The sequence below is a fragment of the Macaca fascicularis genome, chromosome 11 (genome assembly GCF_037993035.2).
Source record: "Macaca fascicularis isolate 582-1 chromosome 11, T2T-MFA8v1.1".
Taxonomy (NCBI): domain Eukaryota; kingdom Metazoa; phylum Chordata; class Mammalia; order Primates; family Cercopithecidae; genus Macaca; species Macaca fascicularis.
In genome coordinates, this window is record NC_088385.1 from 5885191 (window position 1) to 5956450 (window position 71260).

Consider the following 71260-nt stretch of genomic DNA (forward strand, 5'->3'; position numbering starts at 1 on the left):
TACTCATGACAGTATAATACTGGTGTGAAAATAGACATATAGACCAATGGAACAGAATAGAGAACCCAGAAACAAATCCACTCGTTTTCAGTCAATTGCTCTTTGACAAAGTTGCCAAGAATATACAAGGGGGGAAAGATACTCTTTTCAATAAAGAGTGTGTGAAAAACTGGATATTCACATGCAGAAGAAAAAAATTGAACCATTTTCTCACACTATATACAAAAATCAACTCAAAATGCATTAAGAACATAAAAGTAAGATGTGAAACTACTAGAAGAAAACATAGAGACAAAGCTTTTTGACATTCATCTGGGCAATGATTTTTTGGATGTGACCAGAAAAGCACAGGCAACAAAACCAAAAATAAATGGAATTGCATAAAACTAAAAAGCTTCTGGGCTGGGCACAGTGGCTCATGCCTGTAATCCCAGCACTTTGGGAGACTGAGGTGGGTGAATCACCTAAGGTTAGGAGTTCGAGACCAGCCTGGCCAACATGGTGAAACACCGTCTCAACTAAAAATACAAAAATTAGCTGGCCTGGTGGTGGGCACCTGTAATCCCAGCTACTTGGGAGGCTGAGGCAGTAGAATAGCTTGAACCCAGGAGACAGAGGTTGCAGTGAGCTGAGATTGCACCATTGCACTCCAGCCTGGGTGACAAGATCGAAACTCCGTCAAAAAAAAAAAAAAAATCTTCTGTATAGCAAAGAAATAATTGACAGATTGAAAGAGACACCTATAAAGTGGGAGAAAATATTTTCAAACCGTACATCTGATAAGACGTTAATATTCAGGCTATATCAGAAACTCAACTTAAGGCTGGCTGCAGTGGCTCATGCCTGTAAACCCAATACTTCTGGAGGCTGAGGAAGGTGGATTCCTTGAGTCCAGGTGTCTGAGACCAGCCTGGGGAACATGGTGAAACCCCATCTCTACAAAAAATACAAAAATTAGCTGGACGTGGTGGTGCATGCCTGTAGTCCCAGCTATTTGAGAGGCTGAGGTGGGAGGATCACTTGAGTCCAGGAGGCAGAGGCTACAGTGAGCCAAGATCAAGCCACTGCACTCCAGCCTGGGTGACAGAGTAAGACTGTCAAAACAAAACAACACAAAACAAAAGAAAACCAAAAAAAACCCTGCAACCCCCCCAAAAGAAACAACTCAACTCAATAGCAAGAAAACAAATGACCTGATGAAGAAAACAGGTAAAGCACTTGAATAGATATCTCTCAAAAGAAGACACACAAATGACCAAGAGATATACAAAAAAAATGCTCACTATCACTTATCATGAGAGAAATGCAAATCAAAATTACAGTGGGATATTACCTTACACCTCACACCTTAGAATGGCTATGATAAAAAAGACAAACCACCCTGGTCAACATGGTGAAACCTCATCTCTACTAAAAATATAAAAATTAGCCTGGTGGCTTGGTGGCACGTGCTTGTAATCCCAGCTACCCGGGAGGCTGAGGCGGGAGAACTGCTTGAACCCGGGAGGTGGAGGTTGCAGTGAGCTGAGATCGCACCACTGCACTCCAGCCTGGGCGACAGAGTGAGACTCCATGTCAAAAACAAAAACAACAACAACAAAGAAAACTAAGTATTGCCTGAGATGTGGAAAAAAGGAAACCCTTGTACACTGCTGGTGAGCGTGCAAATTAGTACAATCATTATGAAAGACAATATGAAATTTCCTCCACAAATAAAAAGAGGACTACCATATAATCCAGAAAACCCTCTTCTGGGTATATATCCAAAGGAAATGAAACCAGTATATCAAAGAGCTATCTGTATTCGTGTATTCATTGCATTGCTCACAATAGCTAAGATATAGAACCTAAGTGTCCAACAACAGATGAATGGATAAAGAAAATACTGTACGCATATGTATGTGTGCGAGGGTAAACGTGTGTGTGTGTGTATATACGTCACTCACGCACTGAAATATATTTCAGCCTTAAAAAGGAAGGACATGCTACAACATGAATCAAACTTGAGGTCATTATGCTAAGTGAAATAAGCCAGTCGCAAAAAGACAAATATTGTGTGATTCCATTTACATAAAGTACCTAGCCTAGTCAAATTCATAGAGACAGAAAACAGAATACTAAAGGGCTGAAGAAAGGAGGATATAAGGAATTATATTTTAGTGAGTATAATGTTTTAATTTTAGTTATGCAGGATTAATAAATTTTGGAGATCTAATGTATAGCATAATTACTATAGTAATAATACTGCATTGTATACTTGAAATTTACTAAAATTTAAACGTTCTCACCACACACACACAAAAGTAACTATGCGAGGTGATGACTATGTTAATTAGTTTCATTGTGGTAATCATCTCACAATGTATACGTATATCAAAACATTACATTGTATACTTTAAATATATACAATTTTTATTTGTCAATTATCCCTCAATAAAGCTGGAAAAAAGCTCATAAAGCCTCCTCTCTCCCATAAAAATTACACCTAGGTAAGTTGATCCAGTCATGGGATTTTCATTCTAGCGCGTATTTCCTGACACAGGTGGGGAATTAACAACACTAGCCAATCATTTAATCTGCGACCTTTCATGTCTGGACTTTTCTGAAATGGCCCCAACAATTAAAGTGGCCTAATATAACAAGAGGAGCCCTGAACAGACAGTAGGTTAGATTGGGTTTGAAATCCTGTTCCTCCATTTGCTAGCCAGGTGACCTTGGGCATATCATTGAAAGTCCGTATTTGGCCTGTTCCCTTCTAGCACTGTGCCAGGACCTCATGGATCAGTGAGGGACCAGACACTGTGGTTCCTCCCCACTCAAAATGTGGGACAGTAACATCTCCCTGAACCACAACTGTGGATGTTGACATGCCTTTCACTTGGCATTGGGAAAAAAGGGTCAGAGTCTTTTCGCTCTATTATAAAAAGAAGGAAATAAGCTCATAAAAATAATTTGATCTAATTTATTCTGTTTTACCGTATGCCAGTGTTTCCATTATCTGTTGCTGCGTAACAAACCGCCCCAAAACTTGGCAACTTCAAGCGACAGCATCTTATTATTTCTCATGATTTTTGTGTGTTGACTGGATTGGACAGGGCAGGTTTTCTGCTGCAAGATTTCTGTTAAGGCTTGGATGGCCGGAATAGTTTCTTCGCTCCGATGCCTGGCATCTCTGCTAGGATGGCTGGACCAGCTGGGGCCTGACCAGGCATCATTCTCTCTTTGTGGTGTCTCCAGCAGGGTAACTGAACTTTTAATAGGATGGCTCTCGGCTTCAAGAGCTCCACGAGAGGCTAAGCTACTACATGCAAGTGCTTATCAAAACTCTGATTGCATTATGCTTGCTAATGTCACATTTACCAAAGGAAGTCACAGGGCTGAGCCCATGGCCAATGTGCGCAGGAAACATATGAGAGTAAGAATACTGGGAAGCATGCCCCTTGGCGGACAGTAGGGTGACAGACTACAGTGGCCAGTCAGGGTGCTGATGTGAGGGGCCCTTTGTAAAGCAGTGTGGTTGTGTCCCTGTAGATATGGCAGTCAGGATTCATTTTGCTGCTGCTGTCTTACCAAAAAATTAGTTTTAATTGGGATATCTTAATGTTCCTATAATCTGGTCTTTACCAAAAAATTAGTTTTAATTGGGATATCTTAATGTTCCCATAATCTGGTCTAACAAGGAATAATAAGCCAAGAGGTCAGAGGAGTCTTTCTTGGTCCTGAGTACAGGCTCTAAGGGCTGGTCAAACATTCCTTCCCACCCAGTTGCCGGGAGACACCCCCTCAGCAGTTCACTACTTTACCACTCTAAGTGGGAGCCATCCCAGCAGGGAGGCTGCACGCAAAAAGAACACCACAAAATTCCTCTTGCATTTCTCCTTTCCTATGAGTAATCAGTGGAGAAAGGCAGCATCATAGGGGTGAGACACGTTGGCACTAGGACTCTGTGATGGTGAGCACATTCGATTTTCAGGTCATTTGACTCTAGACACATACTCCAAAAAATAATTTTCAGCCACAAGTCTAGTGTTCTCTCTATTTTTATCTCCAGTGCAGAGGTTTGGGTTTAATCACACTCCTCAAGTTGCTAAACTGACCTTGTCTTGTTTCATATGTGTATGTATGTGTGTACGCATGCATATATGTATGCATGTAGGTATTCTCTTTGATTCCCATTTCCATGCCTCACCCCATAGGTAAACATTCTGCTGTGCTTAATATATCTCTTTTATTGTATGCATTCTTCCAAACTGTGTATTATGCTTTTGTATGCATGCACATTTAATTTTCATATATGGCATAATCAATTGCTAAAGTTATGCTAAAATTAAATTGATAAGCCTATCAATTTAACTTTTTTTTTTTTTTACCTTTTCCTTTCCAACTATGGATTTTAGGCCCATCTACATCACTCTGTGTTCTCCAAGTTTGTTGCTTCATGGTGTACGCCCCCCATCTCCCCCCACAATGCTGTTCTCCATTCTGCCACGTTACCTGGCCATTCTCCCACTGCAGAGCCTCCCCTCCCTGTCCCACCAATGCCACTTCTCGGACCATCCTCAGCAGACCTCGAGAGAATTTATCTGGATTCTATGAGCAGAAGCAGAATGAGTGTGCAGAGGATGTGGGTCACAAATGTGAGTAGGTAGGTGCCAGAGAGCTTTTCTGATTGGATGCTCTGGTCTCTGCCTTCAGTAGCAATGCCAAAGGACAGACCTTCTCTTCCCAGCCCAGCCCTGGCATTAACTACAAGAAGATGAAGACGCAGGCCCTGATTGCAAGGATCCTGTGACATTATTCCACCTCGAACCCCTAACCTCTGTGGACTTGGGTTTTCTGGCTTCGCCCCAGGCAGTCTGACCAAGCCCTGGCAGCCCCAGGCCACATCCACCTGCTTTGGCATTCTGTCCCAGCCACCCTGCCTTCCTTGGATGTGGCCAGCAGACATGTGTCATGGCGAATGTGCCAGAGCAACTGGGAGCTGGGAGCTACTCAGAGAGGAGCTCAATGAAGATGAGATCATTTTACCTCCCCCACAGTTCCCCAACATATCTCAGCGTCGAGCCCCTGTGCTAACTCCGGAGAGAGTGCAGTTATTGGTAACTAACTGCTTTGTTTACCATTCACAGTGGCTCTGAAAAGCCCACCTCTTGGGTAGTAGATGTGGAGTAAACAACGTTACTGTGATGAAATGACACAGTGACAGCCTGGAGCTCATGCAACCTAGAGAACCTAGACCAGGACCCTGTGCTAGATACTTCATTTCACAGGTAAAGACACTGAGACCCAGAAAAATGATCTTCCTTGTTGTGTAATGAGACGTCAAGCTGGTGCCAGAGTCCAGGAGCCCCATTGCTCTGGCCCATCCTCCTTTCCTATCCCTGCCCCCGTTTCCTTCCCATCAGGTGATGCTGCAGGGATCCCCAGCTCCACAGACGAGCCTAAGCTTTGCCCCAAGACATTGAACTTCTTCCTTTCCCAGACTGGTCTCGTGAAATATTCAGAAATAGGAAATTGGCTTTATTGATGACTTTCCTTCCCTTCCCAATTCAGTTCAGGAAACAGGAAACTGAAACAAGAATAAATAAAATAAATAGGGAAGAGAAGACAACACTAATCAGAACTATTTCTTGACTGTGAAAAGGCAGTAATGAAATAAGGAAACAAGATCACTGAAGAATTCTACTGGCCAGGCACAGTGGCTGCTCACACCTATGATCCCAGAACTTTGGGAGACAGAGTCCAGCATATTGCTTGAATGCAGGAGTTCAAGACCAGCCTGAGCAACAGGGCAAAACTCTGTTTCAAAAAAAAAAAAAAAAATTAGCCTCAGTTATTAGGGAGGCTGAGGTGGGAGGGTCACCTGAGCCTGGGAGGTCAAGGCTGCAGTGAGCTGAGATCACACCACTGCACCTCCAGCCCGGGTGACACGGGGAGACTCTGTCTCAAAAAAACAAAAAACAAACAAAAAAGAATTCTACCAGTAGGTGTTTTCCCCTACTTTCTAGATGGAGAAGCAGAATCAAAGAGGCACTCAGGAGAAATATGACCAATGATATAGCAAATATATCTACAGTGACTCACAGGAGTCACTAAACCAGATTTTACTCCTTTGTAAATGTCTCTTCCTTGTAACTCAAAGCAACAGTTCCTGATGGCATATGTCTTTCTTCTTCCATCCAATATACCTTGAGAATAATAATAGTAGTAGTTTCAGAAATACCAAATAACATTTATGCAATACTGTACAATTTACAAAGTTGAGCATAGGAATTCATGCTTGAAAAAATATTAATTCTGGGCAAGTGATTAGTCAGGTAGGATGACAGGATTTGGAAATGAGGGAGTGAGTATTGCTCATAAATGAACAAACAGTCATTGGGCATGTTGGAGGTCCTGCTCTTAGAGAAAAGCTGCTATTCCACACTGCAATACTCTGGAATGCCTCAGAACCTTCCTTTGCAAATTAGAACAGGGATAGAGGGAAGGGTTGTTCAGAATTTGGAGCTAATTAGATCATCTAACCAATAGGAGGAATGTTAGAAAGATCAGGCACTTTTTTTTCATGCTAACTTGCATCTTGCACTGGTTTTGTGAACAGGCCCAAAGAACTCCTTGAAGGGAGCATGGCACAAACCTCAGTGGAGACTATTTAGCCCTGTTCCCAGGGCCGTGCCAACGGTCTAGTGCCAGCGAAAACTGCCCCTGTCCCCACAAGTCCCGTACTTGGCAGGCACCACCTGACCCTCTGCCTTGAGTTCAGAAAAGATTTTTTTAAAATTCACATACTGTAAAATTCACCTGTTTAAATTGTACAATTCAGTGGTTTTAGTATATTAACAGAGTTATATGACTATCATCATTATCTCATTCCAGAACATTTTTATCACCTCAAGAAAACCTCATACCCATTGGCAATCACTCCTAATTCCCTTCCTTCTGCCCTCTGGGCCCTGGCAACCACCCATCTTTTTGTGTCTATAGATTTTCCCATTCTGGACATTTCATGGAAATGGAGTCATGCAATATGTTGTCTTGTGCGTGTGACTTCTTTCATTTAATGTCTTACAGTTCCTCCATGTTGTAGCCTATATCAGTACTTCATTCTTTTCTACAACTAATAGTCCATTGTATGCATATAGCACCTTTTGTTTACCTCTTCATCTGTCCATGCTTTCAGAAGGATCTTGGCACTAGCCTGAGCTGAACTTGAAAGCTATAGACAATGAATTTTTTTTTTCCATCTCCTAACATGGTAAAAATTAGTGTTTTAGGAAGATTGCTGTGGTGGGGCCATGAAGACCAGATCTATGGTGAGGTAGAGATGGAGGATGATGAAATTTGGAGCCTCATTCCATTAAATAGGAGAGAAAAGTCAAGGTCACCTAGGGAATCTTTGTGCAAGAAGCAAACTCGTTCTCTCTCTGTCTCTCTCTCTCTGTCTCTCTCTCTCTATCTCCAGTTCTGACCATAAAGCCATAAAGCCACAGGCTTTAAAGAGTGGCTATCCTGGGCTTGAGGACCCAGTGGTGGTTTCAACCTTGTCTCATATTTCTCCTGTGGAAAATCAGCGACCACGCTCCTTCCTGGAACATGCATTGCTGATAATTGCCTCTTGCACAATTATCTGCCAAAGCCCGTTGTTAATGAAATGAATGATTTAGTTATCCTTGTTAGTAATGGCCCACGCTGCACAAAGACCCATTATTGCATCCATGAGGCTGGCAGGAGTGCCGGCCAAGGCACCTGTGAGCCATTCTTACAATTAGCTCTCTTATCAGCTTGATTGGAGAGGAGAAGGCTGCCAGTGGCCACAGGGGTGCAGCCTGTCCTCTGCATGGTCCCCACGATGCATCAAGAGCTGGGAGCATCTCGGGGCAAAATAAGAAATGAGGCCAGGACTGAGCTCTTTGTTTGCCAATTTTGACCTGCAAAGCCTGGGGCTGCTCCCCCTAGCACAGAGGAAGGACGGCCTGAAGGACTGTGGGGACATGCGTCATGTCAGGTTTCCTTGGGTTCAGGGAGCAGCTCGGCTGACTGGCAGATGAGATACCTTGAAGCATATTGGGGTATCCTATTAATAAAACATCTCTCCCCATCACACACCATTGCACAGCTCCCCCTGCTCCCTCAACTCCTCTACCAAAGAGAGCATCTTTCCTTTGCTGGTAATACTGGGTTTTTGCTCCCCTCCCTCCTCAATCGCAGTAGCGGCTGTACAGTACTGCTCCTTCGTTTCCTGTTAGGCCTGATCTTCCTCTAGTTCTCATTCCTGCCGCTTTTCTTTCTTTTTCTTTTCTTTTCTTTTTATTTTTATTTTATTTTTACTTTTTTTTGAGACCGAGTCTCGCTCTGTCACCCAGGCTAGAGTGCAGTGGCCTGATCTCAGCTCACTGCAAGCTCCGCCTCCCAGGTTCAGGCCATTCTCCTGCCTCAGCCTCCTGAGTAGCTGGGACTACAGGCGCCTGCCACCTCACCTGGCTGGTTTTTTTTTTTTTTTTTTTTTTTTTTTTTTTGTATTTTTAGTAGAGACTGGGTTTCACCGTGTTAGCCAGGATGGTCTCGATCTGCTGATCTTGTGATTCGCCCGTCTCGGCCTCCCAAAGTGCTGGGATTACAGGCTTGAGCCACCGCACCAGGCCGATTTTTTTTTTATTATTATACTTTAAGTTCTAGGGTACACGTGCACAACGTGCAGGTTTGTTACATATGTATACATGTGCCATGTTGCTGTGCTGCACCCATTAACTCATCATTTACATTAGGTGTATCTCCTAATGCTATCCCTCCCCGATACCCCCTCCCCACAATAGGACCCAGTGTGTGATGTTCAAAGAAAGGGAGAACACGAGCAAGAAAAGTAGACAGAAGTGGGCGTAACTGGGGCAAGTAGAACTGATCAAGGTAAATAGAGACATAAATAGAGAAAGTAAGTTGAAGGACATTGTGTTAACACACACAGGAATGTGTACGCACACACACACTTGCACATACACATTTCATCTTGTCTTCCGGACGATGACATTCAGGAATAAGCTCTTCAGTTTGGGAAATAGCTGCCCAGGGTTGTGACTGAGAAATGTGTTTCAGCTTAAAGAGACTAGAGTAACATGTGGTTAAGGGACTCCTGCGAAATGAGCAGTACCAAGTGTGCAATGACTGTGCGCAAAGGCAGGTTTTAGAGGCTGTGTAACAGGGCGGGTGGTCTGTGCTTTAACCCGGCTTCACTCCTTTAACTGGTTGTGACTCTGCATAAGTCATTTAATCCACAGCAAAAGATAGATGCTTGAAAACTGCTTTAATACATGCGTATTTATTTATGTTGACAACCTCTGCATGTCACTCAGTAAAAATTTCCAGGCTACTTCCAATAATAATGAAACAGAAGGATAAACTAAATTATGTCAGAGGAACATAATATGTAAAAAATATAATAAAATTAAAGATGAGATTAGCACCTGAAAATCTCTCTATTATGACTCGAAAGCCTACTAATTTGGCTCTGAGAGGTAGGGCCCTTCCTAATTTTGACAGTGAGAAATATATTGTCCGCGGTCCTGATATAAAGGACCTGTGGGGGCAGAGGGCAGTACCCTGGATAACGCCCCTCCAGTGGAGAAAGGAAAGATCCCATTATGACCGCTACGTCCCTCTCGGAAGATGGCAGAGGAGGCCAGCACTCCTGCCAGTACACGACAAAGTGTCACAGCCCAAATTATCCAGCTTCATCTTCACTATCTATACCAGTCATGTTCAATGACTTATAAAAAGCAGTGGTACTCTTCTAGTCCAATTAAATCTTGCACAAGCACACAGAAAGCAGGGCGCTGGGTCATTGTTTCAGAGGGGGAACGGCTGGCCATTTTCTTAGGGCTTCTCTTTCCCCACGCAGAGACTGGTGAGGCCTGATGAGGCACCTTTGCTCGGAATCTCAAACGTCTGAAAATCCCTTGTCCGATCTAGGCGAAAGGATGGACATCAGAAAGGAAGGAGGGAGGGAGGGAAGAAATAGAGGAATGAAGGGAGGCAGGAAAGAATGTTGGTTTTTACTGCGACTTGCGCAGGATTCTTGTGGAAGCCAGTAGGGAAGTTGTTTTGAATCGGATAAATTGGGGCTTCCTCTTCTTGTTCATCGAGACCACTCTTTTGGCTCTTTTCATTCCAATAAAAAAACCACGATACACTAAGAGACTGAAGAGACAGTACAATGCACTTTTAAGTGTCTGGGCTCCAAACCAAACTGTCTGGGTTTGAATCCTGGCCCTGCTACTTATTGCTGTGATACTGGATAAGTTACTTAACTTCTCTGTGCCTGTTTTCCCATCTGCAGAAATAGGTGCTAATAGTACCTACCTCATGGGATTGTTGCGAGGAGAAAATGTGTTAGCATGCGTACGGTGTTTAGAATGGTGTTTGGCACACGGTCTGGGAATAAATGTCAGCTGTCATTATGTTGTGGGTATATAGATACACTACTCCTTGCAATGTCAGTTTTTGCCCACACAATTGCCAGCCCTCTGCCCTCAGGTGAGCCAGCCTGTCTCATCTCAGGGCCTCACGATGGCTTAGCTCACCCAGCAGTGGGAGCAGATGACTGAGCTGCAGCCCGGGTTCTGTGAGCGTGGTGGGCTGAGGAGGGAAAGGAATGAGGTTTGGAGTCCTTTTGTTGTTTTGCTTGGGTCAGAAGGAATCTATGGCAGCATGCAGTCATGATCTTATTTTACAGCTGCAGGATGTTGGTAGACAAACTTCTCCCTAATCTATCTGATCTATAAGCCCAAAGGGCCTATAATAGGAGGCGGTCGCAGGGGGTCAGTGGCCTTCTCCTTCCCAGCAGCTATGTGAGGTGGCTGAGCTCAGAGAAAGAGCACTTGGCTGTGGTGCAACTGGCCTAAAATTCACAGCCCCATTCTCTTGATCTGAGCTGCTTCCGGGGAATAAGGTGGCACCCAGCGTCTCAGGTGCTATATAGGGTACTTCCCAAGAGTTTCCCATATCGGTTGTAAGGTGCTGTCTGCACATGAGGGATGGTATTATGAAGACACAGGGGAGAGTTACCAGCAGAGTGACGGCCAAAGCTTTGAGCTAGATAGTTTTCATTTTCCTGACACATCACCCTAGGGTTTTCCCGACGTTTCCATCAATTTGTGAAGTGCAGTGAGTGGTCATGTCCCACAGGGAGTTTACCATTTACTCTGGAAGACCAAACTTACGGGCTACACTCTGGGTACAGACCGTGCTAGTCCTGTGGGGAGTTGGGAAAGAGGACTGGGAGGCTTTGTGGCTGAGGAGGGGCTTCAGGGCAGCAAGGATGATGGCTGGGTTTGAACAGTCAGTGGAGAAGGAAGTGTGGAAAAGCCAGAGAAGTAGACATGGATGTGTGCATGTCAGAGAGGGCAGGGAGACCGGGTTCATGGAGGTGGCAGAGGCAGCGCATTGATCTCTGCTTCTGACAGAAGATCAGAGGGGATATCCGGGGGGTGGTCTGGCTACAGTACGGGCAGCCTTGAAGCCCTAGTGGAATAATTTCAACTGGATTCTATGGAAAATTAGATATGACAGTGTAGGAGAGCTTATCTTCTAACTGAAACCAGCTGGGAATTTTTCCCGATAGAGTCAAGGGCAGGGCAGAGCGAGGGCCTTTGGTAGCATGTGCAAATGTACACGCGTGTAGCTAGTGTGTGTGGCCCACCATGCTTCTAACCTACCTTTACCTCTTCTAGTTCTTCAGATCTCTTAACCCTGTTGTCTGTGAGCATGGACAATCCGGGGCTTACACAGACAAGACCACAGTGTGCCGTCTTGTCAGAAGGAGAAACTGGGGCACTCTATTCTAAAGAGGCTGGTTCTAGGACTTCTTACTCCACTGTGGAGTAAGACCGAGAGTCTTACTGCCAGGCCCCTTCCTTCAGGGATCTGGCTTCTAAAGTTAGTTCTTTTCCTTTATCTCATAAAGAGGGAAAGGATGTGCCTAAGATAGGTTATTTGGACGAATGGCCATTGTAACTGCCTCCTATCAACACAGGTGGATAGAGGCAGGTGTGGGGAAGAGGGCTGCCTGGATCTGGGGTTCTCAATCCCCCATACTCCTTGGCCTGTTGTTGAGGGGGAGCTAGAGGAGGGGTGCAGACTTAGCAGATTAAGAAAGATAAACGCTTACTCCTTAACAGTAGGAAAGAGGGATGGAAGAGGAAGATCGAAATCTGAGGCACGAGGAGTGGCCTATCCTGGTGGAGGCAGGAGAGACACGTGTCCTCTACATGCCCATCCAAGTCTCTGATAGGGTGGTCCTTGCTCTGAAGGAAGAGTGTGGGCCACAGGCCATGGGGAGGCTCTGAGGTTGTGGGTGCTCCCTGATCCCCTCTCCAGAGCTGCTACCATTGTCTTTGCCCTTGGAGTGCTCTCCTCCCACCCCCACTGCCTCTTGTTCTGTTTCTCCCTTGGGCCATGAGAATGGCAGGGAGCCCAGCCAGGGCCTGGACGGCGGCCTCAGCTCCCTGTTCTCAATAACGGTGTGTGTATGCATGTGTGCATGTGTGCGTGTGTATGTGTGAGTGCCTGTGTGTGTGTGCGCATGTGTGTAGAGGCTGGGGTTGGGGTCAACAACAGATCACAGCACAGGAGTAGAGAGCTTCTGGGAGGATGGGGTCACCCATGGGTCACGCCCTGCACCCTGGAGCCCAGAGGACCCTTCGCTCAAACCCACCGCCAGCTGACAACACGGGAGCAGCCAGAGCCACTTTCTTCGCTGCCCAGAGGAGCCTGGGAGAAGCCGGAGGTGTAAGTCAAGCTGTAGAGGACTGGGTGAGGCTGAGCCCCGTGAGAAGTGGGAGGAGCCAGGGATGCTTAGGAGGGGCAGGCACCGTGCAGCGAGAGAGGAGGGAAAGGGGAAGCGTTCGGGCCTCTCTGCCCCTCTGTCCCCCTCTTGCTGCATAGTAGCTGCATCCATGTCTCTTGCACTCTGCAATCTGGAAGCCACCGCCAGAGCTGAAAATCCCAAGTAGAGCAGCAAAAGGTATGAGGAGTAGCACAAAGTTAATGGCCAATGGAGGCTCCCCAAAGTGCTTGGTAGGTGGTGGTCCAGTGTCCAAAGGCAGGAGTGCTGGGGTAACCCCATAGCTGGGGGTCATATGGGAGAGACTGAGGAACTTTAGTTTGTGGACTCTCAGTCAACCGTGTTGCTGAGGAGGGGAAGGGGAAGTAGATGAGGCGGTTGTCTGGACAAGACCCAAATCCTGCTTCTACATACTGGTGCTCACAATGGCCAGTGCCCTGGAAAAGCTCGGGAATAAATACACCTGGGCCTTAGAAAGCAGAGGGGGAGGATAATGCCATCCAGTGGGAGCGTTCATTTGTTTCCTCAGCCAGCCTCTGTGTCAGGCTTTCTGGGAACAAGGGCTGGATGAACAAGGCCTTGGGAGTTCCTGTGGGGAGGGACTGGGGGTGAATGGGCAGTGTGGCTGGGCCGGCGGTCACTTCTCCTCTGCTTATCCAGGCTTGAGGATGGATTCCTGGCTCCTGGTGCATTGCCACTCCCTGCCACCCTCCTCCATGTCTTCTATCTTCTCCTGGTGGCGCCAGGCCTTGCTTCATGTCCCAACAGGAGCCTCTGGGGCTGGCACAGCACTCGCTGCCTACAACCTGGGCCTGGTGGTTCTCCTAGGGTGCCTCTGGGAGGTAAGGCTGGTGGGCGGGGGTTCCTGGAGAGTTCTAGGATCTTTTTTGGAGGGGTGACCAAGGGATAAATAGAAGCATAATATTCCTACGTAGAAAATTGAAAAGCCTTCTTGATGGGGTCACACGCAGGAGCTGGGATTCTGTGCCCTCTTTGGCTGCTCAATCCTTGTTACAAACTTCCACCCTTCATTTCCTTACATGAGAGAGCACAGGTCATGGCAAACCAGAGTGGAATTCCTTATCCCTCCCACCTCATGTGGATCCCCCATCTCCCGTTTCTACCCGGGCTCTGTTCATCTCTGCCTGGTTTTCTGATCCCCAAATCTGGTATTCCTTCCAAACCTTGCAAACAGCCATTCAGCAGGTGTATATCCAATATATGCTTCATACCAGGCTGTGCTGTGGCCTGCAGCATCCCTGTTGGATAAGGCCTCCCTGCCCTCCCGAGGCTCACAGTCTAGAGTGGAGACAGGTGTAGGCACAGGCGGTTGCAATGCAGTGTGTGTTGGGTGGGCAACAGAGAGGATGCATCATGCACCAGGGGCAGGGAGGGTGGGGCAGAAACCCAGTGTCTGGGCCAGGGGTTAGGATGTCAGGAAAAGCTTTTCAGAGGTGGTAATGATCATCACAGATGTGTTCCCATGCCGAGTACAGGAGAGGCATTGGTGCAGGCGCTTTATGAGGATCTGCTCATCTAATCCTCATGATAGCACTGTTTCAGACGCAGAGGGGTTAAGTAGCTTAGCAGGTGGCAAGGCACAGAGGCAGAGTGCAAACCAGGCACCCTGACTGCACCGCTTACAGCCTCCTCCTCCATCTCTTCTGCCTTTTGGTGAGCTAGCGGGGAGGAGATGGAAGAAGCAGGTCCGGACAGCCACACCTCTTCCAACTCCTCTTCGTCTCTTCCTTTCTCAGCTACCATAAGCATAGGGAGGGTGGTGCCATGGCCTGCTGGGAGCCTCTGATGCTTCCCATCCCGCAGAGGCTGAGGCTAAACCCCTTCATGGGCACACGAAGCCCTCTGGAGTCCTCTCTGGCCCTGTCTTCCTCTCCACCTCGTCTCCCTCTACAGGCTCTCAGCAGCCCTGCACACCACCCTCATCCAGCACAGGCCTGCTCGCCAGCCCACACAGCCGTGCTCAGCAAGTCCTCAGGCCTGGGCACATCACTGATTTTCTGCCAGTATTGCTCTTGTCCCCTAGTCTCCTGACAAATTCCTGCACATCCTTTAGATTCAGGTCAGTTGTCGCCTCACAGGAAGCCTTCCCTGACTCCTCTAAGGCCAGGTTATTTGTTTCCTTGCTTGGCCATTCCCAGCTCTTGGTACAGTCCTGGACTCTCTGAGATGGGCTGGAGCCACTCCACCCACGGGTGAGCACCAGGTGTGGGTCTCCCCGCAACTTCATGTTCAGTGACTTTGTGTGAAATAACTTGAAGTCCCTCCACCATGGTGGGAGTATTTACACCACAGGAATTGGCAAACCGTGCAGACACCTCCCCCACGTTAGGAGCCTATTAAGGATATACTGACCCCCCACCCACTGTGGTCTTTCTCCAGCTGTGTCACCACTTTCATATGTGCCTTTCTTCCCTCCCAAACAGCAAGTGCTTCAAAGGCAGGAACCCTGTCTTATTTATCTGTTTAAAGACAGACCCAGCATACTATCTGGTAGCACATGAGGGCTACCAATAACTCATGAGACGTGAGGCACGCCCTAGAGAATTTGTCATTTAATTATGGCAACTAGGCACTCTCCTGCCACCCCAATCCCTTGAAAACTCTGCCACGCTCACAGTCAGCTTCCTGCTCAGAAACCTCAGTAGGTCCTTTTGCATATGTGGCCAGAATGCCAAGTCCCCCAAGGTAGAGATTTCTATCTGTTTGGTTTTATCAACGTGATCCAGTGCTCAGAACAGCGCCCAGCATGGAGAAGTGCTTAGTACCATTCAACACGTTATTGTCAAATAAATCAATACATGATAAAATTCAGGCTTCTTACAACAGCCTTCAAGACCCTTTATTCACAATTCGGTCTCTCCAATTCTGTGGCCTGCTTCTCCTTTGGTCAGAGCCTCCACACCAGTCCCGCTAATCTCCTAGTTAGGCCCCCAGGTCCAGGTACCACATACACTTGTCCCGGCATGAAACTCCCACTCCCTCTCCTCTGTCTGCCCAAAGCCTCCTCATTCTTTGATCCGACTCCTGGAGCACCTGCTACTTCCTACTCTTCCTCTAGCACCAACCTGAAAGGTTAGAATTTTTTTCCACATCCTCAGCCAGGCTTTGAGCTCCTTGGGGCAGGGCAGACGTGTGGACCGCCTTGGTGTCCTCAGCACCTATCTCAGGCTTTCATGCATAGTAGGCACCCAGGGTGGCGTTGTAGCCTATATTTGCCCACATTAAAAAATTAGAGACCAGCAAGATGCGTACAAGTTGCGCCTCTGATCTCACCACCCCATGGAGTTTATTAGCAGTTGTTCACCAAGTGTCAGCAGAGGTTGCATTGGGGTGGTGGTGTTCAGGAGCCCGAGCCAGTCGGGGTTCACCATGGTGGGAACAGGCTTTGTGACTCGGTCTTTTCCTCTTTCTTCTTCCTCTCAGGTCATGGCCACCCCGCTGCTGGCTAACTGCAGCTACTTCTGCCAGCCAGTGGACTACAGATGGAGTGAGCATGGAATGAGGGTATGGCAGGGAGCAGGAAGCAAGCCTGGAGAGGGTTAGGAGGGACAACTTCATAACAATCAGAGGTCAAGGAGGTATCACCTGAGCCTTTTGATGAGAGACAGAGGACTGGCTGGTTACGTGCAGGCTTTAGAGTCAGATAACCTCGGACCTCGGTTTGAATCTCAGCTCTGCCAGTTACTTGCTGTGCGACACGGTGGCACACCTAACTCTTCTAGGACTCAATTTTCTTATTTATAAAATTGAGATAATAACACCTATTTGATAAAGGGAAATGATTGAAAGAAGATGGAATCAGATAATATATGATAGACATATATGGAAATGTTTAGCACAGGGGCCAGCACACACTGAGTGGTAGCTAAGTGGTAGTGATTTCATCACTGTTAGCTGTTCTCTGTTTCAACTAGAAGCAGAACAAAAGGCTTCCTGTAACAGAAGACTCCAGCTGAAACCTGTCACCAGGTAGCTGAGGCTTGTCACCAGGTGATATGGATGTTGAGTCATTGGATGTTGGTGATGGGCTCAAGTCCTGTGACTCAAAGTATGATCCTTGGGCCGGCAGCATCAGCATCATCTGGGAGCTAGTTGGAAATGCAGAATCTGTACTCCACCCCAGGCACACTGATGAAGAATCTTCTTTCAACAAACAAGATGCCCACATGCTCATTAGATTCCAGGGTTCTGGGCTGGGGCACATTTGGGGAGTCCTTCTGTGGTCACGCCAATAGCTTCTCCCCTTTTTGCCTGTGCGAACAGGCATCTTTCTGCAGACAGGTAGGCACTGTGGAATCAGCGGTGCATAGAACAGTGAGGATTTGGGGCTGAACTCAGCCCAGGTGGGACAAGCTGTGGCATCAGCCGGACTGCAATCTGATGGAACTTCCCCGTCCTGCCCAGCAGATGGCGAGCGTGTGCTGCTGGTGCCTCTTTCCAAAGGCCGTTGAATTGCTTGACAGGTAAGATCCCGGATACATGGGCTCCTGTATATCCGTCAGCCAAATCTGGGGCGGTGTCTGACTCTCCCAGCAAGAATGCTCTCTGGGTTTGCCCAGGCAGCCATGCCAGAGACTAATTTCAGAGTAAAGCCTTGGTCCAGTACCTGGCTGAGGGAGGACGCCCAGCCACTGAGGTAGTGTCCCCCTCCACTGGCTCCCATGGTCCCTGCTTTCTATCTGCAGAAGTAGGAGTAAGCATTTGCTCCATGAGTAGCCAGGTTCCAGGTACAATTAAAATGGAAAATTAAACAAACTTTAAAACTGACATGATATAGCAAGGGTCATCAGACAACAAAAGCCATCCTTCCATGTTAATGAGAAGAAACCTTGCTGGTGAGGCCAGGGGGCTTGTGGGATTAAGCAGGGTGGGGCAAGAGCATAATGTTGGTGTGGTTGGTGATGAAAAGAGGGGGCTCTTTCTTCTCAGTCTCTTGCCAAAATGAGCTGAGCAGAGATCACGTGGGAATGTGTGGTGTGGGTGTCTGGATCTTGGGCTGACGGTTCAACACCTGAATTCTTACCCCGGTGCCCTGGGCGGGGGCAAGGATCAGACATTGGAAAGAACCCAGTCTCTGAAGCCAGACTGTTCTGATCCCAGTTTGGCCACCTATAAGTTGCGTGCCTTTGGGCAAGTTACTTAGCCTTTCTGTGCCTTTTTTATCCTGAAAAATGGAAGTAGTAGAAGTATAAACTGCATACAATTATGTGGTATTTCAGTGATTATTTTATACACACAAAGTAGAATAGTGTTCTCTTCCCTCCTCTTCCCACCACACATCCCTGCCCAGCATCTAGAAGACCACCTGAAGCTTTCACACTATGAGACCTTAGATCCTGCGAGGGTTTGAATTTCAAAGGCCTCAATTAAAGCACACGGTAGGTCATAGATTGGTGTTTGACTATTGTTATTTCCCTTTAGTTTTAGTCGCTTCTTCAGTAAAACAGGTAGAATTAGCCCGTCCCACTCTAAGGGGTAGTTGAGGCCCCGAGAGAAGTCTAGAGGAAGGAGACCTCCAGAGATGACTCCATCTCTTCCTCCTCTCCAGGTGTTCTTTATTTTATGAATGAAGCCAGAGCAGCCCACCTTCCTGCATCTCTACCACCATGCCCTCTGATGGGTGGGCTGGAGTCAAATACGTAGCAGGCAGCCAGGTAAGTGATGCATGCTGTGGACAGCCCTGCCCCAGGCCCTTGTAAGGCAGGTCTGCTGGGCTGAGTCCCAGCTCAGGAGACCTGCATCCCTGGAATATTATGGCTGGTCTCTAACTTTTCCCTTCCCTGAGGCCATGAGACCAGACCTCTGCTCCCATTTGTCCGTGTGGCTCCTTAGAGCTCCTGGGCTACCCATCTCTGGGATGGGGAGGTGGCTGCTGGGAGATGCTCATCATAGCCATCAGCCCACAGAACACAAAGGGAGTAGAAATATTCTCATTTAGCATCTCAATAACTCCAGCCCTCCATCATCACGACTTCAGATGGCTCATGCCGGACCTCTGCAGGATAAGGTCTCTCCAGGGATTTTCTGTAGAGATTGCAGAGGTGCTCTCTGCAGCTTGAAGGATCAAAGAGAACTCCCACACCACAGCTAAGCCCAGCTCCACTTATTTTCCTTTATCTCCCCACACCCCACTCTGCAGCCTTCTTCATAGGGATGCTTAATTCTTTGATCCATGTCTTCATGTATCTGTATTATGGACTGGCCAGGTTGTGGACTCCTATGTGGCCCTACTTCTGGTGGAAACGATATCTTACCACCCTACAGCTGGTAAGGAGATCCTATTGGCTCCAGGGGCCTTGGCTGAACCCTTGGTTCTATTCTTGACTTGTCACTCTATACCAGTGACTTGGCATCTGCCCATAAACAAGCTCTCTCATCCTTAGATCTTCCTTAGCTTCCCAACTTGCAAGGACCTCAGTAGCCATCTTATGATCCCGGAACCAACCCTAACTCACTGGCACAGTGTGGGACTTTGAGCAAGTGGCTTCCATGCTCAGGTCTCAATGTCATTATCTATAAAATGAGGGCCTCGGCCAGATGACCGACCTCTAAACATTAATATCCTGTGAGTCTGTGATCACTGATTTCACCCTCCAGGTGCCTGATGTCTTGCAGTTTTGGGAACACCACTGCCCCCCAGATGGTGATGACAGCCTAAAGTGTCCCAGATGGGGCTCTGGATATACTGAGTTTATCATCAGGACCACCATGACATGGCTGGATGGGGGAATTGGGGCAACCAGGACCAGGAGAAGGGTCAAGAAGATTCTTGGGATCATGGGGTGGAAAGAACTGACTGCTCTCCCCTCTCTTTCTTCTCATGCTTTCTTTTGCCCAGGGTCAGTTTGTGGCCACTGCTGCCCCCTCTTGTTACAGTCTCCTCACCGAGTGCCCCTTCCCTGATGGGTTCAACACGTCTGTGCTCCTGTAAGCCCTCAGCTTCCTCATTCTCTTCCTCAACTTCTACCACCAGACACACCTGAGGGGCAAGCAAGACAGGCTGAAGTAAGGGCAGGACCCAGGGACTGAAACCAGCACAGCGTCCCCACAGAGAACTGGGTGGAAGGCAGCGTGGCTTCCACTTACTGGTGCCAAGCAGATTCCTCTGGGTTTCCATTGTATCCTCTGAAGCAAGGAGGAGGATTGTCTTCTGTCCAGATCTCAGGATCAAAGAAATAGGTCCAACTTCCTGTGCTCACTTCAGTTAGAGCACTTCCCATGTGACTTTGTAGCTTTGTGTGCATCTCCTTCCCCTGCTAGACCTGAACCCCCCACTGGAGGGACTGTCTTATTCTCCATGTTCCCCACACCTGGAATTTTAATAAACATCTCAACAAACATGTGTGTTTGGATCCTTGGATCCCATGACTGCACTCATAACCTTGGTGAAGAAGAGGGCTGGGAGTAGGAAAGAGGTCAAGGTTGGCTTGATCTCTAATCTTATAGTGGGAAATTGTGATGGAGAATATTCAAGAGTGGGTGTGGGTCTGTTGGATTTCAGGTGTGGCTGTGTAAATAGCCCTGCATATATTTTTGTCTGTTCACAACTGCCTGTGTGTGTATTTGTAGAGTTGTGTGATTCTGTGTATGTGCATGGGGAGTGGCAGAGGGCCAGGTGCACATGTCTGAATACTTGTTTTCATATATAATGCATGTTTCCATTTGGGTTTCTCTCCATTTGTGTTGTTTGCCTGTCTCTTCTGTAAGTCTCTGAAAGTCCCACATTGGCAAATAAAAGCCACTGGGATCAATAATTCTCCTGTCCTGATGGAAGACATGGAAGCCCACTGAGAAATCTCTGAATACATGTTGCCCAAGAGCTTCCAAAAATAAATAGGACAAAAGAAGAAATGGGGCACATCCATCTTCTTCACAGGGAGGGAAACTGAGGACCAGCAAAGGGCTCCTATCTTATGACTACGATACTATGGCAGAAGCAAATATTGGGTGAGCTGTTCAAACCCAGAATAGGATGGGTTTCTCGAAAGCAGTTTGCCTAGGAGCTGTCTCTATGCCTCCAGTATGATGATTTTTCTCCTTTATAATTGCTCTTCAGCTGTTTTTGATCACTAGGTAAGTTCTTATTTTGCCATGCCTAACAGTCAAGAACATTAAAGAATTGTTGAAGGTTATGCAGTGCTATTTGGGGACTGTGTCTCCATCTGGCCTTTTAGTTAATCAACCCAAGGCCAGGCAAGGCTACATCCTGTGGACAGAATACTCAGAGAAAATTCCCTCTAACTTACGCAGGATGTGAGCACATTCCACACACTTTTCCATGCACTGGTTGAGTGCCTTTGGGCGGGGGGTGGGGGGGTCGGTGCTTATTTTAAGGCAAACTTTTATATATTTTTTAAACACAGGAATAAGGTTTGTTCATTTGCTTAGCAGCCAAGGTAAGGGAAAAATTAGTTACTTCACAGTTTAGCACTAATATTTGCCCAGTTCTCTGTGGCTGCCTCTGCCTGATAAAGCAGCACAAAGGGAAATGGTACGTTCCAGGTCACGTCTGAATGGAATGAGACTTTCGCCATGGAGAGCCTGTGTTAGGCAGAGTCCCAGAGAGAGTTTGGGGGAAATTCTCAATGGACTGAAGGCCCTTCATTTTTCTATCCTGTACTACTATGTAACAACTCCACCTCTGATATAAGAGTGCGTTGTAAGTATTCTTCATCAGCGTAGGCTGATTGTATGAATATTATAAACCAAAGTTGTTTATATTTAGCAAAAATACCAAAATTCTTAACTAACATTGTAGACGTTCATCTCTATGAACTGTTTAAGATAATGACAAGGAAAGGTGGTGGTAGACATTTCAGTTTATAACATAGCAGGGCTGGGCTGCTGCTCAGAGACAAGGAGGCCCACAGTACTGGGTGGGAAGGTCCCAGAGACAGAAGTAGGGGCAGCCCCCCACCCCCTGTCTCCCATGCACATCCAACAACTGATGGTTTGGGCTCCTGGCTATCACTTCATAAATCAGGGTACATCAAATTGAGAGATAAAAACCACCTCCCAGTGGCCTTCATTGTCCTCTTCCGGCTCAAAATTCTGTGGGGACCGCTCCTCCCCACCCACCCCCGTACATACTCCACTGTCTGCTCAGCTGACCACATGTCCCTCTTGGGGTCAGGCTGCTGCTGCAGCCTGACCAGTCCTCTTGGAGACAGGAATCAGAAGAAAAGATGATTTGATTTGCTCCTTTCCTACCCTCCCTTTCTTTTTTTCTTGCAGTTCTCTGTATACATGGAGGAACATCTTTCTAAAGAAGCAAGTGTTTGCTTTTTGTCCTCAGTCCCTGAGTACTCTTTGGGCAAAATGTTTGTTACAAAGGAAATGGGGAGCTTTAATGGGGCTTTTGAAATTCAAACCCTGCCAAACAGGATTTAAGGTCACCCAGTGTGAAAGCTTTAGGTGTTCTGTTAGATGCTGGACAGGGATATGTGGTGGGAAGAGGAGGGAATAGAACACCAAGAAATAAAAGACCCTGGTCTCAAGAATCTTGTATTTTAGTGGGGGTAGGGTATATAAAAGCATCTGAATAAAATTAGGGAAGAGTGACTTAAATCAGCCATTCATAAGAGCCATTATAAAGTTAGAGACACACTCAAGAGGAAGGCAGTTCTGGATTCTCAGAATATCTGAGCTCAGAATCTACCTTTATCCTCTTCCTGGCTGTGGGAGGGATGCCGGGCAGTTCACACCATTTTTTTAGTGTGTTTTTCATGTATAGAATCAGGATAGGAGGTACATTTGGTCTAATAAATATACTTTGATGGAATAATAACACAGTCACTACAAACCCTTCTTGAAAATATTTAATAATTTAACAATACAATGCTAAATAAAAATGTAAGAAAATCTCTATTTTGAAAAGAATTATACATAAAATATAAACACAGAAATGTTCACTAGATGGTGAAATTATGGATGTTTTAAATTTTTTTGTATTTTCCTGTTTTCTACAACGCCTATTTTTTACTCATAAAAATTTAATGTTATAATGTGATGAGTCTAGGATTGTTATTCTTTTTTTCTGAGGATGATTGAAGTATTTATTTGATCTGCGAATCAGGTCTTCATTATTGACATGAATGCATACTTGACCCCACTGTTGACCTCTCATGCATTCAACACACAAATATTGGGGGTTTGCTGCCTTCTAGGCACGGAGCTGGGTCTTAGGGGTCCAGACACAAAGACCAGACTTGATTTTCATTGTAAGGACCATGTAAACGCTTACAAAGTAAAGCCTCTAGCCACATCCACTGCTCTAGGGAAAGTAAAAAAGCTAGTCTGGTCAGAGGGTGGGAGTGAAAGGATTTTGTACAAAAATGAAAAAAAAAAAAAAGTGAAAATGGGGCTGGTTGCTAATCTCCCTGAATCAGGTCTTCCTGTGGCAACCTCATTCTTGGACTTGACGTGAACTCCCAGAACATCCGAAGCATTGTGGCCAACTGTAAGTCTAAAACCCCTTCTTAAAAACCAATGAAATGTTACACATTTTAAACATTATGCACGTCTAAGAACTAAATTTTGCACAGACCATGAACTCATTCAGCGTTAATAGAGAGGTTTCTTGGAGTAAGAATCTAAGGGATGTTAAGGGAAAAAAAATTAATTGGTGATATGTGTTAAAGCAAGATAAGGAGGACTTTATTAAAGACCACTGTGAAAGGTATGGAGACCACCTCAAAGGGGTCTGGCTGTTGGGGAGAAAGATTGGGCTCAACTCTGAACATAGTATGGGCAAGTGGAAATATATAGCCAAGGAACAGGGTGGGGGTCAGTGGATGGAAAATTACTAAAAGGAACATCGAGGTAAGGGGCATCCTGGCTACACTGACCTCAAGGTCTCTTGCTGAAGATAGGCCAGGGTGAACATACATCACCAGGGACATTTGAACTGAGTGCCCCCATTTTTTTCCTAGGAAAAAGAGAATGAGTTATTATTATTTTTTATTATTTTCTCTTCTCTCTCCTTTCCCTGTTTCCTACCTAGCCCTTTAGGAATGCAAATATAACCTTTCACTTCCCCCTCACCAGACATTCCCTGCAGGGCAAGTTCTTCTAACTGTGTGCTCCCAGATAGATCTCTTCTCCAGAGCTGACAGCGGATTTGCAGGCCAAAGCATACCCGCCAGGGAACTGTCACCTCCAGCACGTGGCCTGGAACTTCCATCCTCTGGGAATTGCCTCAAGACTTTTGTCCACCGGAAGGGCATATCAAAAGCATGCCAGCTTGACTCCTTTTCCAACTTATTCCTGCCCAGGAAGGTATCGACTCAACTGTCTGGTGGATAAGACACCAAGCTTGCAGGAGGAACTCCTGCCCTCGCTCAGTTTCCCCCTTACCTTGTAAAAGTGTCTCCAGAGGTGAAGCAGCACATTTAAAGTCAAGGAGTTTTGTGCACCTTCCCCAAGCTCACTGCAGAATAAATTAACTATTTTTGTACCAAGCCTCACTCTTGTTTTTTGGATTCTGCATGTGGTGAGCAACCGACCTGCTTTTTGGTTACAACACAGTGGAGGATGAGGAACCTTATCAGAAATGAAGGGTGATCAGGTATGAAGAATGGGAGATTATTTGCTAAAACTAGACCTAGGAGTACACAGATGGACCTAGGAGAAGGTTCGAAGCCTGATTAAAGTTTGGCTAAGCAGAGACTCTTTGTCAGGGGAGACCAGTAATAGTCCTCACATCTATACCAACAGTACATTGATAGTTTTGAGTCATAGCTATCTTCGAACTACAGGTCTATCAAGTTTCAGATGACCTTAATATCTCATAACTCTTGTTTGAGAACTGAACAAAATGCCCTCCATCAATGAAGAGACTTGTCAAGAATTAATATAGTGACAGAGCTAGGGCTGGGACCTCGTCTTCTTGACACCCTATCTGGGGCTCTGTGTCCTAATGGACCGGGTCAAGATGAAAAGAATTTCTTCTTATAGGGCAATTCACACACCCTGGAACTGAATCCTAGCTTGTAATGTAACTCATCCTACTAAAAAAAATGATATTAGGCTTCTATATTCTGCTATCTACCACCATCCTGTGTCTTCGCCTCCCCTCCTTCTTTTACAAATAGAGTGCTTCTGTGGCAATCAAACTTACCATTCAGTCCTCTGGTTGCAAAATATCAAGATGGGATCAGAATGAGAAGAGGGGAAAAGAGAGAAGATGCAGAGGAAAGAAAGGTAAAAAACACACTGCTTTTAAAAGAGGAAGAGAAAACGGTACGTATGCATATTCAGATTCTCAAAGAGCCAAAAAGGAAACACAGGTGCATCTTTCAGAGCTCCAGCACCAGATCTGAAGACAGTAGCCTTCTAAAGACCATCCGGCAGTCTCCACAATTGCCTACGGTCACATTTCTGTAACTCATTCCTCAATATCGGTACCTCCTGGCCCTTCTGCTCCACCGTTAGCTGGTTTCTACAACTGGTCACAAGGTCACAGATGATGTTTATAACTTTCTCCTCCCCTCTGTTGTGAATTCTGATGCCTTTTAGGGCCTGCCTCAGATAGCAAGGATTCTTAGCCTAGTGTAGAAATACATTTCCTACATGTTCCCTAAAAAAAATCACTGTTACACTTCAATTAGACACCTAAATGTGTGTGGCTAGTACCTCAGTATACACTATCCAGCCTCTGTCTTTGAAATGCCTTTGCAGGGATTGAATGTGGCACAAAATAGATGAAACAGTTATAAAAAGGTTACATTTTTATATTAGAGTTGAGAACGTTGCGGCTTGTGAATATGTGAACTCACTGTAAGGGGTTCATCTAGGTTTTTAAACAATTGCTGTGGCGGCTTTGTAACGTGTCAAGTGGGCCAGCCTGAAATATGTTTCCCAGAATTCCTTTCCCTGCATGTTCCAAGTTAGAGTGGGGAATAAGAGACATTTTTTGCTTGAAATTTGAAGGAAAAAAGTGAAGCAGCAGCTGCGTTATTTTTCACTGTCAGAAGGTGGGGCAGGTGCTTCTGCAACTCAGGTACATTGTCACTCATTTGTGACTCATGCCCTAGGGCTGGTAGCAGGTGGGTCTGCACATGTTCTGCTTTTCCCTGACTCCTTCGCCAGCTTCTCTGACTCCCAGACCAGGTATACGTTTTAGCTCCAGGGCACAGGGAATCACCTTCCCCTTTAGGACAAGCGCATCATCAAGGCTGGAGGCAGTGAGGACACAGATACGGGCTCCATTCTGCCCTGAGGGGCCCAGCTTGTCTTTGCCTTCTCCCACGTTATTGATGCCTTCCCTGGGGCCCCGGTGTTCCAGCATCCGACAGAAAGACAGTAGCCTTGTAGATACTCTCAACCAGCATGATTGCATAGGGTCAAGTCCCTGTAACTGATTATTTACTACGCATACCTCTTAGAGGTTCTGCGTTTCTGTTTGCACCCTGACCAATACAGCCTCCTTGCAACATACGCAAGCTTCAAAGAGTCATTGGAAACCTGGAGTAAGAAATGGGGACAAGACCACTGCAGTTCAGCCCGGGCAACAAGAATGAGACCTCATCTCTTAAGAAATAATAATAATAACGAGCTGGGCATGGTGGCTCATGCCTGTAATCCCAGCACTTTGGAGGCCGAGGCAGGTGGATCACAAGGTCAGGAGATCGAGATCATCCTGGCTAACATGGTGAAACCTCGTCTGTACTAAAAATACAAAAAATTAGCTGGGCGTCATGGCATACGCCTGTAGTCCCAGCTACTTGGGAAGCTGAGGCAAGAGAATCGCTTGAACCGGGAGGTTTCTGTGATCCGAGATGGTGCCACTGCACTCCTGCCTGGGTGACTCTGTTTCAAAAAAAAAAGGAAAGCTGTCCTGAGGCAGTATGTGTACCTGCATGAAAACTGGAGTGGAGAGAGTAGCTGACAAAGGTTACGTGGCCTTCCTGAGTTTTCCTACTCGGCAGATGGACAATGATAAGAATAATGGTAACAGAGCCAACTGTGACTGGGGTTTGTGGGGTCCCAGTTACTTTTCACGTATCATCAATCTGGGTGATAACCTGGAGGGTTAGATGCCATCTTCTCCTCTTACAAATGAGAGATGTGAGGCTCAGAGAAGTTACAGGACTTGCTCTAGGTAACACAGAGCATAAATAGGGTCACGGGATTCAAATCCAGATTTTTCCACTCCAAAGCTTGCAATCTTTCCCTCTGCCTGACTGCATAGCCCCTACAGTTTCCTAACTCACAGGAAATTCCTGCGTCCTTTGGTTGACTCTATTTATAGTCTTTCTAAAGAGGAATGTGTTGGGCCCTCTTCCTGGCATGAAATCTATCTTTAAAATTTCATTTATTAATAAACACATAGGGCCTGTTGTGTGCCAGACACTGGTCTGAGCAGTTTACAAATATTAACTAATTCAATGTTTACAGCAACTCTGTTATATTACTACTGTTAATATAGTAGTAATAGGATTACTGCCATTTTACAGAGAAGGAAATGAAGGGACAGGGAAGCTAAGTGTTTTGCCCAAGGTCACACAGTCAGAAAGTTTGGCAGAGTCAGATTTCACACCCATCACCATGTACTGCTGCCCTTTCCTTCAGAGATTCGGACTTCTCATCCTAGCCTGTCTCCTCCTTCCTGCGAATGCCGAGACGATGATGGGCTCAGGGGCTCAGAGTTCCCCCAAAGGAAGGCCCTGGGAGATCCTGAATCTTTATAAATGTCCATAATGAGGCGAAAGCTGGCATGGGCCAGCTGCGGCTTCTGGTGACTATCAGTTCTGTCTCAAAAAGCAAACCCTTCTTTATTTCCAGTGTTTCTAAAGTGCTAATGGCCTCCACAAAGGCTCCTTCCTTTGAGATTGAAAATCAAACCTCTGATGTTCCACACCTGAGTCTTGGTGGCCTTAACTTTCCTCTCAACAGCTTCCTTCTCACCTCACTCCTTCCGATCTCAACAAGACTGCACAGATCTGAGACAGAAGCCAGGGGGCAGCAGGTGGAGCTGTCTTGGTTGGCTGAGGAGCCGATAGGCTACTCCCCCATCAGAAGTCACATAGACGATCAGATCTGAAACCTCTGCCTCTTGAAGTCACTTGGGTTTGACAAGATGTAAAGCATTCCACCTTTTAGAGATTCTTATGTATGAACAAGCAATGTCATGGGAACTCTTCAGGACTATCAGCCATTCATACCTTGTCATTGGCTTTTCTCCAAATGGCCTTGAATAGTACTTGATGTAAGTAAGGCCAGGGTGGGAAAAGGGTATGGAGAGTTAGCAGAGGACCCCAGTAAAAAACATCCTCTGCTGTACAGTTCTTCAGAGGAGACGCCCCAATAATGGCATAGCAGTGACCAGCAGCCACCAGGGCTCCGCCGTTTACTACTCAAGACACCTTCGAGAATTCGTTTACCTGCATTAGTCAGTTTCCATATCTACACACTAGAATTAACAGTAACAGCTACTCCTTCGGGCTGTTTTGAGGATGCGGCATTGTGGGGTATGTGAAAGATATAGTTCAAGGTTGGGCATTTAACATCAGCTCAAGAAATGTTAACTATTATGATGACAGAATAGGCCCCAGTTTAAATGCGGTTTATTTTACACGAACCCTATTGTAACCATGAGCTCAATGTTGTATTTCTCATTTTATAGGTTAAAACATTAGACAGGCTAAATTAGTTGCTCAAACCACGTAGGTAGTGGTCAGAGGTGTACAGTGGGACTCAACCATCGTTTTCTGCCTCCCGATGTAGTGCTTATTACACTGCCCAGAGAGGATGTTAGCAGCCAGGCCCTCCTCAGCTCAGCCCAAACATAAACAGACACACACACACACACACACACACACACACACACACACACAAAAACACACACAGTGCAGTTTTGCTTTATTCCTGGGCCCTAGGAAAGCAGCCTTCACCACTTGGTAACTGGTTTTCAGTGTTATCCAGTTTAGTAGAGTAATACCAGGGAGCTGAGAGTCACCACGTCCTTCACAAAGTCAGCCGTGGGGGCATTTGCCAGTCATTTCTTTGTCGGCAAAGACAAAAGCTTTGAGGCTCAGTTGAAAAATGCAATGCGTGGTGGCCAAGCCTCAGCTGAGAGTGTGAGAGTCCTTATCACGATCTTCAATATCATATTCCCACAATTGGCATTGGTCCGCTACAGATAAGGAAGTTATTTCCCAAGATTAGTAAAAAAAAAAAAAAAAAAAAAAAAAAAAAAAAAAAGAAAAGAAAGACGGTGGGAGGGTGGGAGGGTGGGGGTTTCAGCGTTGGGCTGGGGAGGAACTAGGAAGATGGCAGACATTAAAATAGCAGCAAATGAACACCGTGTGCTTTCAGACACGCTGCAAGATTGGTAATTCTGCTGAGATAATTGCCCTTCCCCAGATTACTGTCTTTATCAGGGAAAGAAATGATTGCTATGTGTGAGAAATCACACTGCCTCTTGCTCCATGAGAAGTGGCGGTGATTAATGAGAGACCAGGCTTTCAATTTGCAAATATCCCGTGCATGCACCGGACCTCAGGAGTAGAAAGACAGCTTCCAGAGAATAAGGAAACACGATAAACTCTTCCTTCACAGACCGGGAGACAGGCACCCTGTGGCATGACTCAGTCTTCCGTATCACCTTTCATCTTCCTGGAAGTCTGGATTTAAATTTTTATGACTTGATACTATTGGCTGCTTGGGGGCTTTTACTCAGCATCAGAGAGTTTGCCTGCTGGTAAGACCACTGGACTCCACAGATCTGGGTGTTAAGCTAGGGTCTTAGGTTGTTCAGCCTCTGTTGTTTCTCAAGAGCCATCTCCAGGCCAGGCACGGTGGCTCAAGCCTGTAATCCCAGCACTTTGGGAGGCCGAGACGGGCGGATCACGAGGTCAGGAGATCGAGACCATCCTGGCTAACACAGTGAAACCCCGTCTCTACTAAAAATACAAAAACTTAGCCGGGCGAGGTGGCAGTCCCAGCTACTCGGGAGGCTGAGGCAGGAGAATGGCGTGAACCCGGGAGGCGGAGCTTGCAGTGAGCTGAGATCCGGCCACTGCACTCCAGCCTGGGTGACAGAGCGAGACTCCGTCTCAAAAAAAAAAAAAAAAAAAAAAAAAAAAAAGAGCCATCTCCAAATGTTTGCAGACAGTAAAATCTGATGATTTGACTAGCTGATCTCTTAGGTCTCTTTTGTCTCTGGAAGTCGCATCCTATGAGTCTCCCTGCACACTTAGGAGGGACAAAAAACAGTGTAGTAGCAGAATAAGGGTCCTCCAAAGATGTCCACATCCTGATGCCTGGAACATGTGGACATATTACCACATGGCAGAAGGGATTTGGCAGATGTAATTAAAATAAGGATCTTAAAATGGAAATTATCTTGAACTATACAGGTAGAACCAATGTAATCACAAGAGTTCTTAAAAGTGGGAAGAGGGAGGCTGGAGACTCAGAGAAGGAGAGGTGACAAAGGAAGCAGAGATCAGAGTGATACAGTCACTGGCTTTGATGATGGAGGAGGGGGCCATAAGCCAAGGAATATGGGTGACCTCTGGAAGCTGGAAAAGGTAAAGACACAGATTCTCCCCTGAAGTCTCCCAAAGGAACCAGCCCTGCTGACACCTTGAATTTAGCCCAGAGAGACCTGTTTTGGATTTACGACCTCCAGAATAGCAAGATAAAAATTTCGTGTTGTTTTAAGCTACTAAGTTTGTGGCAGTTTGTTACAGCAGCAATTAGAAAACTGACATTACCAGGAAGGCCTGGACCAGATGATGAGGGTCTCTTACTCTGACACCTACCACTTAGGGTATCTGCCTTGCTGAGGCTAAGACCCAGGGAAACAGTTTGCCTCACTTTCCACTAAGCTAGAAGATCATGGCCACATTATCATGTGAACAAAGATAGAGGCCACTAATTACCCCAATGGTCACTATAGACAATTATGCAGATAATCTGGGGACTGTGCATGTACTTGTCAGCTGCCAAATTGCACAGACTAACTAACTAGCATTAACAATACTAAGTATAATAATTGAGTACTTATATTCCATCACAGCTTTAATACTTAGAGCAATTACAAGAGGTGGGTACTATTAGTGCCCATTTTACAGATAGAGAAACTGAGTCGTAGAGAGGCTGAGTGTCACATGAGTAAGGCATATTGCTGGAACTCTGGCTAGGTCTACCCCAGTCCAGATCCCAAGCTCTTACGTAAGAGAATTTATCTCCCAGCCCCAGAATTCCTTATGCACCATGGCATCCAGTGAAAGAATCAGCCCTGTAGAGCAGGTGTTCTGAAACTTTGACAGGCATCAAAATCACCCAGAGAACTTCTGGAAACAAATTCCTGGGCTCTGTCTCCAGATGTTCTAATTCAATAGGTCTGACGAGGGGATTAGGAATTTGCATTTCTGACACATTTACAGGTGACCTTGACACTGCTGGTCCATGGACTGCATTTTGAGTAGCAAGCCTTTGGAAGCCATTGCATCCCAGCCTCCAGGTCCAGTTACATCAAAACCATAGTGGAACCTTAATCCCATTCCATGACTAAACCAACGTTTTGTCAAATCGAAATAAAGATAACTTATTTTGATAGGACATTGGGAAAAATGGGTGCAAAGGCTAATGTTATGCACATCTTTGTCCGCCTGGACTGCAGGAATTGTGTAGTGACCACATGATTTTTCCAGCTTTAGAAGGGATGTTGCTTACATAATAATAAAACTGTCTTACATTTTTAAAATAAGGTAATTTAAAAACTATGTCTTGATACATAAGTTAAATTCATAAATATATCTTTATACAATGTGGACAATAATCTAGCCAGAAAAGACATATATTCGACTGAATATACTTTATATTCAAAAGTAGTCAGTGAATGCCTTCCTTGGTCTGGGCACCTAAACAGAGAGGTAGAAAATAAGGGATGCATCTGTTCTTGAGAACACAGAAAACAATTCAAACACTTCTAGCCCTAAACTACAAACGAAGCCATTCGTTCGTAACTTCACAGTTAGGTTTTCATGTTACGGGAGTAGAAACCTTTGAGATGTCTGAGGGAGGAAAAGACGGACAAGAGAAAAAGAGAGACTGAGAGCGGGTGACCATGCACCTGTAACCCACCAACCTGCCCGTGGAGGAGGGAAGGGAAGGGAAGGAGAGAGAGAAGAGCAGCACTCACAGGGCAAGCTGTCCCTTGAACCCCCAGCCCCTGTGTGTTTAGGATGCTTTATTTTCTATGTCTGGCCTTTGAAAATGCAATGGATTTAATGAATCCATTAATGAATTTATTCCTGGATTATATCTAGATGGGGGCGTGGGAAGGAAAAGAAGAAATCAAGCTCCAGATGGGAGCCTTGATTTGTGTGAATGGGCTCTCATATTAATCTTTCTAAACAGGAAATCCTAGTAGCCCTTGGAGGTCTCTGTCAGGATCTGGGTCGGTTTAAGCATAATCTCCTGCTCTCCCCCAACCCTCCGCCTCATTCCTGCCCCTCCTCCCGCTCCTGCTTCCATCTCTTAACATGCAAGTGACCAGCTGCCCGCCCCCAGCACAGGCGTGCATGTTTTGTTTGTGTGTTTTGTTTTACTCCATCTTTGTCGCTTCCATCAAACAGGAAAGGAAGGTCACTTCCAGGGTTTCCTTCCCAAGGTGTTGGATTAAGGGGCCAGTGAGAAGGGAAGGGGAGGGAAGGGAAAACAGCTGCCCCCCTCATTAAAGTGTTTTTTGTTTTTTTTTTTTACTGAAGATCTACAAGGCGAATGCATCCAGGATAGAGAATTAGGTGAGAGACAGCTTCAGTTTTTTGCTGATTAATACACTATTAGCAATTATTGCTTGACAATCCTTCTTTGCCATGGATTACGGAATAGTGATGTACCATGGATTTATAGACTCTGTAATATTTGGCAGTAAGACCCAGGCTACCAAGGACCTGTGAATCAAGTTCTCCTTATTTATTTGTGTATGTATTAATTTATTTTTAAAGAAAGGTGCCTTAGTATGGTTTATTTTCACCAAGCTGTCTTCTCTTTGGCTCTTGCTGGTCCAGCCTAAGAAGTCCTGAGCCCTTGTTTCTCATTTCCAATGCCTCCATGTTGAGACGCGAGGTGACAATAGCTCTGTTTATTATATGACTAACACATAGATGCTTCCTGCACCTATGAACCCCCCGCACCACAGAGGAGGAAAATCAATGTCTGACAGTAAGACTAGTGGCATATTTTGCCTCCCTCTGTCCCTTTAAATGCTTTAGATGATGAAAGATGCTGGCCAAGGAATTGTGGGGAAGTTGGAGAAAACACGTTTTCTCTAATCTGGGGGTGACAGTATCCCTCGTGGAGAAGATACAATGCTGGTTTTGTTCAATTTTCTTTTTTAATGGAGGGAAAACTCGGGGAGGTCAGGCACAGGTGTAATTGGGGCAAGTTGGAAAAACTGATTCACCAGAGGAATGAAAAAGAAGCTGGAAAAGCACTCCGAGTGCACTTCTCTTCCTCAAGCTCTCTGGGCTGTGCCTGGGTTCCTGGTGGCACCCTGCCGGAGCTGGCTAGAGATGCTTTAGAGATGTGGTCCTTTCATTAGAGATGTGGTCCTTTCAGCAGCAACCTCTCTTCCTCTCGAAAGAAAGGAGCAGGGGGGCCTGAGCCCTAAGACTTGGACAGACTGGCTAGAATCTTTACCTGGCTGGCAGGGTGTGTCAGACACGGCTACTGCTAGGATCCTCTCCTCACATTTGGCTTCCTGCATCTATGAACCCCCTGCACCACAGAGGAGTAAAATCAATGTCTGACAGAGAGACTAGTGGCGTATTTTTTGCCTCCCTCTGTCCCTTTAAATGCTGTCCAATGGGGAAAGTTTTCCCTGACCTAGATGAAAATCCAGCAGGTGTCTTTGTTCTGTGTTACTCATACAATAAACACAGCTATAGTCATCTCGGGTCTCAACCACAAAAAATTAAACTATACAGTCCGAAATATGAAATTGTTGCTTTTGCCCACAAAGTTGGAGTGGTCTGTGATAATACAGTGGTATGTAGCCTGAACACATGGTGATAAGTCTTCAGATGGTTAGGTCCCGTCTCCACAACCACTTTGCGTACTTAGCTAATCTCAGAAACCACCTTGCAGTTCCTATCCCCAGCTTTCCCCTCCCTCCCTGCTCCAACAGCTGAATTTCTTTCCCCCAGTTCAACTGCGTTCAGTACATATTTAGCAAAACACATAATATGGACATGGCACCATGTTTGGTGTTGTAAAGAAAATCAAAGATCAATAAAAAATGTTTCTTGATTTCAAAATATCTCTATCTCTCTGTTAGCTCCCTCCCTCTCTCTCATCTACCTACCTATCACTTATAAATTGATAAATAGGTAACTAGAGAGTAGCTAGCTAGAAAGGTAGGTAGGTAAATAGACAGATAGATTGATGGATAGATATATATACTGTGGTAGATACCATTCGTAGACACAATAGCTAGATAGCTAGATACATACATACATACATACATACATACATAGAGATAAAAATCTATTCTTACGGGAATGTGATCTCTAGACAGGTGCATCAGTATCACTTGGGTGCTGTGTGAAATGCACTCTAAGCCCTACCCTGGTTCAGAGTCTGCATGTTAACAAAATCCTCAGGTAATGGTGCACATTAAGCACTGCTATAAAAGAGTTAACCTCGTAGGATTACATAGACAGTAAAGAAGGCAGCTTTCAGTTATATAATGAGTGCTCTGGGAAGAAGACAAAGATTGAGTTAGGAGTATAAGAGGTTTACTGGGAGATAATAAAGAAAGATAAAAGTGATAGGAAGAAGAGTTCATTAGGGAAAACATTCAGATTATGATGCTGATCTGGCACTTGTGAAAGGAAAGAGGGGAGGAAGAGGGGTTGGACAGAGAGAGTCTCAGAGTGCAATGCAGATCTTTCAAAGTCTTGGCCAATCTGTTGGGGAAATGCAGAGCAAAGATTGCCCATTAGTGGAAATCTGCACTGGGTAGAAATGGTCTTTGTAACCCTGCTGTGCTCAGAGAGCTACCCTGAAGGAGTTTGGCCCCTGCACTAAAGCTGAGGCAGAGCCAGAAAGTGACAACAGCTGGAGGCGTTCAGCTAACTGCACTCTGGCAGTTGAAAAGCAAGTTCTTTCTTTAAGGGAGACTTGAGCAGTATACCTCCATGGCTACCACATGTGGCATCTGAAGGTAATTTTGCAAGAAACCTATAAGAACTGGCAAATGCATGGGAAACAGATTTAAGGAAATACCACATTAAAGGAGGCCTGGGTTTTGTGCTTTTCCTGGACTGTTTATGTTGTACTCTTATTCTTCAGGGAACAATCTCCCAGAAAGCCCCTGAAAGACAAGCTCCAGAGAACTCTTTCCTCTGGGGAGCCCGAGGAGAACCCATGTGAACGAATATGGCATCCTTATACTTACAAGATGCATCAATCAGTAGACAAGCTCAGTAAGTCCCAGCCTCCCCAGGAAAATACCTGATCCTAACTGGCAATCTCAGAGCCAGAGAAGAAAAAAAGCCCACTGGAGATGAAGCAGGGATAGCATAGATATGGGGAAAGGGAATGCAAGGCCCTGTGGTTCAACAGTGATGCCTTCACATACTGATTTTCATATTCATGCCCTTCCTCACTCATGCACATCTGCAAAGACAGCCAGCAATATGCACAGTCACACACAATGAAAATACGTACACCAAATTCACATCCATTTTCACGTATAAACTCTTAAAAAGCCATATGTACACACACTTCTCAAACCTTGACCCAAGTTTGTATGTCTATGCCCTGCTATTGCAACACACACTCATGCACCCAGGACCAAGTTTCCAAATCACACCCTGTGGATAGAGACATTCATTGACAAGAGGTCCTAACTTCACGCATATAAATCTGAAACAATATACAGAAATAAAAATAGACAATGAAAACAGACATTCAAAAACACAGCCACTTTATGATAATTTAAAACCAAGAAACTTCTGGAGACTATGTCTGGCAGTTCCAGGCACACACCTTGAAACAGATTTCTCTTGGTTACCAATGCCTGCTAAAACCGTGTAGGGGTAGACACAGGGCAGGGGAAGATTCTCTAGTGTCCCAACCTAGAAAGATTAATATGTTATATCAGCCATCCTCCTGCCTCCTGCAGCAGGGAACTAAAGTTCTCAGGCCAGATGTTGGAGTGAGGGAGTGCTTGTATCAGGAAAAGGGATTATGCATTTCTATAGAGAAGTGAAATACAGGGGACAAGGGCCAAACTCTGATTGTCTGAGTTTGAGTTCCAGCATCATCACTTTCTACTGTGTGAGCCTGGGTGAGTCTGTCAATCTCTCTGTGCCTCAGTTTCTTCGTTTGTAAAATGGTGATGATAACAGTACTTACAAAACAGGTTGCTGTAGGAATACGCAGAGACAATATTTGTGAAGTGCTGAGAATGGGCTGGTGCATAATAACAGCGAAGTAAGTATTGGTTGTTATTATTCCACTCTTGGGATTTCTCCAGCCTTGGAGATTGGACAGCCTCCCTGGCTCCCTCTCATAAGCCACCTCCACCCTCTGCCTCCTTCATGGACCTAGATGCAGTTGTTAGCTCCAAGATTCACCAGACAGGATTAGCCTTCACTAGGATTGTAAAAATCTCTTCTCCCCTCCCCTGGTGTGGTTTTTGCAAATGGGATTCGTTGGAGAGGGTGCAGGGGTTCTGCTGGGTTGAGACCAGACAGCCCATCTACTGACTAGGCTGCTTGCCTGGGCTGCCACTGGGTCCATACTGGAAACAGGCTAGGGCATGCGAATCCTGCAAGGTTCCAACCCTCTAGTACATTTTTGTGGAGCTGCAGGAAGACGAGAAGAGAGATGCTTCTCCATTGATATATGTATTTCAAGGTCCGAAACTACGTGGGCCCCCTCCCTTCTGTAATTCTTCCCAAAGAAATACCGTTATTTCTCCAAAATAAAAAGGACTGGTGTCTCCTGTCTCTGTCTCTCATACTCCGACTCAGCTCAAAGCCTCTTCCCTTTAGCCCAAGGCACTTCGTTCCCCCTGGAGTCCACTCGGCTTCCAGCGGGTTCCCAGGTGAACCGAAATCCAGAGCTATTCTCATCTGGTTGCCCTGGGAATTTCAGCGCTCTCGGTACAACCTGTTCCTCCATCCTCCCCACTCCTTCCCTCCCTCCGCTGGGCTGCACCCCTCTCAGCCCCTCCTTTCCCTTGCTAGGGGCACCAGCTGCGCCCTTCGGGGAGACACTGGCTGCCACAAGACCCGGGAGGGGAAGCGGGAGGAGGGGGAGGGGAAGCAGGAGGAGGGGGAAGGGAGAGGGGAAGGCGGGGGAGGCGCCGAGGGTGGAGGCCAAGCGCAGCGCAGCCAGAGAGGGACGGCTGAAGGTTGCATCTGCTGGAAGGAGGCTTTTCGGCTGCTTGGTAACGGGCTGCCAGAAGAGAGAGAGGCAGAGAGCAGGGCAGCGGCTTCTTGACGTCAGGGCCAAGCGAGGGGATCGCGCCAGCAACCCCAGCTCGCCCCAGAGAGGGGCCGGCCGACCGCGGGAGCGGAGCCTGACGGGAGGTGCCCGGGGAGCGTGAGTAGGGGGCGCGGCAGCAGGTCAGCTGGGGCGCAGCATGCCCGCTGCTCCCGCGCCATGGAGATCGCCCTGGTGCCCCTGGAGAACGGCGGTGCCATGACCGTCAGAGGAGGCGATGAGGCCCGGGCAGGCTGCGGCCAGGCCACAGGGGGAGAGCTCCAGTGTCCCCCGACGGCTGGGCTCAGCGATGGGCCCAAGGAGCCGGCGCCAAAGGGGCGCGGCGCGCAGAGAGACGCGGACCCGGGAGTGCGGCCCTTGCCTCCGCTGCCCAAGGAGCTGCCACAGCCTCGACGGCCGCCTCCCGAGGACGAGGAGGAAGAAGGCGACCCCGGCCTGGGCACGGTGGAGGACCAGGCTCTGGGCACGGCGTCCCTGCACCACCAGCGCGTCCACATCAACATCTCCGGGCTGCGCTTCGAGACGCAGCTGGGCACCCTGGCGCAGTTCCCCAACACCCTCCTGGGCGACCCCGCCAAGCGCCTGCGCTACTTCGACCCCCTGAGGAACGAGTACTTCTTCGACCGCAACCGGCCCAGCTTCGACGGTATCCTCTACTACTACCAGTCGGGGGGCCGCCTGCGGAGGCCGGTCAACGTCTCCCTGGACGTGTTCGCGGACGAGATCCGCTTCTACCAGCTGGGGGACGAGGCCATGGAGCGCTTCCGCGAGGATGAGGGTTTCATTAAAGAAGAGGAGAAGCCCCTGCCCCGCAACGAGTTTCAGCGCCAGGTGTGGCTTATCTTCGAGTATCCGGAGAGCTCTGGGTCCGCGCGGGCCATCGCCATCGTCTCGGTCTTGGTCATCCTCATCTCCATCATCACCTTCTGCTTGGAGACCCTGCCCGAGTTCAGGGATGAACGCGAGCTGCTCCGCCACCCCCCAGCGCCCCACCAGCCTCCCGCGCCCGCCCCTGGGACCAACGGCAGCGGGGTCATGGCCCCGCCCTCTGGCCCTACGGTGGCACCGCTCCTGCCCAGGACCCTGGCCGACCCCTTCTTCATCGTGGAGACCACGTGCGTCATCTGGTTCACCTTCGAGCTGCTCGTGCGCTTCTTCGCCTGCCCCAGCAAGGCAGGGTTCTCCCGGAACATCATGAACATCATCGATGTGGTGGCCATCTTCCCTTACTTCATCACCCTGGGCACCGAGCTGGCAGAGCAACAGCCAGGGGGCGGAGGAGGCAGCCAGAATGGGCAGCAGGCCATGTCCCTGGCCATCCTCAGAGTCATCCGCCTGGTCCGGGTGTTCCGCATCTTCAAGCTCTCCCGCCACTCCAAGGGGCTGCAGATCCTGGGCAAGACCTTGCAGGCCTCCATGAGGGAGCTGGGGTTGCTCATCTTCTTCCTGTTCATCGGGGTCATCCTCTTCTCCAGTGCCGTCTACTTCGCAGAGGCTGACAACCAGGGGACCCATTTCTCTAGCATCCCTGATGCCTTCTGGTGGGCAGTGGTCACCATGACCACTGTGGGCTACGGGGACATGAGGCCCATCACCGTGGGGGGCAAGATCGTGGGCTCGCTGTGTGCCATCGCCGGGGTCCTCACCATTGCCCTGCCTGTGCCCGTCATTGTCTCCAACTTCAACTACTTCTACCACCGGGAGACGGACCACGAGGAGCCGGCAGTCCTTAAGGAAGAGCAGGGCCCTCAGAGCCAGGGGCCGGGGCTGGACAGAGGAGTCCAGCGGAAGGTCCAGGAGTCCAGCGGGAGCAGGGGATCCTTCTGCAAGGCCGGGGGGACCCTGGAGAATGCAGACAGTGCCCGAAGGAGCAGCTGCCCCCTAGAGAAGTGTAACGTCAAGGCCAAGAGCAACGTGGACTTGCGGAGGTCCCTTTATGCCCTCTGCCTGGACACCAGCCGGGAAACAGATTTGTAAAAGGAGATTCAGGCAGACTGGTGGCAGTGGGGTAGGGAATGGAAGGCTTGCTGAACATGGATATTTACATTATACCGCAGAGTATTTGAAGTCACACTGTAACCTCAGTCTACCCCTCTCCTTTCACTCCTTTCCTCCCTCCCTCAATCCCCCCATTTTCTCTCTTCTTTCCATGACACCCAAGGGTCACCTATTTTTAAAAAGTACCACATTCCATGACGCAGGAGCTGTTGAAATGGTAAGCGCTGTGAGATGGATGTATTTGTAGCCAGTCTCCTATACCCCGCAGAGGGATAACCCAAACAAAAATGACTCTAAATAGCCCAGATCCCAAGAGATTACGTAACTCCTCCATCCATGTGTTCCAAATTTGCTTTACATATGATTACATTTGTGTATAGGGGAAAATATTATTTTTATGCCTGGTAAGTGGCTTTTTGTACTGTAGTTTAGATAGAGATATTTTGGATATATTTTCAAGATACATGTTGTATTTATGGAAGAAAGAGTTGCCCTGATGTTTTTCTGTGATACTTATATTAGAGCCAGAGATCTTGGTATGGGCTGTTCTGGTTCCTGTGTCTCCAAGCCTCTGTCTTTTCCGGGATGTGGTATTGGTGCTTTGTGTCTAGGGCAGAGAATGTTCTTGAAGAAAGGCAAATCTGACTTTTTCTGTGCGCCTTAAACAATTCTTGTAACTTTCTTCAAAAAGCATTTGAATGATATTGGAGGAATACTTCTGATAATTTATTCTCTTTATTTTTAATCCCAGGAAATAAAAGGTTACCTTGTTGAGGCAAGTGTTAGTTTTTCTGCAGCTGATATGTTTTCTGACATTTTAAAAAATAGTCTGTCACTGTCTGTTTCTGGTTTTGAAGTCAGAGCAAACGCATTGACTGGGGTGAGAGGAAATCTGCAAAGCTCATGATTTGCTTGGCGACGTCTTTGCAGTGCACCCCTTGGTGCCTCATAGACAATGGTGGGTGAGCTTTGTCCAGGCTGTTTATGGCACGGATGCCCCTGTGGGATGCTCTCTGAAGCAGTAGTATTAGCCCTTATGGTCAGCTTGGAGTATGGAGGGCACTAAGATGAAAAGGGGCATCAGACCCCTGACTGTCTTGCTGGGTCTCCCGGCACTGGCTTTCATTCCTTTGTTTGCAGGTTTTAAGCCCTCCTCAGGGTGGCTCTCAGCAGCTCTGAGGAACAAGCCTGATTCCCACAGACATGAAGCAGTCCTGGCAGCCCCAGTGTGCGAGTCACAGAGGGACCTGCGCCGGTGGTTCACTGCCCTCCTGGCATGGCAGAGCAGCACGCAATGTGTTTATGACAACAGCAACAGTGAGAGGCCAAATGGAAGGATTTGCTTGTTCACGTTAAAAGCTGGTTTCTACAGATTGTGGCCTTGCCCCAAGTAATCCCTAAACTCAGAACAAATCCCCTTGTTCCCTTGTCACTGGAAGGCTGTAGCAAAACATTGCAGTGGGCACAACACTAGCTAGCATTTCTCTCTGGGATTAGCTATCTGCTGATAGGAATCCGTGGGGCTCCGGATTCCTGCTGCTGCTTTTTCTGCTGAACAATCCAAAGCTGGGGCTGTTTTACATCCTCACCAGGGTGGGCTAGTGGGCTGGAATCACACCTCCCCCAGGACAGCAGTGGGCTTCATGGTTAGATCTCAGGGTGTGTCCAGGTCTCCCTGTGGATGAGAGGAGATCTATAAATCAATGGTTGGAAATTGTGGGTTTAAATAAAATGGCCAGCGCGGTAAGGAAGGCCAGGGTCTGTGAGTGTCCAAAGTCGTTTCTAGCCAGAAGCTTTTAACACCAAATCTGAGGAGGAAACAGAAGGATTGTGAAGACAGGGCTCTGTTGATTTTCATTGCGTGCTAAGGCAAAGGAAGAAGAACAGAGACACTTTATTTATTTATAATTTACAATCTGCCTAAAAGCAGGGCATCTTGCCAGAGCTCCACTGTACACAGTCTCACCTCCAAGCCCTCTCTGCCTTTAAAGCTAATGTTTGTAGTTTAGCACACACCTAGTGACTGGGATAGGGAAATCACCCCTAGGGCTCCAGCTTTCCTCTGAAACAAGAGATGTCACCACTTTTGACCTGAAGGTTTATTCCTTTAGGCTCAAACAAATACTGAGAGAGAAGCCCCCCAGGACCTTCCATGTGTCCAGGTGCCTGACAAGATGTTGGTCCAATTAGAATGGACTGCATCTTTAAAATGTCCAGTAAATGGGCATAATCTTATAGAAATCCTCAAGGACAGAGTGGAGGGAATGAGAGAGTGAGGTTCCCCGTATTATTTTTTTTTGCAGGAGGAAGGGATATTGTGAAGCAGGTTTCCTAAAGGGACCAGAGTGGTTCCGGAGGGAATCCTGGAGTCCAGCATCTCAGTCCCCTGTTGTAGCCTTCGATCCTGGGGACCAGTGACGTGCGAGATCCGTCACAGAGCATTGGTCGGGGGAGGTGGGGGGACCCACTAGGCAGTTCAGAGTATTTCCATGTCCTCATATTCTCAGCGCATCCATTGCTATGATTCTGGAAACAGGCTCCACTATTGCACTCCAGCCATCCTGCTTTGCCTTTTGATGTAATTAGCAGGGAACAGCTCTGAGAGTCAAGACTTTTCCCCAGGCTACCTGAGGTAAGGAACCCTTTCCTGTCCCCTCCCACCCTTCCCTGCTTCTCTGCTGTTACTGATTTCCATAGCCTTTACCTTCCTGAGAAGATTAAATCAAGGAGCCTCTGCCAAGCCTTTTATCCAGATGTTGCTTCTTGGTTCCCATGGGAGGAAACCACCCCTGAGTTTATAATCTGCCAGCTTTGGCAACCAAGGCCCAGAAAGCAGGTTGCAGTTGGATATAAAGACAGCAAAACATCGGGCTCCCTCTTTTTTACTGCCTACTTTTTTCTTCTCCTGCCTAAATGCTTGCTAAACCTTAGGTAATTACAGGTTCAGGAAAAAAAAAAAAAAAAAGATTCACATGCTTTAAAAGTCTCAGTTCCTTGTCTTGCCCTGCTGGGGATGTCCCCTAGATGAGAGAATGAAACAGACAAGGAGCCCCGGCGGAGTTTGTCCATAGAGTTGGGATTTGTATTATTTTCGTGTGAATGATGAAAGCGCTGCCAGGCTTGGGATGACACAGAGTGTTTCTCTCGGTGCAGGGACACTTTTCTCCAAGTCCCCTCCGAAGTGGCAGATTTGTGCACAGTGGAGATTGACCCTGGGTGAGGGACAAGCGTTCTTCTCTCTTTTGACCTCAGTGGCACAAATCTACTCAGCAGCTACTCTGGGCCCAGCACTCTCCTGTGCGTGGAAGGGCATGCTGGGAAAAATATTAGGATGTGGTTCCTGCCTTCATAGACCTGAAGTCTCACAGGAGAAACAGTCAGTGTAAAGCAAAAGCAAGTCATGTAAGATGATGTGTGTCCAAGTACCTTGTAGGGGGTTCCGAAATGGAGCGATGCGGGACAGAAGTGGGAGTGAGAGAATCAGTGAGGATGAGGGTAGAAGAGAAAAGCTGTTGCAGGCCTTACAGTGAGGCCGGGAAGAAAGGAGGGCACACCGGATGAGGGCAGGGAGGGCAGTGACCCACAGGAGAATCGCTGCCCTGTCCCCATCAGTGGTGGGAGCTCCAATGTTACCAGTAGCTGGGGGATGCGACAATTGTTCAGGGGGGTGGTTGGCAACATTTCTGAAATGAGCCAGAAAGTAAATATTCTAGGCTTTGTCGGCCAAGAGGCAAAATGGAGGCTATTGTGTAGCTACTTATATAACCGTATACAGTGTAATCTTTTAAAAATGTGAACACTAGCCTCAGCTCCAGAGCTGTACATCCCTGTCACATCAGTTCATCAGTTTATCAGTCACACAGAGGCTGCCTCCTGGGTATCCAGTCATGCCTGTGAAGCCCTGATCTGTCTCCCCTGATTTGATTTTGCTCAGTTCAACTTGCCTGTATTGCAAATGCCAATCTTTGGTTTGGGGAGGAGGTCGCATGCTGGCATTTCCTAGCCCATGGTCAACCTCAGAAGAAAGATTTAGCTTGCTTCTACTGCCTCATAAAAATTAGATTTTTTCTATATGTCTGTGGGACAGGCTGCTCTATTTTCAAGGAAGAGGAAGAAGATGCCAAACTGGAAATTCTGCCTAGGACACTGGCCAGTGGGTTTTCCCTGAGTTGTTGGTGGAAGCAGACCCCCACCACCAGAGCATGGGCCTCCTTCTGCTGCTGGCCTTAGTCTTTTTCTGGAGGGGGCATTTCAACTGCACAACTTCCTTAGCTGGTTCTTCTCTGGCTGTATACGTAGGCCCTAGGCTGGGTGGCCTCTGTGTGCACATGGTGTGTGTGTGGTATGTATAGGTAGAGCGGTATCTACTCATGTAGCAGTGTGCATGGGTCTGGGGTCAGGGTGACCCAGCCTGGAGTGACTCAACTCCAGACCACAGGCCTCCAGACAGAGAAAGATGCTTGTTACCTTCTCTTTTACTTGTCATTTATTTTCCAGTGTCAAATTTTCCTCCAAGGGATGTTTCTGCTAGAAGGAGCCTTACAAATAATCTGGTCTGTCCTGTTCATTTACAGAAGAGCAAAGCAAGGCTCAGAGAGAAGAGGTAACTCACCCAAGGTGCCGCCTCCAATTAAGGCAGGTTTGGCATTGTTTTCCCTGACTCTGAGGCTTGATTTCTCTCAGTAATTCCACTCCATGTCTTCTGCACAAAAGCCTCTCAGTCGTCATTCAGCTGCCCTACCTACCCTGCTTCCTGAGGCACATCCCTGCCATGTCAGTTTATCTGTATCCAAGCTGCCTTTGAAGCCCTGATTTGCCTCCTCTGATTTGATTTTACTAATTTCAACTTGTGTTTATTTCAAATTTCCAGGCAGTGTAGGCAATGGAAATATGGCACAGCAATGAACAGGGCCCTCTAAAGAGACGTCTCACTGTCTAAGGGGGAAAATGGAAACATGGCAAACCCAGCGTCCCTAGTACTATCATTCATTCGTTTGTTCAATCATTTAACAGATATTTACTATGAGGCAGGCACCGTGCTAGACTCTGAGAATAACCAGCAAGAGGTCTTCCCTGATAGGATTTCCAGTCTAGTGGGGAGGATCAAAAATCAAGTAAGTATGAAGAGATGATTTTCAAATTGAGGAAATGAGCAATGTCAGTTACGTTTGGGGGACAGATGTGCTACTTAGAGAGATGCATGGCTACAGAAGAGGGGACATTTGAGTGAAGCAGAAGAGGACAGAAAAAGAGACAATGAGTCGGGGGCAGTGGTGCTGGGACTATAGGGACTTTTGTCAGGAGCTTAGGTTTTCCTGGAGAAGCAGAGGGTGGAGGCCTCAGACAGAGCTGGGAGCTGGGGAAAGCCAGGTACAACTGGAGTGCTTTGGGCAGGATTTTCAATCCCAGTGCCAGCCCTGGCCACTCACCACCGAGAAGCAGGAAGATAGCCCTGCCGCTGCAGGCGGCACATCCAAACAGATGCAGCTGGACCACATCACTGAGGGAGGCACAGCATAAGTTTCTGCCAAAAGGCAAGCAGCAGGTTTAAATCTGATTTATTTTTCCTTAATTTAAGGGGGCAGGCAAAGGCCCTCAGATACCCTTGGCTTGTTTTACCAGCTGGCAGCACACCCCAGTGGATTCTGGGTCTGTGCCGAAAAGCAGATACAAACAATCTGGGGATCCCGGAGGAGGCAGGTCCCAAGGTGAGGGGAGGGGTACTGAGGGAGCAAGGAGTCATAGAGACCTAGAGTTCCTCAAAACTATCCTAAGACCAGGAACAGGAACCGAAAAATCTAAGAGAGGATGTGGTGGGGCCAAGAAGAGAGCATCAGGAAAACCAAACATTTGTGTGCAAAAAATGTCATTTCTCAGAAATTCACAATGAAAGTTTCACTTACACCTGGATGGGGAACTTGATTGGGACCCTTACAAGCATGCTTATTTGTGTCTCAGACTGGAGTGTTCTGGAAGACACTGGAGTTTCCCCTTTTATCTTGCACAGGCTACTCCCTCCTTCCAGCAACTCTCTGGTAGGCATGGGATTTTTCCCTTCCTGTAGCCCTGCCTTTGGGAGAAGTGGTGAGATGTGGATTGTGCAGGAGCCGGATATCAGCGTTAACTGTCGAAGGGGCTTGCTCAGCGCCCCTTTCTCTCATTGTGCTCTCTGTAACCTCTTGTGCATGACATTGTGTGCACTGAAGATGTCACTTCTGCCTCTTACAGGAGTCTCAAGTCTCAGAACAAGCCCGTCAATCCTAGGTGGTGTGATGGGGATAGAAATGAGACAGATTCCACCCTCAGGAAACTCACTGACTGATGTGGCATGCTACACCTGCCTGTATATGGAGCCACACATATAAAGATCAAGGACAAAAATCTAAAGAACCAGCTATAAATGCCCCAGAGAAATATAATAGCACTTAATGGTTTTGGGGATTGATCTAAGCCCAGCGCAGTTATTTGAGCCAGGATTCCTGAAAGAGGCGACCTTCAGAAGCAGTGTGAAAGAAGGGTCACATAGAAATCTGTGTCTTTATTACTGTAGGCCTTCCCCACCCTCCTGCCCAATGAACCCTCCTCTCAACTCCCCAGGCCTCTCATGTCAATGGTCACTCTGTCCTTTGAACTGACTCTTGCCTAGGCTGCAAGCTGGCCTGCTCAGCAGATCCTGTCTCGTCACTCACTGTGGCCCTCTTGGCTCATGGCCTTTGACACAGATTGAGCTCATGTGCTGCAATATAGTAAGAGATCAATAGTGATCTCTTGAATCTCGAGTTTACATTTTTTAAAAAACAAGCTTTGCTCCCTTTTTTCTTATGTCTTTGGTTTTATAGTAATTGGTCTTCTGGAACCAGGCTACTTTTAGGAACCTTCAGCTTTATTGTTTGGTAATCCTGTGAATTGTGTTCCAATATAAGACCTACTCTTCGGAACTTCTAAATAATGGGACCCTATTGCAATTGTAATGTTTATTATAAATTTCCAAATCACTGCCATTATAAAACTGAAGATTTGTATAGCAGCTTTGCTCCAGAGTCCAAACAGCTGCCCCTTAGTCATGTTTTATAAACAACTGAGATTACTACAACCTGAATTGTAGCTCTCAGTAATCCATGCCAATTATAGGGAATGTATACAAGACACCAATGCACGTTTGTTTGCTTTCTTCCCCAGCAGATTGAACTTTTCATTACTACAATCACTTGCATTTTTAAAAATGGGTATCACTTAGGCCAATTGAGGAAGGTAGTCGCAATTACACTTAGGTGACCAAGGCATCCAGTTACAATGATGTATTCTCAGCGATACCCGACTTGGACAACAGTTTTGCTTGTGCGTTTGGTCCTCTACTATAGTCTCTCTGTAGTTTCATGTTATTCCTATTTATGTTTTTCTTTCGTTGTGGTGAAGCTACCTATCAACTCTACATCATCAGGACACCAGTTTTGAATTGAAATCTAGGACGGCTGATGGCAAACATGACCTCCACGTGGACTTTCTCCTTCCCTTTCACTGCAACCTCCAGTCTACCCTACACCTGACTTCAAATTCATCTCTCCAGGACACCACTCCTGTTATCACTTCACGCCAGGCTTCCTGAATAGAATCATTTCAGTCCCTTTAGTTTGAATTTTTTTTTTTTTTTTTTTTTTTTTTGAGATGGCGTCTTGCTCTGTTGCCCAGGCTGGAGTGCAGTGGCGTGATCTCGGCTCACTGCAACCTCCGCCTCCCAGGTTCAAGCAATTCTTCTATCTCAGCCTCCCGAGTACCTGGAACTACAGGCACCCACCACCATGCCTGGCTAATTGTCTTGTATTTTTAGTAGAGACAGAGTTTCATCATATTGGTCAGGCTGGTCTTGAACTCCTGACCTCAGGTGATCCGCCCATCTCAGTCTTCCTTAATGTGATGCCAAATATATCTTCTCCTCAAAGAAACTATCCTTAGTCCCTCTCGTCCAGTGCCATTTCTCCTTTTCTGGCACTTCTATCACAAATGTATTCTGCCTCAACTGTGGTTGGTTGTTTTTCTACTTCTACTTCTTCACCCTTCCTTGAGAGCAGATCAGAGCTCATCATCTTCCTATTTATATCCCAGTGGCTAGAGTTGGGCTGTGGCAGTAGCAGGTACCCAGTAAGACTTTCTGGACTGAATTGCCTCCTCTTCTGACTGAAAATACAATCACTTCTGTGCCTCCTACGTCAAATGCGGTTGTTAAACAGTTGATACAGACACTCCTTGGCATCCAGGAAGTTGCAGGAGCAAGGTCTTTATTTGGTGGTTCCATTTGCTCTGCCTTGACTCACCATGTGTGCAGTCCAGGTGGATGATAACATTTAATGTGAACTGGACTCCTAGAATTAAAAAGAAAGATAACTCTATGGACAGGGATTCAGGGGAGTGTTTCAGAGACCAGGCAGAACTATAAGGTGAGAATGAAAGAGAGGCTAGGCTGGGGAATAGAGCTAGAATATTGGACATGTTCATACTCTGGGTAAAAAACAAAAAATGTTGGTGAGAGATAGAGTGACCATGTGTCTCATCTGCCAAGGACAACCAGGTATACCTGTTGTTAAAAAATGACTTTTTTTTTTTTTGAGACAGAGTCTTGCTCTGTCACCCAGGCTGGTGTGCAGTGGCACGATCTTGGCTCACTGCAATCTCCGCCTTCAGGGTTCACACCATTCTCCTGCTTCAGCCTCCCGAGTAACTGGGACTACAGGCGCCCGCCACCATGACTGGCTAATTTTCTGTATTTTTTAGTGGAGACGGGGTTTCACTGTGTTAGCCAGGATGGTGTCGATCTCCAGACCTCGTGATCCGCCCGCCTTGAGCTCCCAAAGTGCTGGGATTACAGCCGTGAAACAATGAAGTTTTATTGATTATTTATGACACTTCATCCCTTCTTCTCCCAAAATGTCCCAGTTTGGAAGATGAATGAAAGGGTCACCCGAGAGGAAGTAGTGCGTAGTAAGGGCAGTATTAGTTTCTCTTCTTATTCTCTGCTGTCATTTTCGTGGGGGAGCCCTGGGCGGCCAGGTTAGTTAACAATAATACCAGAGGCAAGTGGTGCCTGCGGTGCCGAGGTCAACCAGGCCACCACGCATATTCTGAGCTTTCATGTGCCAGAGGCTATGCTAGATGCTGGGATTTAAGCATAAATACAACATTAGGGGGCCCTGTGCGGCCTTTGATTAGGGTTCTCAACGCCAATCCAATAAAACACACTTTTCCAATCCTCAGCCCAGCACTGGGTATATCTGTAGAAAGCCTAAGCACTGAAAATAATATGCTCCCCCATACATAGTGCAAAAATGAAAACAATACCATCCAAAACGTTAATTAAGAAAATCCCTGAAAGTTCTAGTATTTCCCTTAGTGCTTTTATTAAAATATCAAATGTCAAGTTATTTGAAAAAAATTTGATACCCTGTTTAGCTGGTGCCCTTAGCTCAGGTTTACTGAGGTCCAATCAGGCCTCACCCAACATCCCCAATCCCCTGCAGTCAGCAAGGGGTCCCTCCACCGAGCTCTCTTGACCACATCACTGGGCCCAATCATGGGTAAAGTCAGTTCTATCTGGGTGGCTTTTGGGGTGAGAAATAGGTTCCAGATGTTGACAGCTGGTGGCTACCAGGGCAGACCTAAGTCTGTGTGGAGCTTGCAATTTCCCAGAGCCAGACAGAGGCCTTTGTTCTGCAGCATTTTTTTTTTTTTTTTTTTGAGACGGAGTCTTGCTCTGTCACCCAGGCGGCAGTGCAGTGGTATGATCTTGGTTCACTGAAACCTCTGTCTCCTGGGTTCAAGCAATTCTCCTGCCTCAGCCTCCCGTGAGTAACTGGAATTCCAGGTATCCGCCACCATACCTGGCTGATTTTAGTATTTTTGGTAGAGATGTGGTTTCACCATGTGGGCCAGGCTGGTTTTGAACTCCTGACCCTACGTGATCCTCCTGCTTTGGCCTCCCAAAGTGATTACAGGGGTGAACCACCGCACCCGACCACTGTTCTGCAACTTCGAAGGGGGCTGCTCTGACCCCACCCCCAGAGGGATCCGGTTGGTTGACTCTTTTCTGAGAAAACACTGAGAAGGCAGAGCTGAGGATTAAACAATCTCTGCTGCTAATTAGTGATCACCCATCACTGATGCTGGGCATGGCCACCCTTAGGCTATAGGCTGCAGGGCTGATTTAGTGTGAACACTATATTTCTGGGACAGAAGAGACTGGCCTGAAATAGGAACAATGATATGGTCCTTTTGAAAAATGTACATTAAAGATACCGTTGAATTGTATCATAAAGAGCATGTGAAGAAACCATAAATTTATTATACTTTTTAAGCAAATGTATGTTTATGGACTTTCAGGCATATAAATAAATAAATGTTCAAAGGAGTCAACTTGGAGAAGGTCATCTTGGAGAAGGTGATCAGGAAATGTTGTCATTGCTTCAAACATTTGGAATTCTCTTTGGGAAGACATTCAAGTTCTGTTTTTGGAGATGACAAATATCCTCTTTTCAAATGAAAAGTTCCCATTGAACTTTAAAGGGCTCATTGTCACTCACACTTGAATATGAATTAGTTAAATCAAATGCAACTAATTATAATCTGACAGTCTAGGAAATGGGAGTTTAAGCAGAGGAAGTGAGGCAAAGAGAGCTTGGAAGTGAATGTTGGATGACAGAGTGGGATAAAGAATTTGGGGGAGTAGAAAACAGGGCCTCCAGAGAGTAGTTGCAGAGTGAGGAGGGAGAGGACAGAAAGCTGGGAAAAGGGGCCGAGATGGAAGAGAGAATTGGGAAGACATAAGGAGGAGCCTCGGGGCTGGTGCAGGAAGTGGCATGGAGTCAGTCCAGCATTTTAGTTAGGTGAGTGAGGCTTGGAGGCAGGTAGATCTGAGTTTGAATTTTGATTTGTCATTTATTAGCTATGTGACCAAATGCAAGTGATACCTTTCTAAGCAGCCCGCTATAAAATACTTTTGTGCAACTATGAAATGGAGATAATAATAGGGCCTTCTTTTAGAGTTGTCATGGGGCAAATGTAATAAATGACAGAAGTTTGTCAGAAAGGAAGCCCTCAGTAAAGGTCAGTTGCTGTCATCACTATATAAAGGTCCAGGAGAAAGCCTAGAGCAAGCTCTACCCCTTAGTTCAACAGTGTTTATCACGGGTGCTGTCCTAGAGCTGTAAGACATAGAAAGATGAATGAGAGGGAATTTTTTGCCCACAATATACTAAACAGCACCAACTAAGTGCGCACGTAACCCAAAATGATATAGAAATCAGGAAGGAAGTGCAAAGTTTGGGTCCTCAGGAGAAGGTGAGGGTCAGTTATGACGGGTGCTCCCAAAAGAGCCTTTCCCATGGATGAGGCTGTGTCTGAGATGGGTCTGGAGGGATGGAGGAGGCCTGTACAGCTGGGGAACTGCAGAGGGAAGTCCTCGAGAAGCAATCGGTTTGAGTGAAAGTGCGGAGGTGAGGACGTCCAGGTTTGTGAGGGGGCCCTTTTGTGCTGTGCAGTGGGAATAGAGCTGTCCTGAACGGGACATGTGGGGACCTGAATGCGATGGTGCCCTCTCACCGCATCTCAGTGTGAGCTTTGTCTCCAACATGGATCTGAGAACTGGGCTTATTCCTGTTCACCGCAGCACAGCGTACAGCATTTGTCAATATTAAAATGAACTTATAGTGATTAAGAAACAATTTAAAAAATCTGCCATTTCAAAAGTTTCTCTCCAGATGAGCTACCCACAATAGCAAATGCTGTTTCTTTTACTGCTTGATTTGCCCAACCTCAGAAATTAAATCCTTCAGGGATTGGTTCTTATCTGAGACAAGTAGCCATATTGGATTGGATAATGAAAAAAGTATGAACATGAGGGGCTGGGAATAGTGGCTCACACCTGCACCCCAGAGCTTTGGGAGGCTGAAGTGGGAGGATCACATGAGACTAGGAGTTTGAGACCAGCCTGGGCAGCATAGTGAGACTCCATTTCTACAAACAAATAAATCAGTCAGGTGTGGTGTCACATGCCTGTATCTCTAACTAATCAGAAGGCTGAGGTGGGAGGATCACTTGAGCCCATGGGTTCAAGACGGCAGTGAGCCATGATCACACCACTGCACTCCAGCTTGGGTGACAGGAGAACCCAACTCTAAGTTAAAAAAAAAGGTGTGAACATTTGGGTATAGTGACATACCAGATAAAATTTAACATATAGATTCCAACAACCCAAGGCCTGAAATAGCTTCCACCTCTGTATCCCTTCTAGAAACTTATGAGACCTAAGATCAAGGGGGAAGGAACATTCAGGCTTGCACACAGTACAGCACAGGAGTGGAGACCAGGTGGTTTGGAAATACGGTGCTTGGATTTGAATCCAGGCTCTGCTTCTCCTTTTCTGTGAATACCTGTTTGTATCTGTCACGTAGGGATAAGAGCACCTTCCTCATATAGTGGTCATGAGAATCAAAAGAAGAGTGCATGGCAAGGACATTGGTTGGTATGTAGAATATTGTGAATAATGCCACTCATCAGTATCATTCATCGTTCACCATCTACTCTGTATCAGGCGCTGTGCTTGGTGCTATGAATATAGCCTTTGACCAAGAGACACAGAAAGTTTCAGAGGCAGCAGCCCTGTATTCATCCCCATGTCCTTTGAGTTTCTGCAGGGTTTATGGGCAGACCCTTTCCTGAAGGGAGTTTGTCTCTTCTCTTCTATCTCACCACTTTTGACAGGCTGTTGATGCCACCTCTTCAGAAAGACTTTCTCTGGCCTCCACGTCTGGATCTCATTACCCTACTATCTCATTACCCTACTATCCCATCACCCCCTATCTCATTACCCTACTTTCTTCATAGCACTTACTGTTCTCTGACTTTGTATTCTTTGTTTACTTGCATATTGCCTTGTCTTCCTACTAAAATGCAAGCTGCATGAGAACCAGGACGTTGCCTGGCTCATTCGCCCTCTGTATTCCAGGCACACAGTGGTGTGTAATAAGTACTTGTTGACTAACTCACTACTAAATGAAAGAAAGCCATTAGAAGTTGGTGTTGGGATGCTGCAGATCTGACAAAACCACTCGATTTTAAGTGGCTCCTTGCGGACAGAGGCCACGTTTTCTTCTGTTTTCTTTCTTAGTTGCCCACCAGGTTCTGCACACCCAGGGCAGCATGATAAACACTTGTTAGTGGACGGGCTGAATCAATCAGAACAGAGAGGAGGTTTACCTGGATGGAGTAAAGGGAGCAATGAGATTATGGGTCTTGAGGACAGAAAAAGGCATAGAAAATTGTTTTCAGTGCAGGGGAGGTATTATTATTGTGGTAGGGTAGGGGTAAGTAGATTTATAGTCATTTTTACTGTTGATAAGTTTAAAAATATGGCCCATGAGCTTACACAAGAAAGCTGGAGGTTTCACAATTTTCCATTGCTTTGAAAGAGAGGTAACTTCCATCTACACTGGCATTCACCCCTTGGGCCTACGTGACATTTACAAGTCATTTATCAGCACTGAACTCCCAAGCGCTTGCTTCTCTGCCATTCTCCAAGATGTTGGCTGACATCCCCTGACAGGAGAAGCCGGGATATGTTTTGACAGCCGAGTGGTTTCTTTAGCAAGCTGCTGGTGTTCTCAGGCAGCTCAGCAGAGAGAGCTTTGGCTTTCGGATCAGGACTGAAACTCTCCGGGGGTTCCCCTTGCAGATGTGCACACTGACTTCATCCCAAGGCTGTTATTCGGATTCGTCTCTGAGCTCTGTGAAGCTGGCTTGTCAACTGAGTACAAAGCAGGTCTCAGGCCTCATCACTTTCCATTTTTCTGCTTAAGAAAATCTAGTGAACTTGTGGCACAAACACCTAGAGACCCCAGAAAAATATCTCGTGAGCCCCTTTTGAGAAGCAGAGGTGAGCAAAATACTATAGGGGAGGGAGGATACAGTGAAACACCAAGAGTCAAATCGGTGAGTCAGTCCCTATGCAGATGAGGAGATTTAAGAATTCCAGGCAATGGGTATGACTGGCACTGTTAGCTACCACTTGCTGAGCGCCTACTGTGTGCCACGCATTGTGGTAGACACTGTATATGCATTATCCCCAATCCCTGGAACGGTGTGCCAGGTTGTAGAGCCACTGAAATTCAGAGAGGATGATGATGTGCCCCAAACCACGCAGCTAGTAGCCGGCAGAGCTGGGTTCGAACGCATGTTCTCTGCCTCCAGGCTGTGTCTTTTTTCACCCAGCCAGCCAGTCAGGGCTGGACACGGAGGAGCAGGAATCTGTATTGGTGGATTGTCCAGGCAGAGCAATGAAGCATTTGTGTAGGTGGAGAGGAGGGACCTGGGCAGAGGGAGTAGAGCTGGGTAGCAGGAAGGAGAAATCACAGCTGCAGAAGCCTGGTGAGGAGTAGACGGGAAGCACACTGGGAAGAGAGGGAGGGGCTGTTGTTGCTTGAGCAGAAGGTTGGCAAGCATGTGAGACGGTTTGTGGGAATTTTGTGAGCCAAATTTGGGAAGGCAAGTTGAGGCAGGCTGTGGTAGGCTTTGAATAAACTGAAGAATTTTGAACCGATGCTATACTTTAGGTGAAGACAGCTGTGGAGGTCTCATGAGAATTAAGGGCAGACATGGTGGCTCATGCCTGTAATCCAAATGCTTTGGGAGGCGGGGGCAGGAGGATAGCTTGAGGCCAGAAGATTGACACTGACCTGGGTGACATAGCAAGACCCTATCTGTCTAAAAAGTAGAAAACTTAGTCAAGCATGGTGGCTTGCACCTGTTGTGCCAGCTAGTGCAAAGGATGGGAGGATCTCTTGTGCCCAGAAGATCAAGGCTGCAGTGAGCTGTGATAGCACCACTGCACTCTAGTCCGGATGGCAGAGGGAGACCCCGTCTCTAAAAAATGGGAAATAAAGCAGAGGGGAATTAACATAATGAAAGTGGTATTTTAGGAAGACTGGTGAGAATGGCATGTGGGAGAGCTGAGGCAGGGAAACCAGAGACAAGGTTTTGCCATGGTGGAGGCAGGAGGAGGCTCCCACTTCCCCATCTGCTGCTCTGCCTGAGAAAGACTTCCATTCCTCTCTGCTCACCTCCATTTCCGCACAGCTGCTGATGTTCCCCACAAATAGGCCTTCAGAGTGCTCTATCCAGCGCCTGCTAGCCTGTGGCCTGACTCCTCCACGCCAGGGGGCCACGACTGTGTCCAAGGTTGCCTGGAAGCACTGGACCTCAGCAGATCCAAACAAGCACATGGTCACAGCCGGAAGGAAGCCTGCCAATGTGCTGCCATCACAGGGAGGTGCAAATACTATAAATGCTGCTGGTGATTCTAGAAACAACTTGGATGTTTTAGGTCATAATTTATTTCTCCTGTCCCATTCTGGGAAGGATGGGAAGATGTGTTTAAAACGGGAGTCCCAAATTACATTCTCCATAATACCATGCTTATCTTTTGCTGGAAATTCACATGCTCGTGAAGGGCAGTGAGATGTTACCATATTTTTTCCCTCTGCGAGGTAGTTAGGACTCCTGGAAAAGGAAAGGTTACTTTTACCAGGAGAGAGGGTGACAGCTCCCTCCACCCCAGCCCCAGGTGACACACCTTTGCCAGATGGGAGTGTGTATGGGCATGGGGAGTGAGATGGGACGAGGGCTCTGGGGTATCTGCTGTCCTGTCATCTCCACATCTGAGGGATGGCTTCAGCCTCTGGAAGCTGTGTGCATTGGATCTGATAATATGTGATGATCTCAGGAGTGTATCCAACCAGACAACCACAGAATGAGAGTCTGTCAGAGTTGGAAGGGGTCTCAGAGTCTAACAAGGGCAGTGTTCTCAAATTTCAGGATGTGTAAAAATCACCTGGGATGCTTCCAGAAATCGAACTTGCTAGGCCCTCTCCCCAGATCTTCTAGCTTATTGAATCTCAGGAGTCTGCATTATTAGTTGGACCTCTTCATTGGAAGCACTAATGATTCTTGTCTGATTAAGCTCAGCAGGCAGAATTGCTCCTGGGACAGTAGATTGTTTTTTTTTTTTTTTTTTCTTGAGACAGAGTCTTGCTCTGTCACTCAGGCTGGAGTGCAGTGGTGCAATCTCGGCTCACTGAAATCTCCACCCCCTGGATTCAAGCAATTCTCCTGTCTCGGCCTCCTGAGTAGCTTGGATTACAGGTGCACACCACCACACCTGGCTAATTTTTGTATTTTTAGTAGAGACAGGGTTTCACCATGTTGGCCATGCTGGTCTCAAACTCCTGACCTTGCTATCCACCCGCCTCAGCCTCCCAAAATGCTGGGATTACAGGTGTAAGCCTCTGTGCCCGGCCCTGGGACAGTAGATTTTTGCAAAGCAAAGAAGGAGGTGGAATTACATCCTGGTGAGGGTCATCTGGTCGATCTGAGTGCTAAGATCCAGTTCCCTATGGGGCCCTAGGGTGGCACTCACACACTCTGCACCCCTTCAGAAGGATTTCCCCTTACACCCCTTCCCGGAATAGCCATGCCACCATCCTTACAATTTTGGCCTTTCTAGGTCCTTGACTATGGAGTGAAAATATTGACAACTTTCTATTATTTTATGGAGGCTCTTATTTCAGATTTTCTCCCTTTTTAAGAAAAATGGATAGCCATTTGTCTATTGCTAGAGGTGATAATTTTCAATCCTTTTAATTATACCTAACACATACACAGTGTTACTATGTACTATTATATATTCATCCCTTGTAAAAATGCTGGAAAATTGATGCCCTATTATGATTCCCATTTTACAGATGAAGAAGCTGGAACCCAGAGAGGTTAAGTAACTTGTCCAAGTTATATTGCAAGTCATGAATTACCTGGGATTGAAGCTTAGGCATTCTGGCTGCAAAGTTTGTACTCTTCTAACCATTGTATTTCACCTGAATTCTTCTTTGGACAGGTTCTGAGTCTATGAACTGACTCAAGTGTGACATGTTAGACCTTTGGAGAGTATTTTCCCTCATTAAAATAGACTGTTACTGGGATGTCCACTTAATATCTTTTGGTCCTACACACCAAAGATCACCTCTCCACTGCCAAAGGTCCCCATGGTTTATGTCCTGATTTCTTCAACAATCTTATTGTCTCTAATTATAAGGTCACTATCTCTAGGCATAGCCAAATCCTTTCTTAATACTTATCCTGCAGTTAGAAAATTATGTTTGTCTTAACTCTCAAAATTGCCTCCTAGGATAAGTATAAGGCATATAACCTTTCCTCTATCTTACAAAAGACAAAATTAAAACTTCTCCCTTGGTTACCCACAATCTGCAAGCAAACTGTAGTTACCTAATATTTATTGAGCATTTATATTTGCCAGAGACTGTTTGAAGTGTGTGGTTTTGTTTTGTTTCATTTTTGTAGAGACAGAGTTTCACTATGTTGCCCAGGCTGGTCTCGAACCCCTGGGCTTAAGTGACCTACTTGCCTTGGCCTCCCAAAGTGCTGGAATTACAGGCGTGGACCTTACTAGCCTTAAGTGTTTTCTGTGCACTATCTCATTCACTCCTCAAAACAATCAGGGAGTAGTACTACTATTATAGCCATTTGAAACTACAAATGAGGCAGGAGAAAGATATTTGCCTGAGGTCTCATAGGAAGTAAATTGTAAAACCAGGATTTACCACCAGACAGTCCAGCTCCAGAGCTATCTCTGAGCTAATCCTTCTTGCCATAGCTTAAGCTTATTCCCTCATGCTGTGTTAGCAGAGAAGATCAATTCATCCATGGAGCAAATATTTATTGAATGCCTACCCTTTGTCAGGTGAAGGAGAACTGTACAGTCTCTAACTTTATGTAGCTTAGTCTAATGAAGGAGAGAGACGCTGATCAAACAGTCCCGTAAACCTGTGTGAAATCGCATTTGTGAAAAAGTACTGAAGGGGACGTCTATGGTGCCTGAAAGTGACGGTTTACCTTGTCAGGTGTGTTGGAGATAGACACCTGGAACTATAAGGCCCCTTATGCCAAGAGCCTGCAAGCCTATCTGTGGTCACTACTGCTAGGGACCTTAAGACCTAACTCTAGCTTTGAAAGTCTTGGGGTGAAAGAAGAATAGGAGAAGCGGGACAATGTGTTATGAAACCCTCTAGGCAGCTTCTCTTCTTCCCTCTCTAACCGGCTCATTTTTCCAGCCCTGAATGGACCCCTTGAACCCTTGAGAAGAGTGAAATAGCTGATTCTATAGAGAGCATCCTGAAAGCGTTCTCTTTGCCAGTGTGGGAACTCAGCACCAGACCCTCTGAGGTGGAAGAAAGTTCGCAAAGCGAATCAACCGCATCAGATCTTCTGAGAGAGAAATGCGGGTCAGCGTGCAGATTTCAGGGGAGAGGAGGATGGAGACTCCGTGGGAGCTGGAGTCCTAGTGGCACATCCTAGAGAGGCAGACAAGGCCCTTCTTCTATGTTTGACTGGAGTGCCTTCTGTGATGAAGTGAGGGGCAAGCTTAGGGCCCCCAGAGGACACACTGCCTCTGTAGACTGGTGTGAGCATCACCGCAGAGATTCAGGGGAGAGCTTTGGAAACTCCGGGGCTATACAGGTGACTTCCGAAGTGTTTGACAATCTGGCTGTACTGTGTTCATTGGGGAGAGAAGGAAGACGGCTTCTTTATCACCTCGGAAAGAGCCTTGATGATGAAGGTTTTCCACCCAGCTCTTCCAGTCCTTTTGCCCCAGCTCAACTGCGATCTCAGATATTTACTAATACCTGAGAAACAACCCAGAAAATAGAAAGATTTCATTCACTTAGAGCCAATTTAGGAAAGGAGGCCGATCCACCCAACCAAAGATTTATCAGAAGGGGCAAAAGGAGAAGCAGAGGGAAGGAAAACAGAAGATGACAGTGACAGAAGAGAGGAACAGACCTTGAACCCTTTGGAAAAGGAGTCGGGAAGTACCTGTGGGGTCATTGCCTTAAATGTTGCTCACTGTCCGCACAGTTCAGTGGCGGGCTACTTTGCCAAGTCGAGAGTGTGAGATAATGTGTAGCACAGGTCGTCAGCCTCTCCAACATCAAGACCTGGACTGATAACATAAGCAGGACGCCAGGAGCTCAGGGCTGACCAGATAGCTGGCCTCCAGCTTATCCCGCCTGCGGGATGGCATTTTCTTCTGGACCCACGGCAGGAGCAATTCCACTGCCCTGGAAGCCCAGGGTTTGTGCCAGCAGCACTTTCTTCTGAAGAACTCGGTTGCATAAAACAAATAATGACGAGCAACTGGTTGGTTCAGTGCTCTCCCAACTTCGAGAAAATACGATCAGGATAGACAGAAACAAACACACCAAAAACGTTCAGAGTAAAGATGCTGAAGGAAATGTGGCAGAGTTGAATTAGCACCGAATGTGGAGCCAGGAAAAAAGAGTCCCTGCTTTGCCACATACTCACTGGCAACCTCATGCAGTCCCTTAAGCTGTATGACTCTCAGATCCCTGTTGTAAAATGGAGCTAATACTGTATGCCTTATAGGGTTTTGAACGTTTTCCAAATGATGTAATCTCGTTTGAATGCAAGACCTTCTAAAAACTGTAAAATACTTTGAAATAAAAAGGATTTTGTCTATTAACTTGAAAAGGAATAAAGTAGAAATGCTAAATGGAATGATTGTATTTCACCTATACTGTTGCAAATCCAGAGTGCCGTGTTGCCAGTCACATTGCATTCCACATGAATGGCATTTTCAGAGGCGTGATGTGAATGGTGTCTGTGTCCCTGGTAATAGTGTCAAATCAGGCAATGCAGTGGTGTCAAGTCAGGTGGAAGGAAATCATATTTAAAACAATGAAAAGCAGTTTAGTATACAGTTCCAGTCTGTATTTCTAAAAGCTATTAAGTTAGCAAAGTATTAATAGGAAGCAATGTATTTGTAAGGGTAGGTTGGATTCTGCTTCAGTAACAAAATAACCTCCAAGTCCCAAGGGCTTAAAACACAAAGATTTATTTCATATTCACTTCATCTGTCCATTTTGGAATAGCAGGGAGTTTTGGTCACTCTAGTCACTCAGGAACCAATGGTGACAAACAGTCACCACCTGATCATCAGTCACCATGCCAAAGGGAAGGAGAGTTGTGAAGAATCTTACAGTGATACTTAAATGTGCTTGTCTAGACATGATATATACTCCCCTCACTCCCAACTCATTGGCCAGCAGTAGTCACATGACTGCAGCAAACTACAAAAGACCCAGAAAGAACAATTCCGCCCAGAAGGTAGAGAGCTGGAAATACTTGAGAGTGCTAGTCATTACTCCAGTTAGTATTTGGAAACCAACATGATCAGAACATCAAGTAGTTGATTGTGAAGGCATGGGTCTCCAAGTGATGGCCAGTGTTCAGAAATCCTACCTTCCAAAATAATGCTAAGGGACAATCTAGTCTTTCATTTTACTTGATGCTCAATTTGTTTATTGAAGCAAATCTTGTTGCTATGCAAACTCACTTGAACTATTTCTCCTTTTTTGTACCTATGGACTCTTACAATGGCAGAAATGGATGAGATTTCAGGGCTCACTCAGTTTCACAGACAGAGAACAGACCTGGAAAAAGGCTAAGGGTCTCTTCTGACTCACACGGCTATTGGGGGGCTGCCCTAGGACCAGAATCCAGCCCTCTCGTTGAGGTTTTGTTCACTTCACTCTGCATCGCACTTCCTTCAGCCTTTTCTCCAGAGCCAGATGTTTCCATTTCGTGGCACCAGCTCTCATGCTATTTTTACTGATACAGCTGGCTCATGTAACGGAATTCATCTGTATTCCTCCTTTTATCAAATACCGGAATGTCTGCCTAGTGAAACGCACATACTCAGAATTTTAGACCAACAACTTGTGGAGTGACCTGTTTCTAAAGTATTCACTAGCTCATTTGCTAGGACTCTGGTTGACCTGTTGAGTTTGCATGAGAAAGCCCTAGTTGTAGCTATTATGCCGTTTATAAGACTGACCTTTTATGCTCTGATTATGTGTTGTAATGCTGTGTTTTGCTACTTGGTTAACTAAAATAATTAAAACAACCCTTTATCCTTTGCTAGACTGTCAACTCCATGAGAGCAGGGACCATTTCTGTTCAGTCCATTACTGTATTTCCAGCCCCTAGGCACTCAGTAACATTTGTAATGTGAACAATTGTTTACTCTAGGCCGCATCCTATGCTAGGTGCTTACTAAACAAGATATCTTGTCCTCACTGGGACTTTGCTGGGTAAATATTATGCCCCATTTTACAGATGAGCAAACTGAGGCTGAATAGCAGAGGCCATGTAGCTAATAAATGGATGGGCCAAGGTTAAATCTAGGCCCGTCTGGCTCCAAAGACAACATTCTTTTCTACAATATTAGTGATTTATCTTTTTCCCCAACAGTTTTACTTCTATTTGCCATATTTTCTTTTTACTTTTTTTTTGAGACGGAGTCTCACTGTGTCACCCAGCCTGGAGTGCAGTGGTGCGATCTCGGCTCACTGCAACCTCTGCCTCCCTGGTTCAAGAGATTCTTCTGCCTCAGCCTCCCAAGTAGCTGGGATTACAGGTGGCCGCCACCACACCCAGCTAATTTTTGTATTTTTAGTAGAGACAAGGTTTCACCATGTTGGCTAGGCTGGTCTCGAACTCCTGACCTCAGGTGATACACCTGCCTTGGCCTCCCAAAGTGCTGGGATTACAGGCATAAGCCACTGCGCCCAGTCAATATTTTCTGTTATTTTAGGTAGTCTTCATACACCACATTTCTTTTTTTTTTTTTTTAGTAAATTTTTTTTATTTAAACACAAATCTTTCATACTATTCTTAACTTATTTTTTTATTTATTTATTTAATTTTTTAATTTTATTTTTTATTATTATTATACTTTAAGTTCTAGGGTACATGTGCATAATGTGCAGGTTTGTTACATATGTATACTTGTGCCATGTTGCTGTGCTGCACCCATCAACTCATCAGCACCCATCAACTCGTCATTTACATCAGGTATAACATACACCACATTTCTACTATGAGTTCTCTCCTTCCTCTCCATTTGCTTGCCCCAGGCCCCTCCATGCTTAAATCTCTTCAAATAATTTTTGTTATTTAATTGATTACTTAAATGTTATTATTTTATTATCAATTTTTAAAAACCATACCACCATACCATGGAAATCATTTTTTTCTTTTTTCAGACAGGGTCTCACTCTATCGCCCAGGCTGAGGGGCAGTGGTGCAATCACAGCTCACTGCAGCTTCAACCTCCCAGGCTCAAGCAATCCTCCTGCCTCAGCCTCCCAAGTGGCTAGGACTACAGACATGTGCCACCACACTTGTCTAATTTTTTAGCGTTGTGTAGAGACAGGATCTCCCTATGTCACCTAGACTGGTCTGGAACTCCTGAGCTCAAGTGTTCCTCCTGCTTCAGCCTCCCCAATTGCTGAAATTATAGGCATGAGCCACCATGCCTGACCAGAAATAATTTTCATCACAAAATCCCTATAGCTAAAAGTGTATATCTCCATTGCTGATGGGAATCATATCCGTAAGTTGTTTTTGTGTCACCTTTTTCCATTGTAAGTGTTCATTCATGTTCTTCTTTCCACAGCTGCTTGTGACCTCCCATTAGATACTAAAACATATGTTCCAAAAGGTTTGCGTGTTAGGAGAACTATTTAAATGCTAATGTCAAGTTGGCAGTCAACAAGCTGACATCTAGTATTTGTGATGCAATTGATCCACCTGTGGGCCTTGCAGCTGGATCGTGAATTCCTTGTAGTCAGTAAGTGTCCCCACTTCAAGCCCTCCACCTAGCACAGGTGGTCATTGGGAATATCAGTTGTTAAAAAAGCTTGACAAAGGTCACAGCTTTTCATACGTCAGGAAGCGTGTCATTCTGTACAAAGGGGAGCTGTGCAAGAGTGAGGAGGAATCCATGCTTGCCTGCCACTTCCACTGGGGAAACAAGTCAGTGCATGTCTGCATGCAGTGGTCATCGGTGTTATCTGTGTCTGTCAAGGAGGATAATGATTGCAATGAGGCACTCCAGAGGCAGGTGCATTCTTCAGCTTTTCTTTATTGCTGTGTAATTAATCCTTCTCAGGTAAGCTGACTTTTCTCCACTGGTATTGTCCTATGTTTATGTGTACCAAGCTCAATTTCTCCCATGAGAATTGGCTTCTCCTTTCTCTGACCTCCCATAACATTTTAACTCCATGCCTCTGTCATGAACATCTGTGTGTGTCACACATCCTGTATGACTGCATAAGCTTCTTAGGCTCAGCTTCATAGCTTGAGCATTATAGTTTGCTTTATGTTACCAGAAGAAGTGTCTTTCACATAATAAGTGGATTGTAAATCATTGTTGAATATATTATTAAATTGGGGCATAATCACATTGACATTATAACCTCAGAAAACACTCCTGAGAGAGTCAGTTGGGAGTTTAATCGCTGGAGTCACGTGCAAATGGCTTTGGACTGTGCTCTGCTATTCAGGATCTGAGTTAGCCTGGGCAGGCTATTTAACCTCTGTATTTTCTGTTCCCTTATTTGTAAAACGGTGATTAAAAAAATACCAAATTGAGGAGGTTGTTGTGTGGACTAATGAGAGAGCATAAACAAAATACTTAGTAAAGTGCCTGGTATTTCATAAATTATAGCTGTAGTAATAGTAGTAAAAAGATAACAATAACTGAGGCATTTGAAAAGAGATTTTTTTTTTTTTTTTGAGACAAGTTCTCACTCTGTCCAGGCTGGAGTGCAGTAGTGTGATCACGGCTCACTACAGCCTCAACCGCCGTGGGCTCAAGTGATCTTCCCACCTCAGCCTCCCTAGCAGCTGAGACTACAGTGGCACGCCACCATTGCTGACTAATTTTTTCTTTGTAGAGATGGTGCTTCACCACGTTGTCCAGGCTGGTCTCAAACTTGTGAGCTCTAGCAATCCGCCCACCTAGGCCTCCCAGAGTGCTGGGATTAGAGGTGTGAGTCACCGCACCCTACCAAGATTTTTAATATGGAGAAAATTGCTGCTTAGTTGTATCAAGTTTGTCCTGATATTTGTTTTTCAAGCCATTTTGTAGATATTTGTTTGCTCTTTGACAAGTGCTTGTTTGCACAGTGGCAAAGAGAATTGAGTCTTACAAATGTGTAGTTCTTAATTTGTTTCATGGAAGGTTTCAATCGCCCATTGATGCTGGATTAGCACACAAAACTCGAAGAATGTGGATGAGAGATGGGGCCTTGCATGCTGCACTGAAAATCCCACTGCAAAGCCCCCCAAAGAGGCGCCACGCAGGTTGGAAAACAGGGGAAGCAAATACCAACAAGACCTCTTTTTGTGCTGTTTGTGTATGTGCATAAGCCTAACATTAATCAAACCCTATTTCTTGCTCTACTTTTTTAAAAAATCTATAAAATGTGGAGATACGGCTCTCCCCAATAATCAGAGATAGTACGAAGATGTATAAAATATATTTGAGAATTGAAATATATTTTTGAATCTTTAAGGCCTCTCAAAAGAGATGAACTATAGAAATTCAGTGTGTCCTCATTGCTGGTATGAAAGTCATGTGACTTCAAATTCAGAGAAGAAACAATCTGGGTCCAGGTCCCGCCTCTGTCACTTGCTTGAGCAGATTGTTGATGTCTCTGAGCTTCAGTTGCTCATCCCAAGGCGTGGCTGAAGGAACCCCCTGATTTCCTACTTTTCCTATCTTAGGGAGAGGTGGGGAGGACCAAATGAAGACTTTGCTGTGAGAGAGCTTCAGGAACCGTCAAGTATTTCTCCAACCTCAGTTATTGCTTTTGTTATTATCTCCTCGGCTCTGTGTGTCTCTAGGGAGGGAGCTGGAAGGAAGAAAGGCTCAGGCGGTGGTGAGGAGGGTGTGGAGTGAGATTTCTCAAGAGGGGGCTATTTTGGGGGTGGTCCTCAGGCACCTCCAGCTGATGGAGCTGGTGTGAGGAGATACGCCTGTGACTTTTATCTTCCCAGTGTTGACCTGTTGTGGGATTTTTCTGGCCACCTTTTTCCCATCCTCTGGGGCCTTATCTCAGGAGCGTAATGAATTCAGCCTAGAGGAGGGCCCGGGGGAGGGTCAGCTGGCCAGTCTTGCAGGGAAGGAGGCCCACTGCTTCCTAGAGGTGATAGAAGGACTCATGGCAAGAGGCCAAGAGTTGAATTCAAAACCCAGGTAATAAAGCCAATGGGACAAGAGATCTGATCCTCTTCATTCAGATCCTTCGAGCAGCTGGGGACAAAGGATTTGTATTTCTATCGTTCATTTGTAAAATGCATAGTTATTTATATAGTTTTGGTAATTGAGTGTAATGATAATGTTATGGTTTGACTTTTTTAAAAAAAATCTATCAGGCAGAGAAACATTTTTAAATTATTGTCTTTTTTTTCCTCTTTTGTTTTCTTTCCTGTTTCATCCAACATTTATAGAGTTTCTGCTATGTACCCAGGACTGTGGTAGGTGCCAGGGATATAGAAGAATAACACCATCTCTGCCATCCAGGAATTTTAATGGGGTGGAACTAAGGGGTGGGTGGGGAAGAAAGGAATGAACCCTTGCTGAATATTCTTACTTAGCACACACTGTGCTTTTCATTTTCACATATATGTATTTAATTTAAAGCTACGAACAATCTCCATAGGGCAGCTAATACTACTACTACCAATACATATACACATTTTATTTCAGCCTCAGAATAACCCCATAAGGTGAATACTATTATCCTCATACTATACATAGGAGACCTGAAGTTAAGGGAGCTCAGGAACTTGCAGTGAGTGGCTAAGCAGGCATTCAGACACCAGTTCCCACTATGCCCCTCTGCCTCTTCTGAGCTACCCTGAGGATCCCTGGCTGTGACCCATGGGTCAGCCAGACCCAAGGTCCATGGGCTCAAAGCTCTTTGACATTGAGCAGAGACTCTCGCTAAGACACTGAGTCCCAGCATAACGCTACAGAGCGGGCTGGAAACAGGAGCTGGGGGCAGATTGGGCGGGGCCCTGTGAGCCACAGGAAGGAGTTTGAGTTTGCCTGGTTTAACATGGGGAGTGAGGAGGAGTAAATGTGAAGAACTGTGTGCTGGAAGCGACAGAGGCTTCCCTCGTGCCAACTCACCATCTTCATTCCGGATTGGTTGAAACCTAGACTCTTTATGCCTCAGTTACCCTGGCTGTGAACTGGGACATTAGAGAGAGAGAGAAAGAGAGAGAGAGAGAGAAAAAGGAGCCTGGTGTGTCTTCTTTTCCAGCTGTGGCCTGGCAGCAGGAATCCTGGTTTGAAGTCAGGTGACTAGGGCTCTAGTCCTGCTCCTTGCATTTGCCAGCTAAGTGGTGCAACTGTAGGCGGCCAGCTTTCTCTTTTGTCAGTAGGAGGTTATTTTACACTTTGTCAATAGGGGGTTATCCTGAATACTGAATGAGTCAATAAGGAGTAAAGTGAGGTGACTGAAAACTGGGTGAATACATGTGAAATGTAATTGTAATGTTCCTTCTAGCCTGAGGTTGCCACACCTGCAGGGTACTGTGCCCTGGTGACCTGCCAGCCTGGTATCAGGATGGTCTTTGGAGTCAGAAAACTTGCATTTAAAAATAATCCACTCTCCTTCTAACTAGGCTAACCACTTCAACCAACACTGTCTCATTCCCTTTAATTATAAAATGAGAATGATAATTCTGGACTAATTATGCTCATTAGACGTATTAAAGTAAAAGCATAGAAAGCAGTTCTTGCAGTGCCTGATGCACAGCAGGCTATCCATCAGCAGGGTTTTACGTTTAATCTAGGGGCTTGGGCCAGGAGCACTCCCTCTGGCTTTTGGAAGGTGAAGATTGTCATGGGACATGTACATCAGTCTGCTTGTGTTAGCTGAATCTCCCCCAATATTACAGAGCTGGACGAGAGCTTAGAAATCCTCCAACCTAAGCCTCTCATTTTACAGATGAGGAAGTTGAAGACCAGAAAGATAAAGTTCTGGTAACAGCTGTAGGTGGAGTTAACTCCAGGGCTAGAATTTGGTCTTCCATCTCTTCGCTCTGAAACCAGCTCCCAGATCTCCGCCTCACTGTCACCTCTGTCTGCTCCTAGCCCGACGGCAGTCAGGCAAGCCAGCTTGCTTCTAGTGGCTCTGGGCTGCTCACTGGAGCAGAGAGGAAGTGCTGGAGAGGGCCGTGCTGTGGCTGGCCTGAGGAAGCATCAGAAGTAGGACCTTGAGAGGTTCTGGCAGCGGTGACCTACTTACAGAAGGGAAAAACAGAGAGTGACTATGGTGCATTTTGTTGTTGGAGAGGCTGGCTCCACTGTGATCCTCTTCTCTGCAGACAAACGTGCTGGAATTGAGCCTGAAGAAAAGTAACTAGGGTTGGAGCATTGTTCATGGTACCTTCAGGCTCTGCTGTCAGAGGTACCCATGCTTAGCTTAGACAACCATCCAAATGGAAAAGAGAAAGCAGGAGAAAGAAAGAGAGGAAGCACACTGGAACCTTTTTCACGGAGGAAAGGAATGGGCAGGGGGTGGGGTGGTGGGAATGGATGCTGAGACACCCAGCCTAACCATTCCTTCTGCAAACTCTACTCCAAATGACAACTAGTTGGTGACAACTAGAATCTGCAATGCCACGCAGTAGGAATAGTTTATACATGGCTTTCCTGTTGTCTCATTTAACTCTCCACAGCAACACTAACGTGGGTATTTTTTTCTTTCAACAAATATTCACTGCGCTCCTCCTATGTACGGGAGATAAGTATTGGGGCCAACCTTATTACCTTTGTCTTGAATTACCAATCATGTTTTTTTGTTGTTTTTTTTTTGAGACGGAGTCTCGCTCTGGTGCCCAGGCTGGAGCGCAGTGGCCAGATCTCAGCTCACTGCAAGCTCCGCCTCCTGGGCTCAGCCATTCTCCTGCCTCAGCCTCCCCGGTAGCTGGGACTACAGGTGCCCTCCACCACGCCCGGCTAATTTTTTGTATGTTTTAGTAGAGATGGGGTTTCACCGTGTTAGCCAGGATGGTCTCGATCTCCTGACCTCGTGATCCGCCTGCCTCGGCCTCCCAAAGTGCTGGGATTACAGGCGTGAGCCACTACGCCCGGCCACCAATCATGTTTTATAGATGAGGAAACTGAGGGTTCAGTGACTGACCCATAGTAAGTTATCAATAAACAGAGTCAGAAATCGGGTTTAGGACTCAAAACTTTTCCATCACACCACTAGGGGCATCACACATCTCCCTCTTGCCCCGACCATCACACCAGAAGGACCCACAGAGGTACCCGCATAAAAGCCTTGCATTTACAGTGTCCGGCTCACACAGGTCCACGCGTACACTCCACATCTCCTACTTGTGCTATTTGTGAAAATACGACCAAATGCAACTTTGCCTTGAGATCTCATCTTAAAAATGGAATCAAAGGCGTCTCCCATTCTGTCTTTGCTGTCAAGGATCGGGTGCAGTCAGAGTTATACATTCAGATTCCTAATTCAAGAAATATACTTATTATATAAGCTGGACATCAATCAGCATCCATCTATTGAGCATCTTCTAAATGCTGAACAGCATGTCAGAGAAGTGAAGGGAACAGGGGCATACGGAATGGCTTGCGATTTGTGTAAGAATTGGGGACATCAAACTGGAGGAGGCCAATACTGGAGGCTGCTAGACAGGAGAACGATGAGCTGGGTCTGAAAGCAGTGGATGCCAGGATGGGTGAACGGGGGAAAAGTGAACTTTCCAGGCAAAGGGAACAGGCTTGGCAAAGGCAGAGAGAGATCCCATCCATTGTGGTATAAGGCAAAGGCTGTAACCAGAGAGGCCTAAGCACGTGAATACCCAGATCTCAAAACACGGAAAAGGAGGCAATGGCCCTGGAGACCCATCCCCTAAAGAGGTATGGGCTGTGATGACAGCAAGCCTTGGAAGGTCTAGAAGGGCACAGACCTCTAGGGCCCCACCCTTCAGCCATTTTGTATGCTCTTCAATTCTTGGCAGGAGGCCTGGAAAAGGGGGGGATGCTGCAACATTTCCACCAGATGGCAGTATCTCCTAACACGACTGTCCCGGGGGCCATGGAGGGGATTTAGCTTGCAAAGCGCCTGATATTAAGATTTAGAGTCCCAGGAGGCCATCCTTGTAGCCACAGTTCAGGTTTCTGGTTCATTCCCTCCCTCCATCCCCCATGTGCTTCCAAGATTTCATCCTGGGAATGGAAACTGTGAAGCTGTCTGAGGAACCCTCTTCAATTCATGCGGAGGATGATCATTCTCTCTCCTTTCTTTCGTGGTACCACCCTCTCCCCATTTGAGAATCTGAATGATGCTGGCAAGCTCACGCTTCCAGTGAACCACAATTACTTGTAGAGCAGAGCAGCCGGATCCCATTTGTGGCCTGTGTTCAGCTTTGCCTTAACCCAGTGCAATTACCCAGTGGCCACCTCTGAAATGTGCCTGCCTTTCTAGCCCCCTCCTGTGACACCCCCACCTGTGAGCTCCTGAACTGGACCCCCTGAAGGTGGGATGGGGGGACTGGTGGGAGTAAGGACAGATGAAGCCACAGATGAGCCAGGGACAAGATGCTTACTTAGCTGCTCATTGTGCTACACACAGGAGCAAGGAGCAGAAGAAGGGACAAAGAGCAGAAGAGGGGCATGGTCCCCAGGGATTCCCAGTGTGCTTTGATCCCATAATCTGCAAAGTGCTTGGGGCCTTTGGATCAGTTTCAGAACATGAAAGCACTTCGCATGCAAATATGATCATTTGTCCATTCCTTGAAGTCAAAGAAGGTGACAACATGAAGAGTTTAAATGAAATTATCTTTCTGTTCAGAGAAAGATTTTAAGACAGTCACAGATAGTATTCAAACAAAGGGCGTTATTTAGCCAAAAATGCCCCAAAGACACACTACTTAGAAAGTACACGCTTCACTAAGGGACATAGGGCCTCCAGGATTTTGGTCAACATTAATAGTGGGGACAAAGGATGATCAGAGTACAAGACATGCAACGGGATCTAAGGCTGGTGAAGGAAGGTGAAAGTTGGTTTAGACTGAGACTCGCCTCTAATAATGTGGTAGCCCAGGGCACCCTCCACCATGAGTCTATTTCGGTTCTTCTTCCTTCTGATGTCTCCAGACCCAGCTCTTTCTCCAAGCACACTTGGAATGTTTTTGGTCACATGATGCCTTTAGAGCTCTGCACCCTCTTGCAGTCATTGGAAAAGTGATTCTATAAGCTAAAGGGAAGTGTACGTCAGGACCTTGGGCCTATTCCTTTTGACATCATTGCAGTCAGTGCTTGTGCGTGACATAATAGTACATGCCACAGCGGAGATCCCATGGGTTTGTAATCAGAAGACTGGAATCGTAGCCCCAGCTTAAAGACTGAAGACTTTAACATCTTCATGCATTCGTTTCTATAAAAAACTGATAGCAACTGAGTGGTTTAAATCCCAGGGTTTTTGCAGACCTAATGAGTACAGGTTGGTGAAAGCACAAGGTAAACGTAGAATACTATCATTATTACTGAAATTTCAAGTATCTCCCAAATCTTCTTCCGGTTCTATGGGGTTCTCCTCGGGAAATGCAGAAGATCTCTTCCCCCCATCCCTGGAACAAGTTCTGCCACACACTGAAGGCAGAGGGACTGGGGTCTCTGCTACAGTGCATTGTGGGACTCCCTCAGTTCCTCTCCTCCATCCGGGGTTGTCAGTGGTGTGCAATTACCCAGTGGGCTGAGCTGTTGTGTGGCCCACAGCACAGTAGCAGCTGAGGCTTAGGCTGGTGCTGCCTCTCTGAGCTGCAGTCTCTGCTGTCTTCCTTCCACGGACTACACTCAACCTCTGTACTCATCACAAAGAGCGAGTAGAAGGTCCTTACACTTGGGGTCTTCTACCTTCTTGGCCTGTTTATTAGTCCTTTATTTCCCTTCCTCTCTGCTCATAACAGCAGCTGAGAGAGTTTCCTGGAAACTTCTAATGAAGACTGTGTGTTCTCATTTGAGTTCCAAGCAATAGGTGCTCCTGCTGTAAATTTCAAGGGCCATTTTGCCCAGTGCAGCAGTGGGTACTTCCACTCCAGGACGTGAGTGGGTGTAAACTCTAAGGATTAAGCTGGACTGTACCAGGCTCAGCCCACCTTCTCCAAGAAGCCCTCTGGATCCCCTAAGTCATGTCCCTCTGGAGTCTGGGGTGCCCAGCCCTGGCTCTGTATGACTCTCTTTTCACTCATCAGCATCTGCCGGCTATCAGAGAAGTGTTGGTGCAGGGTGCAGGGGCAGGGAGAGGCTTGGGTTTTACTGATTCTTGCAGTCTCCTCCACCCTGTACATATCCCAAGCTTTGTGCTTTGCAAAGGGCAAGCGTTTAATAACACATACATTGAGAATTATCTTGAAGAGACAAGGTTCCCTCCTCCATGGCATTCACAGCTTTACGAGGTGGGAACGGGATAGATAGAGAGATAGAAAACCCAATAGTTAAATCAGGAATAATGGAAACATTAGGTTTCTTCCATCCCAACATGCTGTGGTCTGTGGGTAAGTTACAAACTCAGGACTCTACTCCAATTGATCTTTGTCCCTTCTAGATGCTAGAGTGAACAGGGGGCTTGGTGTGTCTGATCCTTACTTTTTGGAAAAAGGAAAGGGTAGAATGAAAGTTTCGCAGCAACAGGAAGTCAGGGTGCCAACATATCTGTTAAATGTTGGGAGTAGCTACCTCTGGATCCTGCTGATCATCCCTTTCTCAAGGAGGTGAAAAGGAAACAAGAGGGCCACAGAGGGCTGAGGCCCAGGATTTTCTAATTGCTCCGTAAGAGGATCCCATCTCCCAAGAAAGCTGCAAGGTGAGCTGGCTCTCCTGACACACACTGCTGGGCAAACAAGTGTGGATTCCTGTGACAGCAACCCTGGGTGTGGGCCAACTCCAACCCAGCCCTGGAACTCGGG

The 71260-nt window shown here is 46.5% G+C and overlaps 2 protein-coding genes across 3 annotated transcripts; both read left to right on the forward strand.

The window, feature by feature from the left end:
* Nucleotides 1-9718: 9718 nt before the first annotated feature.
* Nucleotides 9719-20194, forward strand: LOC102127238 (uncharacterized). Of its 2 annotated transcripts, XR_012419885.1 has the most exons (7): nucleotides 11091-12780; nucleotides 13496-13677; nucleotides 16280-16360; nucleotides 17120-17319; nucleotides 18405-18510; nucleotides 18996-19123; nucleotides 19695-20194. XR_012419885.1 is itself a non-coding variant. In XM_065523596.2 (6 exons), exons 1-3 carry the CDS (start codon nucleotides 13504-13506, stop codon nucleotides 17186-17188), a joined length of 324 nt encoding a protein of 107 aa, XP_065379668.1. In that variant the 5' UTR covers nucleotides 9719-13503; the 3' UTR covers nucleotides 17189-17319; nucleotides 18405-18510; nucleotides 18996-19123; nucleotides 19695-20194. The 2 variants fall into 2 exon arrangements, 1 of the variants encoding a protein (XP_065379668.1); XM_065523596.2 differs by having other exon boundaries at nucleotides 9719-13677.
* A 17177-nt stretch (nucleotides 20195-37371) lies between these two features.
* KCNA5 (potassium voltage-gated channel subfamily A member 5) lies at nucleotides 37372-40104 on the forward strand. The gene has a single exon (XM_005569870.5). The coding sequence runs from the start codon at nucleotides 37487-37489 to the stop codon at nucleotides 39302-39304; it is 1818 nt and encodes a 605-aa protein (XP_005569927.2). The 5' UTR covers nucleotides 37372-37486; the 3' UTR covers nucleotides 39305-40104.
* The last annotated feature ends 31156 nt before the right edge of the window (nucleotides 40105-71260 follow it).

Bases quoted from the DNA above. Each gene is read 5' to 3' on its own strand.
- LOC102127238 (XM_065523596.2), top strand. From the start codon at position 13,504: ATGGATTCCTGGCTCCTGGTGCATTGCCACTCCCTGCCACCCTCCTCC. The intron at 13,678-16,279 runs GTAAGGCTGGTG...TCTTCCTCTCAG, and splicing joins TCCTAGGGTGCCTCTGGGAG to GTCATGGCCACCCCGCTGCT. The intron at 16,361-17,119 runs GTATGGCAGGGA...CTGTGCGAACAG, and splicing joins GGAGTGAGCATGGAATGAGG to GCATCTTTCTGCAGACAGGT.
- KCNA5 (XM_005569870.5), top strand. From the start codon at position 37,487: ATGGAGATCGCCCTGGTGCCCCTGGAGAACGGCGGTGCCATGACCGTC.